A 72,089-nucleotide genomic window follows, 5' to 3' on the forward strand; every position below is an offset into this window, starting at 1 on the left:
TGGCCTTGCTGCTATTCCAGTTTCAGCTGTTCTGCCTGCGGTTATGGAACCCCTACCTGTCCCAGACCTGCTGTTTTCAACTCTTAATGATCGGCTATGAAAAGCCAATTGATATTCATTCCTGATTATTATTTGACCATGCTTGTCATTTATGAACATTTTGAAAATCTTGGCTCTCTCTAATTCTCTCCTTCTCTCTTTCTTTCTCTCTCTCGGAGGACCTGAGCCCTAGGACCATACGTCAGGACTACCGGGCATGATGACTCCTGCTGTCCCCAGTCCACCTGGCCTTGCTGCTATTCCAGTTTCAACTGTTCTGCCTGCGGTTATGGAACCGCCACCTGTCCCAGACCTGCTATTTTCAACTCTTAATGATCGGCTATGAAAAGCCAACTGAAAATTATTCATGATTATTATTTGACCATGCTTGTCACTATTGAACTTTTGAACATCTTGGCATAGTTCTGTTATAATCTCCACCCGGCACAGCCAGAAGAGGACTGGCCAACCCTCATAGCCTGGTTCCTCTCTAGGTTTCTTCCTAGGTTTTGGCCTTTCTAGGGAGTTTTTCCTAGCCCTTCAGTAAAGACTTAAAGGTTGAGACCGAGTCTGCGTCTCTCACATGGGTAGGCAGACCATTCCATAAAAATGGAGATCTATAGGAGAAAGCCCTGCCTCCCGCTGTTTGCTTAGAAATTCTAGGGACAATTAGGAGGCCTGCGTCTTGTGACCGTAGCGTACGCATAGGTATGTACGGCAGGACCAACTCGGAAAGATAGGTAGGAGCAAGCCCATGTAACRCTTTATAGGTTAACAGTAAAACCTTGAAATCAGCCCTTGCCTTAACAGGAAGCCAGTGTAGGGAAGCTAGCACTGGAGTAATATGATCAAATTTCTTGGTTCTAGTCAGGATTCTAGCAGCCGTATTTAGCACTAACTGAAGTTTATTTAGTGCTTTATCCGGGTAGCCGGAAAGTAGAGCATTGCAGTAGTCTAACCTAGAAGTAACAAATGCATGGATAAATTTTTCTGCATCATTTTTGGACAGAAAAAAACAAACAGTTATACAGTGCATTCGGAAAGTATTCAGACCCCTTGACCTTTTCCACATTTTGTTATGTTACAGCCTTATTCTAAAATGTATTAAATAGCTTTACCCCCTCATCAAACTACACAAAATACCCCATAATAGCAAAGCAAAAACAGGATTTTAGACATTTTTGCAAATGTATTAAACATAAAAAACTGAAATATCACATTGACATAAGTATTCAGACCCTTTACTCAATAATTTGTTGAAGCACCTTTGGCAGCGATTACTGTCTTGAGTCTTCTTGGGTATGATGCTACAAGCTTGGCACAACTGTATTTGGGGAGTTTCTCAAATTTTTCTCTACAGATCCTCAAACTCTGTCAGGTTGGATGGGGAGCATTGCTGCACAGCTATTTTCAAGGGCATTCAAGGACTGTGGGCTCTCCTTCTCCGTGGCCAATGTGAGTAAAACATTTAAACGTGTTAACCCTTGCAAGGCTGCCGGCCCAGACGGCATCCCTAGCCGCGTCCTCAGATCATGCGCAGACCAGCTGGCTGGTGTGTTTACGGGCATATTCAAATTCTCTCCCTATCCCAGTCTGCTGTCCCCACATGCTTCAAGATGGCCATCATTGTTCCTGTACCCAAGAAGGCAAAGGTAACTGAACTTAATGACTATCGCCCCGTAGCACTCACCTCTGTCATCATGAAGTGCTTTGAGAGACTAGTCAAGGGTCATATCACCTCTACCTTACCTGCCACCCTAGACCCACTTCAATTTGCTTACCGCCCCAATAGATCCACAAACGACGCAATCGCCATCACTCTGCACATTGCCCTATCCCATCTGAACAATAGGAATATTTATGTAAGAATGCGGTTTATTGACTATAGCTCAGCATTCAACACCATAGTACCCTCCAAGCTCATCATTAAGCATGAGGCCCTGGGTCTGAACCCCGCCCTGTGCAACTGGGTCCTGGACTTCCTGACGGGCCGCCCCCAGGTGGTGAAGGTAGGAAAGATCCCCTCCACTCCGCTGATCCTCAACAAGCACCTACCCCACAAGGGTAGGTGCTCAGCCCCCTCCTGTACTCCCTGCTCACCCATGACTGCGTGGCCAAGCACGCCTCCAACTCAAACAAGTTTGCAGATGACACAACAGTAGTAGGCTTGATTACCAACGATGACGAGACAGCCTACAGTGAGGAGGTGGGGGCTCTGGGATTGTGGTACCTGGAAAACAACCTCTCACTCAACGTCAGCAAAATAAAGGAGATGATTGTGGACTTCAGGAAACAGCAGAGGGCGCACCCCCTATCCACATCGACGGGACCACAGTGGAAAAGGTGGAAAGCTTCAAGTTACATAGCGTACACATCACTGACAAACTGAAATGAACCACCCACACAGACTGTGGTGAAGAAGGCGTAAAAGAGCCTCTTCAACCTCAGGACGCTAAAGAAATTTGGCTTGTCCCCTAGAACCCACAAACTTTTACAGATGCACAATTGAAAGCATCCTGTCGGGCTGTGTCACAGCCTGGTACGGCAACTGGCTGTTAGTGATGGCTGTTAAACGAACTTTGAGATTTCATTTACCTTCCTAAAATCATTACAGAATTGGATGGTGCCGTCTGATTTCGGCACCAACACTATGGGTCTGCACCACTCACTAATCGACTCTTCGATTATATCAGCTTCCAACATCATTTWTATCTYGGGCCTGACAGCCTCTCTCCTTGCTTCTGGTATGCGGTAGGGTCTCAACTTCACCTTTATCCCGGGTTTGGTGATGACGCGGTGCTGTACCAGTACGGTGTGTCCTGGTTTCGGCCGACCAACTCCCTCAGCTATTGCTTCCGGGCTAGGCTCAGCTGCCCCCCATTGGCACCTCGGCCGCTATAGGAGCCTTCTTCGGGCAAATAGAGTAGAGTACATCACGTGCATTCCAGTTCTTTATCAGATTCACATGGTAAATCTGGATCAGATGCCTACGTCCCGGCTGTCTGACCTTATAGTTAACTTCACCCACCTTCTCAATGACTCCGTATGGCCCGTTCCATCAGGCCAAAAAGTTACATTCTGAGGTGGGGACCAACACCAGCACTTTGTCTCCGGGCTGAAAGTCCCTTCGTTGTCCTCCTCTGTTGTACACCCTCACTTGGGCCTCCTGGGCCTCCAGCATGTGTTCCCGTACCAAGGGCCACAGGGTTGCCATCCTATTTCTCATGTCTCCCACGTGTTCCACCAAGGTTCTGTGGGGCAACGGTTGCTGTTCCCAGGCTTCTTTCGCCACGTCCAGCAGTCCTCGGGGTCGTCTCCCGTACAGGAGTTCTGAGGGAGAGAATCCTGTTGAAGCTTGGGGCACTTCTCAGATCGAGAAAATCAGGTAGGGTAGCAGCTGGTCCCAATTCTTTCCGTCAGCCTCCATCCCCTTCTTTAACATCTGCTTCAGGGTTTGATTGCATCTTTCCACCAATTCATCGGTCTGAGGTGCGCAACTGGGTTATTCTCATTAGCTTGCATAGATCCTTCATGATTCGTGACATGAACGGGGTGCCCTGGTCGGTCAATATCTCATCAGGAATGCCTACTCAGGAGAACAGCATAACCAACTCACGTGCGATTCCCTTGGTGGCCATGGTGTGCAGGGGAATGGCTTCCGGGTACCCGGTGGCATAATCCAAAATCACCCGTATGTATTGGTGCCCTCGGTTGCTCTTGGGTAGAGGTCATTCTTCTTCACAACCTGATACAGCAACTTATTTTTTATAGAGAAATGAGGGTAGGTTATTCGACTTACCCCCTCCACGGGCTTTCCGTCCATTACGGTCACCTGCTGGAGAGCGCTGGCCAAGTTGGGATCCTCCAGTTGGGCCGTGCTGAACCGGCCCGCTAGAGAGGCAGGCTCTGGTGCCACCTCATGGTCCATTGGGAACATGTCTTCCAGACTCGCCATCTCTCCCTCCAGTCTGGCTTCAGAGTCCCTCTCCGAGAGGGGATCGGTTGATGCCTGGGGGTCCACTTCCTGGAATCCACACAGCTGGGCATCCTTCCTTCTGGTGTCCCTCCCACCTTTCCGACTTCCTCCTCCCTTCTGGTTCCCTCAGTTCCCCACATCTCCGGACATACTGGTCCATAGTTGGTGGAACATCTGGAAATCCCGTCCGATAAGGACCGGCACAGGCAGGTTTGGGACGACTCCCACTGGTCCCGTGTGTTGTCCCTTTGTGGTCTGTAGGTGGAGGAGTGTGGTAGGTTAGTCCTTGGTCTGTGTATGCATGTGATGGCCACGGTTTCAGTCAGGTTCGGGGACTGGGCTAAGTCAGGTCGGATCAGGATCACCATACTCCCGGAGTCCAAAAGTGCCGTGGTGTCCTTTCCGTTGGCTCCTACCGGGATGACAGGGGAAGAACCACTGTCCTCAGCCCAGCATGCCCTCATTAAGCTGCAGGGATGCCCGGTGGCTACCTCACTGGCTGAGGTCGAAGGCATCGGGACAATGCGGGCTGGACACTTCCAGGCGATGTGTCCCAGCTCACCACACCCATAGCACTTCCTGCTGTCCAGGTTCAGGAAGGGGCGTCATCTCAGGGAACTGGCTGTTGGTGTCCCCTCATCCTTGGCTGGGGTCCCGGCGTGGTCCTCCTTCCTTTTCCGCTCCTTCGGGCGAGTGGAGGGTTCAGCCTTCCGTGGTTGTCCGCTGCACAGGACCTCCAAAGCCACCTGCTGTCCTTCAACCAGTTCCACCAGCTGATCTGCACTCTGCGGGTTAGCATGCCTGGCTAACTTTTTAGCTTCGAACGGGAGAGAGCGTATAAATATATCCATGACCACCTTCTCGATGGTCGTGAGCGTCAGGGGTTCAGCAGTTGGCCAGCCTAATTAGATCATGCATTTGTGATCGGGGGATGCTGTAAGATCCTACGCCCAATCATGGAATCTTTGTGCCCTGCTAATCAGGGTGTAACCATACCGGCACAGGATTTCCTTTTCCAGCACCTCGTAATGTGTCGCCTGGTCAACCATCAGATCCTGATATGTCTTCTGTGCCACGCCTGACAGGAAGGGTGCTTGCAGGCTGGCCCATTGCTCATGGGGCCATTTTTCCCTAGCCGCCATCCTTTCGAAGGCTTGTAGGTTAACCTCGATGTCGTCAGCCTGTCAGCTTCAATATAAACCTACTAGGTTTGGGATGAGAGATTGTTGTGCCTGCCATTATGCTGGCCTGGATGGCTGTCAGCTGGCTGAGTTCAGCTCGCATACGAGCGGTCTGCTGATGCTGTTCCTCCAGCAACTCCTGATGCATAGCCTGCTGTGCTATGTTCGCCTCCAGCAGCTGTCTCACCAATGCTTCCATTGTGTTCTGTGTTTGTTTAGTTATTGAGCTTGGTTTGGTTTGCCCGCATTCTCCACTATATGTAGCAGGCTCGAGGTTGTGGGGTTTCCACGTCACAAAGTTCAATAACAAAACAGGCACCAATAACACAATCAGAATGCAAATGGGAAGTTTATTAGGGATTTTGGTACACGGGGAAAGAAGGGGGAATTTACCAATCACCTCACTGTCCACAAGCCGTTCTCTTTGTCCGTTCCGTTTTCCAGGAGTAATCCTCACACTCGGGTCCTTAGCCAAGCCAGTCCGGTACACAAGGGGGGTAGTCCGACAATCCAGGTCACAACGACTAATCGCACAGATATCGTTCTTGCTTCTCTCACGCTTCATACCGCTCTTGGTTCTCTCCTACTCTGCCCCTTTGTGCAGGCTGCTTCCTCCTTTATCCTCAAGCACTCCCTGGATTAACGAAACACAGCCTTTCCTCATTGGGGCAGGAAGTCCATATAAGGCCCGGGGGTGGAGCCAACGGGCTGCCAGATATCCCCCCACCACCCAATTTGGAGTCCATGTCACATTTTAGGGAAGACCCAGATGTAGACAGTGTCGAAGAGACACATGTTTATCACTAGAACAGGGGGCAGGCAAAATGACAAGTCAAAGGCACGCAGAGGTCAGTAATCCAGATCAGAGTCCAAAAGGTACAGAACGGAAGGCAGTCTCAGGGTCAGGGCAGGCAGAGCTCAATAATCTAGTGTGCTGGGGGAAGGTACAGGATGGCAGGCAGGCTCAGGGTCAGGGTCAGGGTCAGGGCAGGCGGAATGGTCAAAACCAGGAAAACTATAAAACAGGAACTCTTCTGGCTGTGCCGGGTGGAAATTATAACAGAACATGGCCAAGATGTTCAAATGTTCATAAATGACCAGCATGGTCAAATAATAATAATCACAGTAGTTGTCGAGGGTGCAACAAGTCAGAACCTCAGGAGTAAATGTCAGTTGGCTTTTCTTAGCTGATCATTGAGAGTATCTCTACCGCTCCTGCTGTCTCTAGAGAGTTGAAAACCTCAGGTCTGGGACAGGTAGCATGTNTTCGGGAAGGCAGTGAGTTGCTGCGCAACAGCTTTTTCAAAAAAAATTGAGAGGAATGGAAGATTCGATATAGGCCGATAGTTTTTAAAATATTTTCTGGGTCAAGGTTTGGCTTTTTCAAGAGAGACTTTATTACTGCCACTTTTAGTGAGTTTGGTACACATCTGGTGGATAGAGAGACGTTTATTATGTTCAACATAGGAGGGCCAAGCACAGGAAGCAGCTCTTTCAGTAGTTTAGTTGGAATAGGGTCCAGTATGCAGCTTGAAGTTTTAGAGGCCATGATTATTTTCATCATTGTGTCGAGATATAGTACCAAAACACTTAAGTGTCTCTTTTGATCCTAGGTCCTGGCAGAGTTGTGCAGACTCAGGACAACTGAGCTTTGGAGGAATACGCAGATTTAAAGAGGAGTCCGTAATTTGCTTTCTAATGATCATGATCTTTTCCTCAAAGAAATTCATGAATTTATTACTGCTGAAGTGAAAGCCATCCTCTCTTGGGGAATGCTGCTTTTTAGTTAGCTTTGCGACAGTACCAAAAAKACATTTTGGATTGTTCTTATTTTCCTCAATTAAGTTGGAAAAATAGGATGATCGAGCAGCAGTGAGGGCTCTTCGATACTGCACGGTACTGTCTTTCCTAGCTAGTCGGAAGACTTCCAGTTTGGTGTGGCGCCATTTCCGTTCCAATTTTCTGGAAGCTCGCTTCAGAGCTCGGGTATTGTCTGTATACCAGGGAGCTAGTTTCTTATGACAAATGTTTTTAGTTTTAGGAGTGCAACTGCATCTAGGGTATTGCGCAAGGTTAAATTGAATTCCTCAGTTAGGTGGTTAACTGATTTTTGTCCTCTGACGTCCTTGGGTAGGCAGAGGGAGTCTGGAAGGGCATCAAGGAATCTTTGGGTTGTCTGAGAATTTATAGCACGACTTTTGATGCTCCTTGGTTGGRGTCTGAGCAGATTATTTGTTGCGATTGCAAACGTAATAAATGGTGGTCCGATAGTCCAGGATTATGAGGAAAAACATTAAGATCCACAACATTTATTCCATGGGACAAAACTAGGTCCAGAGTATGACTGTGACAGTGAGTAGGTCCAGAAAAATGTTGGCCAAAACCCACTGAGTCGATGATGGCTCCGAAAGCCTTTTGGAGTGGGTCTGTGGACTTTTCCATGTGAATATTAAAATCACCAAAAATGTGAATATTATCTGCTATGACTACAAGGTCCGATAGGAATTCAGGGAACTCAGTGAGGAACGCTGTATATGGCCCAGGAGGCCTGTAAACAGTAGCTATAAAAAGTGATTGAGTAGGCTGCATTAATTTCATGACCAGAAGCTCAAAAGACGAAAACGTCATTTTATTTTTGGTAAATTTAAATTTGCTATCGTAAATGTTAGCAACACCTCCGCCTTTGCGGGATGCACGGGGGAYATGGTCACTAGTGTAACCAGGGGGTGAGGCCTCATTTAACACAGTAAATTCATCAGGCTTAAGCCATGTTTCAGTCARGCCAATCACATCAAGATTATGATCAGTGATAAGTTCATTGACTATAACTGCCTTTGAAGTGAGGGATCTAACATTAAGTAGCCCTATTTTGAGATGTGAGGTATCACGATCTCTTTCAATAATGGCAGGAATGGAGGAGGTCTTTATTCTAGTGAGATTGCTAAGGCGAACACCGCCATGTTTAGTTTTGCCCAACCTAGGTCGAGGCACAGACACAGTCTCAATGGGGATAGCTGAGCTGACTACACTGACTGTGCTAGTGGCAGACTCCACTAAGCTGGCAGGCTGGCTAACAGCTACTTAGCACAACTACTTAGCATGTTAACTAACACTTCCCCTAACCCTAATCTTAATGCCTAACCCTAACTCCTAACTCCTAACACTAACTTCAAACTTAACTGTTAACCCTAACCTTAACCACTAACCCCTACCCTAATTAACGTTAGTCACATAGCCACCTTGCTAACGTTAGCCACAACAAATTATAATTTGTAACATATAGGATGCAATATTTGTAACATATGGTACGAATTCCAATTTGTAAAATATCATACAAATTGTCATTCGTAACATATCACACGAAATGGAAAATGGATGTCTACAAATGAATACATACCATACGAAATGTAATATATCAAACTAAATGGAGGGAGACAGATGATTTACGTTTACTATGTTATGTCTACCCCTGAGTCCAGGATGTAGCTACCATCTTCCTCCAGCAGTGTGTCTGAAGAGGGCCTATAAAGCCTGGTACGCAATGGAGGGGAATATTGTTTGGGGCGTAAAGATCTGTGTCAAGATAACAAGAACAGCAGCGTCTTGGTCTCACTCTGTGTAGTTTACTTCATATGGAAAACCAGCCTCACACCCTGTTGTAAATTAAAAAAGAGTAGATCTAGGGTCTCCCTCTCCAAATTCACAAAGGAATGCACTCTGTCTCCAGAGACATTCTAAAGCGAATACTGGAACAATATTTCTCACAGCAAACGTGGGGAATGGTTAGAGGCGAGCGATGGAAAACTATTGTCGTATTGTTGGTTATTTTGTGATGTCATTAAAAATATTATAGAGGAAATACTGTAACTTGAAGGAAATACTGTAACTTGAAAGTATATACACTACATGTACGAAGTCTCCATCCTTTACGTTGTGCATGAAATATGAAAAGGATGAAYGTGTTTTTGTTAAGATAGGGATGTGATTTTTGTAGCCATAAGAGATCATTTGTTTTCTATAAACTTTGCACAGTAAGTAGCCACGCCCCGAGTGAGATCAGAGTGTGTCAGCCTGACGGAACAGTCCCTTTCGACCAGAGTGCATAAAAGGATTGGTAAAGAAATTAACATTCAGACCAGAGAGGGGTGTAGCTACAGGTCACGTCCAAAGTGGTTTGAACGCTGAAATCTCAACACGAGGTAGAGACAATAATATCACTTCACGGACAATCACTGATACGGCTGATTAGCTGTCCTAAGTAAAGTTTCTAGAAAAGCGAATTGAAGTGGGACCATTCTACTACTCTTCAAACCATCCTGTTCTACAACTCTTCTCGAATCACCGTATTCTACTACTCTCATCACCCAATGGGAACCATCGACACGGCTGGCTAGCCTATCTTCAAATAATCATCTTCCAGAGCAAATGGAAGCAGAGTGCGCTCTGTTCTGTTCAGGACTACACGACGGGTCGCTGGATTCCAGGCGACGGCAGAGGAGAGCAACAGTAGAAGAGACTGGGGGGGGGGGGGCTTTTGGACAATCAGAGCATTACAAGCGTGCCGTGGAAAGGCCCAACCAAACCCTTTCAAAGAAGGCTTGGCTTACTCCAAACGGGCGGCGGTTCATGTGCAAAGTATATGATTACTGTGAGAGTAGTTTATAAATGTACCAAAGTATTATGTCTCTGTCCCTCTCTCGCCCTCTCCATGTCTTTTATAAAAAGCCACCATATTGTGTCAGTCCGCTAGGGACCTGTTTCTAATGTATTATGTGTGTATGTTTATCCTGTGTTATCATTTAGTTAGCTAGTAAATAAATAACTAAACCAATATGTGTAGTACTGAATCATACATAAGGCTGGGTTTTTCGCAGATGCAAGAGATTACGACTGTTCAGAATGATGATATGATACGAGGTTAGGATGAACTGTTTTGACTCTTTGATGGACGTGATTTAATTCGGGTAACTCTTTAAACAATTGCTCTCGTGGTGCCCCAAATTCCTAATGAGTTAATTGTTACATGATTCATTTAATCGGTAACAATTAAACATAGTTAGTTGATTAGGTAAATAACATTCATCAGATTAATGAAAGGAAATTCATGACACCTACTAGGGAAGTAGATTAAGTACATCAACTCATTGTTTTGAAAATATACACCATCCACCTATAGTATGTTTCTGGTTATGGATGACCGTCCCTTGAACACTCTATTCTTATTTTATTTATCTGCCCTTGTTGAAGGGCTATTTATGTCCTCTTGTGCAGGTGTGATTGTGGCGTGCTGCTGTGCAGGAATATGTGTGATTGGCACCATCCTGTGGTCAAAAAGTGCAACTAAACTGCTCTTTATGATAGTGTCGCAGTTCTTATATTTTCCATGTTAAACATTCATGTTTTGTCTTTCTTTATATTTTCGGGATTCAAATGTGATCTTGAATATCGCTAACAAAGGGATAAATTATCTATTGTGGTCAGTGACAAACCCCTTTTGAAGGCAGAGCCCGCACCAAACATGCAGCCTCCTGATTGGCTGAGGAGAATGTCAATGAAAAAGGGCAGAGTTATCGGGAAACAAATATGGCTACCCTGTCTGTTGGAGAGCCTCAAGAGATGGAAGGTGAGTGATAATTTAAAATATTGCATCACAAATAGTTTTTCATGAGGGTGGTTAAATATATATTTACCTATTTATTATTGAACCCCCCCACAACTGCATGCTGCAGGGGATGTTATTTTGTGCTGCTTTGCCCTTCCCTCCGTGGACATGCTATCTAGCTTGTTTGTTAGCTAGCTACTGCCACTGGTGGCGATGTCATTCAATAATAAGTTGTTTACGTTCGCTAGCATTTATCTAGCTACTATTACTAGCTAACATGTTTTTTCTGTAMCTAGGTAAATGTCATCCTATGTTTTTTTGTAGTTAGCTAACATTAGCTATTTAACAAATATTGACCGACTCATCCACTTAAAGCAAGTTAGCCTAGCAACTGAGTGTAGTTGAAGTGGGAACATCTCATGGTGATTGGTCTATCAAGCTACTCTACTAGCTGGTTGGTCGGCCCTTGCTGGCCAGTCAGCTAGCGTGGAAATGTTGCTTTCAATATTGTCGGATTCTTCCAACATCTAAAATCAAACTGTTAGACAGACACATACGAAAATAACCTTACTAGCTACTGTATATAGCTAACTTCAAAACAAGGTTTAGCTAAGTATGAACACGTTTCTACTTATGAACATGCTACTGATCAGCTAGCAGTAGTTTGCAGACAGCCATCCATAGAAAAGCAGGGCAGATCATGTGAGCCTGCTACATGGGCGTTTTAGTTTTCATGACTCATCCATAGCTACAACTGTGATAATGTTCAAACTACATTGAACTGACCCAGGCTGTTCCTTCCCATCTGTTCTGTGTGCAGTGGATCGGAAGGGAGAGTCAGAGGAGTCAGGAGATGATGATACCAGGAGGAAGAGCATCAACGGGGAGGTAGACCTGAACCAGCCTCCTGCCACAGGTGGGGCCTACCTGTACATGTCAAGGAGGCAGCTTCAATTTCCTAATTTAAAACTTAACTGAGAACCTACCTATGCAAGCTAGCTATTAATGGTTGATCACTTAATTTGCATGAAGTCTCTTTTGCATTAGTAGGTAATGTATTGATGTATTGTGACTTTATTTTCTACTTGTTTATGAATCAATGCTGTTTTTGTTTGCTACCTTATGTGAATTGAATGTGGGAAATGCGCTCTGCAAATTAAATATTATTATTATGTTATGCAAGTATACAGGGTAAGGTTATACTCAGGTATAGTGTCAAGTCATGCTCAGTTGGCACAAACTAAAAAAAAWTATTTAGATGTGAATCTGACTGAAAGCAGGAAGCACCAGTGACTAGATCAATAAAAAATTGGTCAGATGAAGCAGATTTTAAGCTACAGGACTGTTTTGCTAGCACAGAGTGGAATATGTTCTGGGATTCCTCCGATGGCATTGAGGAGTACACCACATCAGTCATTGGCTTCATCAATAAGTGCATCGACGACATCGTCCCCACAGTGGCCGTACGTACATAGCCCAACCAGAAGCCACGGATTACAGGCAGCATCAGCACTGAGCTAAAGGCTAGAGCTGCCGCTTTCAAGGAGTGGGACTCTAACCCATTGTGTTATTGACTGTACGTTTGTTTATTCCATGTGTAACTCTGTTGTTTGTGTCGCTTTGCTTTATCTTAGCCAGGTCACAGTTGTAAATGAGAACTTGTTCTCAACTGGCCTACCTGGTGAAATAAAAAATTACCCTGAAGTTAATAGGAAATCCCACTATGCCCTCAGACAAACCATCAAGCGGGCAAAGGGTCAATAYAGGACTAAGATCGCATCGTACTACACTGGCTCTGACGCTCGTCAGATGTGGCAGGGCTTGCAAACCATTACAGACTACAAAGGGAAGCACAGCCGAGAGCTGCCCAGTGACACGAGCATACCAGACAAGCAAAATTATTTTTATATTTTATTTAACCAGGTAGGCCAGTTGAGAACAACCACGACCTGCCCAAGATGAACTTCTATGCTCGCTTCGAGGCAAATAACACTGAAACATGCATAAGAGCACCATCTGTTCCGGACGACTGTACAATCACACTCTCCGCAGCCGATGTGAGTAAGACCTTTAAACAGGCCGCAGTGCCAGACGGATTACCAGGACGTGTACTCCGAGCATGCGCTGACCAACTGGCAAGTGTCTTCACTGACATGTTCAACTTCTCCCTGTCTGAGTCTGTAATACCAACATGTTTCAAGCAGACCACCATAGTCCCTGTACCAAAGGAAACGAAGGTAACTTGCCTAAATGATTACCACCCTGTAGCACTCACATCTAGTCATGAAGTGCTTTGAAAGGCTGGTCATGGCACACATCAACAGCATCCTCCTGGACACCCTAGACCCACTCCAATTCGCATACTGCCCCAACAGATCCACAGATGACGCAATCTCAATCTCAATCACACGCCATAGTCCCTGTGCCCAAGAACACTAAGTTAACCTGCCTAAATGACTACTGACCCGTAGCACTCACGTCTGTAGCCATGAAGTGCTTTGAAAGGCAGGTCATGGCTCACATCAACACCATTATCCCAGAAACCCTAGACCCACTCCAATTTGCATACCACCCCAACAGATCCACAGATGATGCAATCTCTATTGCACTCCACACTGCCCTTTCCCACCTGGACAAAAGGAACACCTATGTGAGAATGCTATTCATTGACTACAGCTCAGTGTTCAACACTATAGTGCCCTCAAAGCTCATCAATAAGCTAAGGACCCTGGGACTAAACACCTCCCTCTGCAACTGGATCCTGGACTTCCTCACAGGTGGTAATGGTAGGTAACATCCTGCCACGCTGATCCTCAACACAGGGGCCCCTCAGGTGTGTGTGTTTTGTCCCCTCCTGTACTCCCTGTTCACTCATGACTGCACGACTCCAACACCATTCAATTTGCAGATGACAACAGTGGGAGGCCCGATCACCGACAATGACGAGACACCCTATAGGGAGGAGGTCAGAGACCTGGCCATGTGGTGCTAGGACAACAACCTCTCCCTCAATATGATCAAGACAAAGGAGATGATTGTGGACTACAGGAAAAAAGAGGACCGAGCACGCCCCCATTCTCATCGGCGGGGCTGTATTGGGGCAGGTTGAGAGCTTCAAGTTCCTTGGTGTCCACTTCACCAACAAACTAACATGGTCCAAGCACCGACCGCAAGGCACTACAGAGGGTAGTGCGTACGGCCCAGTACGTCACTGGGGCCAAGCTTCTTGCCATCCAGGACCTCTATACCAAGCGGTGTCAGAGGAAGGCCCTACAAGTTGTCAACGACTCCAGCCACCCTAGTCGTCATAGACTGTCCTCTCTGCTACCGCATGGCAGCGGTACCGGAGCTCAAAGTCTAGGTCCAAGAGGCTTCTAAACAGCTTCTACTCCCAAGCCATAAGTCTGCTGAACACCTAATCAAATTGCTACTCCGACTTTTTGCATTGCTCCCCCACCCCCTCTTTACACCGCTTCTACTCTGTTGTCATCTATACATAGTCACTTCAATAACTCTACCTACATGTACATACTACCTCAACTAACCGGTGCCCCCGCACATTGACTCTGTACTGGTACCGCCCTGTATATAGTTTTGCTATTGTTTTACTGCTGCACTTTAATTAGTTGTTACTTTCATCTTAATCTTATGTGTATATTTTTTTAAACTACAATGTTGGTTGGGGGCTTGTAAGTAAGCATTTCACTGTTGTATTAGACGCATGTGACGAATACAATTTGATTTGAGAACATTTTGTACTGTTGTAGCTAGTACATGCTACTCCTAGTTAGGCCTAGATGCTGTGTTACAAATCACTTTCTTGAAATGTCTTTCTCTTTGTACACAGTTAAAGAGGAGTCTCCCGTTGATATGGATACCATAACCTTGGACCCAGACGAAGAGGTGATGGAGGGATGGGAATTAGTGTTGCCATAACAATTATAAATGTTGTTCCAATTTAGTTCTCTACCTAACACACCTACCTCTCTTCACAGGATGTTGATCTTGTCCACTGTAGGATTGGGAAGATTGAGGGATTGGAGGTGTTGAGGAAGGCTAAGGTCAGTAGGTTGACTACTGTCAGGCCTTCACCCATACAGTATTATTTTTTAAAACATCATAATGCTATTTATAGAAAACATAGATGACAATCACTCTGGAGTAAAGGAGACTGTCTGCACAAACAGAATGACTAGATTAACTAATGCTAAATGTTTGCGTGTCTCCAGACGCTCTCTCTAAGGCAGAACCTGATCAAAAACATTGAGAACCTGGAGACGTTAGTGACTCTGAAGGAGCTGGATCTCTACGACAACCAAATCCGCAAACTTGAGAACCTGCAGACCCTCACAGAACTGGAGTGAGTCTGACCCATACAGTACCAGTCAAAAGTGTAGACACACCTACTCATTCCAGGGTTTTTCTTTATTTTTACTATTTTCTACGTTGCAGAATAATACTGAAGAAATCAAAATGGCCACCCTTTGCCTTGACAGCTTTGCACCCTCTTGGCATTCTCTCAATCAGCTTAATGACGTAGTCACCTGGAATGTATTTCAATTAACAGTTGTGCCTTGTTAATTTGTGGAATTTCTTTCCTTCTTTATGCGTTTGAGCCAATCAGTTGTGTTGTGACATGATAGGGGTGGTATACAGAAGATAGCTCTATTTGGTAAAATACCAAGTCTATATTATGCCAAGAACAGCTCAAATAAGCAAAGAGAAACGACAGTCCATCATTACTTTAAGACATGAAGGTCATTCAATCCTGAAAATTTCAAGAACTTTGAAAGTTTCTTCAGTTGCAGTCGCAAAAACCATCAAGCGCTATGATGAAGGACCGCCACAGGAAAGGAAGACCCAGAGTTACCTCTGCTGCAGAGGATAAGTTCCTCAGAAATTGCAGCCCAAATAAATGCTTCAGAGTTCAAGTAACAGACATCTCAACATCAACTGGTCAGAGGGGACTGCGTGAATCTGTCCTTCATATAGTCCAATTGCTGCAAAGAAACCACTACTAAAGGACACCAAGAAGAAGAGACTTGCTTGGGCCAAGAAACATGAGCAATGGACGTTAGACYAGTGGAAATCTGTCCTTTGGTCTGAGTCCAAATTTGAGATTTTTGGTTCCAACCCCCGTGTGAACGAATTATCTCGTGTGGTTCCCACCGTGAAACATCGAGGTGTGATGGTGTGTGGTGCTTTTGTGGTGACACTGTCTGGGATTTATTTAGAATTCAAAGCACACTTAACCAGCATGGCTACCACAGCATTCTGCAGCGATACGCCATCCCATTTAGTTTGCGCTTAGTGAAACAATGACCCAAAATACACCTCCAGGGTGTGTAAGGACTATTTGACCAAAAAGGAGAGTGATGGAATGCTGCATCAGATGATCTGGCCTCCACAATCACCTGACCTCAACCCAATTGAGATGGTTTGGGATGAGTTGGACTGCAGAGTGAAGGRAAATCAGCCAACAAGTGCTCAGCATATGTGGGAACTCCTTCAAGACAGTTGGAAAAGCATTCCTCACGAAGCTGGTTGAGAGAGAATGCCAAGAGTGTTTTAAAGCTGTCATCAAGGCAAAGGGTGTCTACTTTGAAGAATCTAAAATATATTCTGATTTAACACTTGTTAGGTTACTACATGATTCAGTATGTGTTATTTCATAGTTCTGGTGTCTTCACTATTATTCTACAATGTAGGTTTGTCCAAATTTTTGACTGGTACTGTACATAAATGCATGCATACACACCAGTGTTTCCCTTCCTATCAGCTGACCTTGCAGTTGCCTCGATGACCAGCTTTTACTAACCATTAAGTGCATTCCTCTTCTCAGTTACACTGACAGAACTGAATGAACTTTGTTACTCCATGTGCTATTTTGCACAAAATGTTTCCTCTGTAAAGTTGAATTAAACCTGAATGTATTTTGACTCTGATCTCCAGCCAGCTGGACGTGTCCTTCAATCTGCTGAGGAAGGTGGAGGGTCTGGAGCGTCTGACGGGGCTGAAGAAGCTATTCCTGCTGCACAACAAGATCAGTCACATCGCCAACTTGGACCATCTCACCGGCCTGGAGATGCTGGAGCTGGGCTCTAACCGCATCCGGGTGAGACAGAGGCCAAGGGTCAGGGGTTACAGGGCATGTGCGACCAATTACATATGCTTAGAATTTGTATGCAGAGATGAAAACTCATTGCTTTTTGGCGATTATTCACAGTTTTGGGGGGGGAAATACTGTTGGTCTTTTTGTCATATCAAAATCGTTGACTAAGCACAGAATGCATCTCTGTGTTCTACAAATAGAATATCAAACACAGTGTGATGTCATATCACAATGAGTGCCTCATCCAATAATMATGTGACAGCTGTGATCTTCCCGCCGCATCCCCTACCAGCCATTACTCACCTGCTTCTCTCTGTCCGTTCTTTCTGCAAATCTCCATCAGCTTTTAAAATGTACAGTGCCTTTAGAACGCATTCACACCCCTTGACTTCTTCCACATTTTCTGTTACAAAGTGGTATTTAATTGTATTTTGTTTTGGTCAATGATCTACACGATTGTAACAATTGTAAAGAAATCATGAAAAATAGAACACTAATATATCTTGATTTAGATAAGTAGTCAATACATGTTAGGAATACATATGGCAAAACTGTAACTAGGCCACTCAGGAACATTCAATGTGGTCTTGGTAAGCAACTCCAGTGTATATTTAGCCTTGTACTTTAGGTTGTCCTGCTGAAAGGTGAACTCATCTCCCAGTGTCTGTTGGAAAGCAGACTGAACCAGATTTTACTCTAGGAGTTTGCCTGTGCTTAGATCTATTCCGTTGATTTTATCATAAACTCCCTAGTCCTTGCCAATGACAAGCATACCCATAACATAATGCAGCCACCACCATGCTTCAAAATATATATTAAAATATATATTTTTATTTTATTTAACTAGGCAAGTCAATTAAGAACAAATTCTTATTTACAATGACGGCCTACCGGGGAACAGTGAACACTTGTTCAGTGGCAGAACGACAGATTTTTACCTTGTCAGCTCGGGGATTCGATCCAGCAAACTTTTGGTTACTGGCCCTACGCTCTAACCACTAGGCTACCTGCCACCCCAAAACAATTGACAGCGGTGGGATTGAATATGAAGTGTGGTACTCAGTGATGTGTTGTGGATTTGCCCCAAACATAGCGCTTTGTATTCAGGACATAAAGTTAATTTCTTTGCCACATTTTTTGCAGTTTTACTTTAGTGCCTTATTGCAAACAGAATGCATGTTTTGGAATGTTTTATTCTGCTTCATTCTTTTTACTCTGTCAATTAGGTTAGTATTGTGGAGTAAGTACAATGTTGTTGATCTGTCCTCTATTATTCTCTTATCAAAGCCATTAAACTCAGCCATTCTGTTTTAAAGTCACCATTGGCCTCATGGTGAAATCCCTGAGCGGTTTCCTTCCTCTCCTGCAACTGAGTTAGGAAGGACACCTGTATCTTTGTAGTGACTGGGTGTATTGATTCACCACCCAAAGTGTAATGAATAACTTCACCATGCTGAACAGGACGTTCAATGTGTGCAATGTTGTGAGGCATTGGAAAACCTCCCTGGTCTTTGGTTGAATTTTACTGCTCGACTGAGGGACCTTACAATTATCTGTATGTGTGGGGTACAGAGATGAGGTAGTCAGTCAAAAATCATGTAAAACACTTATTGCACATAGAGTCCATGCTACTTATTATGTGACTTGTCTGCTTTTTTTGTAAAAGCTTAACATTTAAATATCCCCTTTGAGCATGTAAGTTATTAATTACACTTCGGATGGCATCCTTCCTAACTCAGTTGCCGTAACGGAAGGAAACCGCTTAGGGATTTCACCATGAGGCCAATGGTGACTTTTAAAACAGAATGGCTGAGTTTAATGGCTGTGATAGGACAAAATTGATGATGGTTCAACAACATTGTAGTTACTCCACAATACTAATCTAAATGAGTAAAAAGAAAAAAATATTCTAAAACATGCATCCTTTTTACAATAAGGCACTAAACTGCAAGAAATGTGGCAAAGAAATTAACTTCATGTCCTGAATACAAAGCGTCATGTTTGGGGCAAATCCCTTAGCACCAGTCTTTATATTTTCCATCGTGGTGGCTGAATCATGTTATGGGTATGCATGTCATCGGCAAGGACTGGAGTGTTTTATGATAAAAAGCAATGGAATAGAGCTAAGCACAGGCAAAATCCTAGAGGAAAACCTTGGTTCGGTCTGCTTTCCAACAGACACTGGGCGATTAATTCAACTTTTCAGTAGGACAATAGCCTAAAACACATGGCCAAATTTACACTGTGGCCTGGTTTTATTCGGTACACCACCTCGTTCACGAAAATTGATTGCTCCTATAGTCACGTGGCCATGGCTTGCAATCGAACGTTAGAATTGGCAAAACGAATGACCTAAGCGACTTTGAACGTGGTATGATCATCGGTGCCAGGCACGCAGGATCCAGTATCTCAAACGGCCGCACTTCTGGGCTTTTCATGCACGACAATGTCGAGGGTTTGCCGAGAATAGTGCAACACAAACATCCAGTCAGCGGCGGTCCTGTGGGAAAACACAGCTCAACAGTGGTGTGTAGAACGGCATCTCGGCTTGCACAACTTGTTGAACCTTGTCACGGATGGGCTGTTACGACCACACCGGGTTCAACTCCTKTCAGCTTAAAAACAGGAAGAAGGGGCTCCAGTGGGCACGCGATGACCAACACTGGAAAATTTGAGTGGAAAAACATMTCCTGGTCCGACGAATCCCGGTTTGTTTTGCGACATGCAGATGCGAGAGTCAAGATTTGGTGTAAGCAGCATGAGTCCATGGACCCATCCTGCCTGTTGTCAACGGTACAGGCTCGTGGCTGTGGTGAATTGGTGTGTGGAATGTTTTCCTGGCACAAGTTAAGTCCCTTGATACCAATTGAGCAACGATTTGAACGCTGTGTCCCAACGTATTCCGGGCTGATCTGGCTGCAAAGGGTCCGACAYGGTACTAAATGGGTGTACCTAATRAATTGGAGTTGCTTCCCAAACCAACATTGAATGTTCCTGAGTGRCCTAATTAAAATGTTGACTTAAACCGGCTTAAATCTATGGCAAGACTTCAACAACCAACTTGACAGACCTTAAAGAATTGTAAAAAATAATAATGTGCAAATATTGTACAATCCAGGTGTGCAAAGCTTTAAGACTTACCCAGAAAGACTCACAGCTGTAATCGCTGCCCAAGGTGATTCTATGTATTGACTCGGGGTTGAATACTTATCCATTCAAGATATTCGTATTTTTCATTCCACTTTAATTATTTTTCAAAATAAATCTTTCACTTTGACAGGGTATTTTGTAGATAATTTAATCGCACTTTGTTAAATTACAATGTGGAAAAAGTCTCTAGGGGTGTCACTTGTTAAATCCACCTCAGAGTAGACGGAGGGGAGGAGATGGGTTAAAGAAGGATTTTTAAGCCTTGTGACAATTGAGACATGAATTGTTTGTGTACAATTCAGAGGGTGAATGGGCAAGACCACAAGAGTTAGGTGCCTTTTTGAATGGGGTATGGTAGTAGGTGCCCTGCGCACCAGTTTGTGTGAAGATCTGCAATGCTGTTGGGTTTTTCACGCTCAACAGTTTGTCGTGTGTATCAAGAATGGTCCACCACCTAAAGGACATTCAGCCAACTTGACACAATTGTGGGACACTTTCGACACCTTGTAGAGTACATACCCAGATGAATTGAGGCTGTTCTGAGGTGGTGTGCAGCTCAATATTAGGAAGGTGTTCTTAATGTTTTTTTACACTTATGCTCTGCTTACTCCAAATCTACACGTCTCTCAATTGGCAGCCACTTGGAACAGAAAGAGTCATTGTTGCCGCAAAGACTTGATTGATCTAACGCGTGTGTGTGGCTTTTTGTGTTTCCAGGTAATTGAGAATTTGGACTCGCTGTCCTCTTTGACGAGTCTGTTTCTGGGCACCAACAAGATCACGCAGTTTCAGCATCTGGAGGGCCTACACAATCTGACAGTCCTTAGCATCCAGGTACACAAAAACACAGTGGCTTAATAGTGTGTGTGACTTCCTCAGTCTTCAGTTTTGTGTTCAGTGGGACAACGAGAAATAGACTGCAGCATTCCTAACACGCAAATGCTTGTGTTTAGTGACCCTACTCAGTAGCAAGTACATCTACTCATGAAGACGGTACAATATTGAAGACAAGTGGATGTTGTGTTGTCGTCTTTCCTYCAGAGTAACCGCATCACCAAGATGGAGGGTCTGCAGGGTCTGGTCAACCTGAAGGAGCTCTACCTGAGTCACAATGGCATCGAGGTCATCGAGGGCCTGGAGAACAACGTGAGTCAACGGCAACCTGCACAACTGTAGGGCCATGCACGTTGCCATGGCGACCAATAAAATTAGAGCAGGAATGCAATATTTATGGATCCCTAATGAAGTAATGTGGTGGGAGTCTGCTAGATGACTTGATGTAAATGTTTAGCGGCTTCACTGCAGGTAGATTATACAATGTATGTTTGGTTTTTTTTAATCTAAAAATAATAATGTGCGATTTACATGGGGTGGGGGGGTGTCTAGAGGCGGTGCTAGAGGCGTCATTATAGACACCCTGGTTTGAATCCAGGCTGTATGGCAAMCGGCCGTGATTGTGTGCCGCCCTATGGGACTTCCAATTGGCCCAGCATTGTCTGTGTTTGGCCGTTGTAGGCGTCATTGTAAATAAGAATTTGTTCTTTACTGACTTGCCTAGTTAAAGAAAAATAAATGAACATGTTGAAGTCGGAAGTTTACATACACTTAGGTTGGAGTCATTAAAACTCGTTTTAACCACTCCACACGTTTTTTGTTAACAAACTATAGTTTTGGCAAGTCGGTTAGGACATCTACTTTGTGCATGACACAARTCATTCTTCAAACAATTGTCTACAGACAGATTATTTCACTTATAATTCACTGTATCACAATTCCAGTGGGTCAGAAGTTTATATACACTAAGTMGACTGTACCTTTTTAAACAGCTTGGAAAATTCCAGAAAATKATGTCATGGCTTCTGATCATTTGAGTCAATTAGAGGTGTACCTGTGGATGTATTTCAAGACCTACCTTCAAACTCAGTGCCTCTTTGCTTGACATCATGTGAAAATCCAAAGAAATCAGCCAAGACCTCAGAAAAAGAACTGTAGACCTCCACAAGTCTGGTTCATCCTTGGGAGCAATTTCCAAATGCCTAAAGGTACCACGTTCATCTGTACAAACAATAGTACGCAAGTATAAACACCATGGGACCACGCAGCCGTCATACCGCTCAGGAAGGAGACGCGTTCTGTCTCCTAGAGATGAACGTACTTTGGTGCAAATCAATCTCAGAACAACAGCAAAGGACCTTGTGAAGATGCTGGAGGAAACGGGTACAAAGGTATCTATATCCACAGTAAAACGAGTCCAATATCGTCATAACCTGAAATGCCGCTCAGCAAGGAAGAAGCCACTGCTCCAAAACCACAATAAAAAAATAAAAACAGACTACGGTTTGCAACTGCACATGGGAACAAAGATAGTAGTTTTGGAGAAATGTCTGATGATAGAAAAATAGAACTGTTTGGCCATAATGACCATTGTTATGTTTGGAGGAAAAAGGGGGAGGCTTACAAGCCGAAAAACACCATCCCAACCGTGAAGCACGGTGGTGGCAGCATCATGTTGTGGGGGTGCTTTGCTGCAGGAGGCACTGGTGCACTTCAAAAATAGATGGGATCATGAGGTAGGAAAATGATGTGGGTATATTGAAGCAACATCTAAAGACATCAGTCAGGAAGTTAAAGCTTGGTCGCAAATGGGTCTTCCAAATGGACAATGACCCCAAGCATACTTCCAAAGTTGTGGCAAAATGGCTTAAGGACAACAAAGTCTAGGTATTGGAGTGGCCATCACAAAGCCCTGACCTCAATCCCATAGAAAATTTTTGGGCAGAATTGAAAAAGTGTGCGAGCATGGAGGCCTACAAACCTGACTCGGTTACACCAGCTCTGTCAGGAGGAATGAGACAAAATTCACCCAACTTATTGTGGAAGGCTACCCAAAACGTTTGACCCAAGTTAAACAATTTAAAGGCAATGCTACCAAATACTAATTGAGTGCATGTAAAATTCTGACCCACTGGGAATGTGATGAAAGAAATAAAATGAAATAAATCATTCTCTCTACTATTATTCTGACATTTCACATTCTTAAAATAAAGTGGTGATCCTAACTGACCTAAGACAGGGACTTTTTACTAGGATTAAATGTCAGGAATTGTGAAAAACTGAGTTTACATACACCTTAGCCAAATACATTAACTTCTGACTTCAACTGTAGTTATTGTAAAATTATGACTTAACATGTCTGCACACWAGTTTAATAGCAAGTACTTGAAAATATTTAAAGTGGTGACTCAATTTATGCTGTTTGTCCACATACAGAAAAAGCTGACAACTCTGGACATCGCAGCCAACCGGGTGAAGAAAATTGAAAACATCAGCCATTTAACAGACCTACAGGAATTCTGGGTAAGAGGGAAGGAGAGATTGAAAGGAGGGATGTAGCATGGATGAGTAATTTTTTTAAGTAAATCACTGTCAGTTGTTCGAGAAATACATATGTCCAAGGCTGCAGATTGGGAAGTTATGTCATATATGAAATCTCTACCGCCCCCCCCCCAGATGAATGATAATCAGATAGAGAACTGGTCAGATCTGGATGAGCTGAAGAGCTCCAAAGCCCTGGAGACGGTGTACCTGGAGAGGAACCCCTTACAGAAGGACCCCCAATACCGCAGGAAGATCATGCTGGCGCTGCCCACCGTACGCCAGATCGATGCCACCTTCATCCGCTTCTAACCGGCCCACGCCCGCCGTGCCACGACACATCTCGTACCCCCACCTCAGTGTCCCCCACCTCCCACTCACCGTCCTTCCCCTGCAACTGCAAAATGGATCTCCGCTCACTGCACTAATTCACCACAGACACATACTGATACACACAGACAAGGGTTCCCTTCGTATAACACGTGTACTTAAACACACATTCTGACCATCACTTTTCTCCTTAACCTCTCTCGCACACAAACACGTGCACGCACGCATGTACACACTCACTCACCACCTGACCTATGCTATTGTGTGAACGCTTATTAATTTATTCCCAGAATTGGACTGGAAATGGGCTGGGAGGAGTGGGGGCTGCAGGGATGTCAAAAAGACCCCATCTTTCCCCACTGCCCCCCCCTCCCTCTTTCTCCTTCTCTCCTCCCCTTTACTTTTGCATGTGGAGTAGGGAACGACTGCCCTGCCTGATTGGCCTTTGTCTGTATGATAAGAAAAGAAGGCAGGCTGTTTTCTCTTTGTTATTGAAATTGCACTGCACCTGGCGGAGAGGGGGATGAGTGGTCATGGGAGTGTTTGTCTTTTTTTTTTTTAGGAAGGTCTACTACACTCAACAGATATCAAAGTCTTATTTTTTTTATATTAAAGAATATAAAATGATCAAATGTGTAAAAAAATATATATAATGTTGGCGTATGATACTTAGTGTTTGCCATAGGGATATTTAGAGCATCATAACACTGGACTGCTTGCATACTGCAGCTGCATTACAGACACGGTCTCGTGCACGTGGTATCTTGTTCAAAGTGAAGGATTGAACTTAATTCACGCCCTGTCACATCAAAGAAGCGCTCTCTTTGTGCTCGATCTGAAACTGGTCTGTCTCAGGCCAATAAGGCAAATGTTCTGAATGCATTGTCACCCGAAGGAACAGACCAGGGTTTTTTTCATTGATTTCTTTTAAAACATATTTGTTTTGAATGGTAATCCTTCGGTGAACATCCCCAGGAGATTGTCTGCTTTTGATTGTAAATAATCAAATTCTCTTAGACTGACTCAACATCCTAATTCAAATGAATCTGCAGTCTGAGCTGTTAATCCATATGTCAATCATGCTGCTGTGAAATGCAACTAACATTCAGTGATGGTGGTATTCAGCACTTCTTTCTTTTCAGGCCATGTCCCTCAAATGTTTTGAGATAATGTAAAGAAAAATATGACAATCTGTTATATTTCTAAGTCAATAGCCCATGCATATACATGTATGGAGTCACCTACAGTTGTACACTTACAGGGAAAGTTTAACCGAAGTGAACCGTGTTTGTGAACAGAAATGGGCTCCTATGACATATTGACCTGGATCAGTGGAGTGTGTCTGAGTGAAGGTATGTGGAAGGGAAGGAGTGTGTTTGTGGTGTAAACCACTTTCAACCACAATCCTCAGGACCTTACTATTGCTAATCAATGGACCAACGGCCTCAGAATTTGCCCCTAACCACAGATYTAGGATCAGTTAACCCTTCTGTACCCCCAATCAGATTTGAACTTTAATAGTGTAATGACCCTGTATCAGTGGTTAGGGGAAAATGTATATTCCCACCTGSAGAGCAAAAGGTGACCCATACAACTGGGGCTTATTCAAGAGGGTGCAACATTTTAGAATGTTACAGATAAAAATGCAATGTATAGAATTTCAACTATTGACTCCTCCCTTTGCCAGACAAGTTGGCAGTTCTATACATGACTTTTGTATCTGCCCCACTAGTCCCAGTCCCTCAGACGGGTTCATAAAACAATGCCACACAACTCACTTGTATTTTTTGCCTTGTTTTTAGTTAAGCTTGGTAGACTGTTCTTGAACTGAATGTATTATAAAAGAYGAAATAATAAAGTTACATAAATTACATGTCTCCCCTCACAAATGCTTACACCACTAAACTGACATTAGGAAATAGATTGAAAGCTACTATTGCATGCACTGTATAAATTAGATTACATGTATTGACTAAAACTGCTGTACTATTGTGAATACTGTGAAGAGAAGAAAAGATAACAGTATCACTTGAAAGGAWACCCTTGAAAGGGCCATTGAGCTATGGTAGGGGCGGCCTGCTACTCAGCCAACGTAGTCAAACCAGAGATAGGGTAATGAAATACATTACCCACAATCCAACACAAGTCTCTGTGTGACGCAGCCATCCAGGCAAAGCTCGCGAGTACAGAACGGCAGTACGCACGCGCATGATTTGTGTTGTTGTTGGTGGCGGTAAGATGGCGGCGCTCGGGGACGCATCAACTCCGGGGGTGAATGGGTTAATACAACAGTTCACATCTATTACAGGTAAAATGTGTTTTATTTTATTGTTACAATGTAAATTTTTCATGAGTTATCTTCCGAAAACAATCATGTCGCCCCAGCATCACAGAAAGCTGCGCAGGAAAATCAGACGGGGCATCAGTGCTTACTTACTGCCCCCTCTTGTCACACAAGGGGGAAAATAACTGGAGATAGCTACGACCGTCAAGTGTGTGGTCACCAGAATATAACATATAACTTTTAAACATAAAATTACCCCCAGGAAAGACTACATAGAATTGTCTTGGGATGATGTCTGACACAAAATGGCTTTCTAGAGTTTCCCCAAAAGTCATTTTGAGTATCTAGAGGTGCAATAACTCGCCTTATTTTCTCTCATGTCTGTGGAATGGACGTTGGGTGCAACATTTTCCTCTTGTCGAGCTAACCTAGCCTAGGCTCCACCTTACAATGGCTGAAACATCTCCCGCCTGTCATGTTCAAGCGATCGGAACGGAAGCACCACACCAGCCTCCTTCTGCTAACGTTACTGTTACACAAAGTTTGCATTAAAATTGTAATTTAATGATGCTATGTTTAATGGTATATATATGTAGATGGCAATTTGGCCGAATCATCCCATTTTTTGTGTGATCGTATCATGTTCTGTCGAGAAGACATGAAAAGTGAAACAGACATGCGCAGTAAACATGACAAACTCTAACCATCTATATATGCAGACATTTTTGCATGCAAGTTTAGATTGCATGTAAATTGCACATGTCACACAGTTCTTGATTACCATGCATGGAGATAAAACGTATACATAGTGAAAGTGCCATTATCCTTCTGCCAGTGCGTTGAGCTCAAACAAGAACCGCGCATGCGCATTAGTCCGTTTTTGGATTGATCCTAGTTGGTGTACAGATCTCGTGAAACATTTAATAACATGGCTTATGTCAACCAATTAAGAAATGATTCAATGCAACAAAATATATTTCAGATGTAATACATCTGGTCACGTGTGTGTGTGTGTCATCCATGCTATTTGTTACATTTCCCCAGGTGCCACAGAGAGTGTGGGGAAGCATATGCTAGAAGCATGCAACAACAATCTAGAAATGGCAGTGACCATGTTCCTGGACGGAGGGGGRATCGCAGAGGAGCCCAGCACCAGCTCCAGTTCAGCAGGGGCATCCAGCAGCAAAGCTCCCCCCGCAGAGTAAGTCAATGRCCTATTCCACCACACCAACAACTGCAGGGTCATAAGAGATTGGGCCTGTGATGAAACAAACCCAAACTTCGAGAGATCGCCAATCCTGGTCTTATTGTTTTTCATTTAAAGCACGTTCATGAGAAAAAGGTCTGCGCTCCTGGAATTGAAGTTGAATATTGTCTGTCTGTTTTGCAGTGACGAAGTGCGTGCGCCCATCCCTCAGAAGCAGGACATACTGGTGGAGCCAGAGCCTATGTTTGGAGGTACAGTACTGCAGAGCAACCCCATAATTTAGCCTACCTCACTACAACTTGATGCTCCCTCTGTCACCCCCTCCCTCTGTCTCAGTCATCTAACAGTCTCTCACTCTCTCTCCATCTACCACTCTCGCAGCGCCAAAGCGACGAAGACCTGCCCGCTCCATATTTGACGGTTTTAGGGACTTCCAAACAGAAACCAGTAAGTAGCCTACATGTGTATGTATTTGCATAGAAAATAGTGCCACCCAGCCTTCAGGCATCAGGCATCAGGCAAAGCACTACTTGTGTTGTGATCTTGGTCAGGTTGTGGTATATACGCTAAAGGCTTCTCTGCTCTCTTTAAGTCCGCCAGGAGCAGGAGCTGAGGAACGGCAGTGCGGCGGACAAAAAACTCAGCACCCTGGCGGATCTGTTCCGGCCCCCTGTCGAGCTCATGCACAAAGGCAGCTTTGAGACGGTGAGGATCCCCCTCCCCCCCTGGACACCCAAGCTCCCTTGACCCGGAGGACTGTCAGTCGACCGTCATCCAAACCACCCTTAGCCGAAAGGATTGAATAGGCCTTTAAGCAATATGGTAACAATTCCACCTAGCCTGCCAGAGGGCAAGGCTATTACCATATTGCTTAATACCTATCTGGCTCCTTTCTCTCTCTAGGCGAAGGACTGTGGTCAGCTGGAGAACAAGTGGCTGATGATCAACATCCAGAATGTGCAGGACTTTGCCTGCCAGTGTCTCAACAGAGACGTATGGAGCAACGACGCGGTCCGGACCATCATCAGGGAGCACTTCATATTCTGGCAGGTACGAATGTGCACTCACACATGAAATGTCACCTTCCCATTCAGAAATAAATACTTTGTGTTTCAGTAGCTAGGTTTCCATCCAGTTTGCAGCAGATATTCATGCAAATATTATAAAATCTGCATAGAATATTTTTTCCCACCAGAGATGTTTTATATCAGACTTTTTGCTGATAAAAGGTTGTGCGTGATGATGTAGTTCACATTAAAAAAACTTACGCCGTTAAATTCCCATATACCGAATGAAAAATTCAAGTTAAATTGGTTTCAGCTCATTTTCAACTCTACTGATGGTTTTGTCACAAAAACTGTTTTATAGCAAATGTGCCCATTCTGGTCTTGGTACATGTGCTCTAGCCAACAGCTCACATATACTGTATGGGTAGTCTACCTACATTATGAGATTATTATGGACAAGAGCAATATTATTTGTAGTTGTAAAACGGCTGCCAAGCATCGATCATCACCAGACTAAGACCCTCTATATTTATTGGAATTGAGCGTCAAGCTTTTTACCGTGCACTTTCACCACCTGACTTATCTTTAGCCTAACAAACTGCATGTTTATTAGGACCACACAACATATCTTAGCGTGACTCCCAAGTTTACTTGGATATGAAGGCTATTATATAAATATCTGCGCATAAAGTAGTTTCCACCGCCATTTATCTCATCATTTTATTTTACAGACACAAAAAGATTCCACCATGTCGAACGAACATTTTCTCTGTCAGGCATTTATAAAATTGTACTGGCGTTTCATGTTTCCATCAGCACGGTTGTGATTTTTTTATTTTTTTATATATGTCAGGTAATTCATCTGCATGAAATGGTCGGATAGAAATGTGGTTACTGTCACAATTTTTCTCCTTGTCATAAAATCAAATCAAAGTTTATTTGTCACGTGCGCCGARTACAACTTTACAGTGAAATGCTTACTTACAGGCTCTAACCAATAGTGCAAAAAAGGTATTAGGTGAACAATAGGTAAGTAAAGAAATAAAACAACAGTAAAAAGACAGGCTATATACAGTAGCAAGGCTAGAAAAGTAGCGAGGCTACATGCAGACACCGGTTAGTCAGGCTGATTGAGGTAGTATGTACATGTAGATATGGTTAAAGTGACTATGCATATATGATGAACAGAGAGTAGCAGTAGCGTAAAAGAGGGGTTGGCGGGTGGTGGGTGGCGGGACACAATGCAGATAGCCCGGTTAGCCAATGTGCGGGAGCGCTGGTTGGTCGGCCCAATTGAGGTAGTATGTACATGGATTTATGGTGGTCTGCTTGAAACATGTTGGTATTACAGACTCAATCAGGGACACGTTGAAAATGTCAGTGAAGACACCTGCCAGTTGGTCTGTCATGCATACACAGTACATACGCTGTCACTTCCACACACGCACACACACTGTGTGCCATAGATGCGTGTTGAGGGGAGCTGACCTGCTGTGTGTGTGTGTGTGTTTGCATTGACAGGTTTACCACGACAGTGAAGAGGGACAGAGGTATATCCAGTTCTACAAGCTCAACAAGTTTCCCTATATCTCCATTTTGGACCCCCGGACAGGTGAGGCCTGCTCTGGGTTTCTGAGTGCTTGATCAGTTACTAACACTAAAAAGGTTTTGAAAGTCTTAYTGACGATGCTCGTGTTTGACCGTTCTGCAGGTCAGAAGATGGTGGAGTGGAACCAGTTGGACGTGGCTTCGTTTCTTGAACAGGTGACGGGCTTCCTGACGGAACATGGCCAGCTAGATGGCCCGGCATCCAGCCACCCGCCCCCCGCCAAACGCGCCCGCTCCGTGAGTCACCTCCTACTCTCTTTTTCAGCTTTCTCTTTGTGTTTTCTTAAATAAGGTCCATATTGCTAATTCCAGTCACATTGTAACTTTATTCTCTCAGTCTGTTCACTCTTTCTCTCTTCATCACTTCTATCTCTCTTTCACACCTCTGTTTGATTTATTCTCCCCATCTCTCTCTCAGGAGAGTCTGATAGACGCCAGTGAGGACAGCCAGTTGGAGGCAGCCATCCGAGCCTCTCTCCAGGAGACCCACTATGAGTCGTCCTCCGCCCCCGACCTCCCTGACTCCCCCCACTCTGCAGATGCAGACTCGGACGGAGACTCCGAAGCGGAGCCCTTCTCTGACAGCGAGGGCCTAATCTCTGTCGACGGCTCGGACAACGAGACAACAGAACCCCGGGAGGGCAGCTCCTACTCCATTGGCGGACACACCCCTCCAGGACCAGCCCCTCCCACTTCTGCAGCCGCAGCCCCCCAGCCCCCGCCACGGCCGGACAGTCCCCCCGTCCGTCACAGGAAGTCCCCCCACAAAGAGAACAGCCACAGGAAAGAGGAGAGCAAAAAGAACCACCTGGAGCCTCCGGCGGCCACCCTGGCCCGCTCCCAAGCCGACCCAGACTCAGAGCATCGTTCTGGGGAGAACCATCGCACCTCAGCTGGCCAAAGCTCCAGATCTGTTAAGACGGAAACCTCCGACCTCGACTGCCTTGATGACAATGGTATTAAAACTACTGTGTTATTGCGCATCATGTTTAAGTGTGTGGCTGTGACTGTTACTTTGAGATTGTAGCCTAGCAGTTAAGAGCATTGGGCCAGTAACCAAAAGGTCGCTGGTTCGACTAGGTGAAAAATCTGTCAATGTGCCCTTGAGCAAAGCACCTAACCCTAATTGCTCCTGTAAATCGCTCTGGATAAGAGCGTTTGCTAAATGACCAAATGTAAATTGTGTGTGTATATCTACGTCTTCATCCATCTCTACCCTGACTGCATTCTTCCTGTATTGTATCGTCAGGTCCCAAGGCCAGACTGATGCTGCGCTATCCAGATGGCCAGAGAGAGCAGATCGCCCTATCGTTCAAGGCTAAGCTTATGGTGAGAATGAACTCTTGTGTTAGGTCTTCGGTTCAATTCATGACCTGAAATAAGTCCACGTAGAAGTCCTGGTCAGTTTTCAGTTCAAGAATTGATTTTCAATTCATCCTGAGTTGAAATGCAACTGACACAAACTCCCTGGGACATTAACATAGAGGACATGGCTCTTCCATGCCTATAACTACAGTGGCAACAGAAAGTATGTGAACCCTTTAAGAATTACCTGTATTTCTGCATAAATTGGTCATACAATTTGATCTGATCTTCATCTAAGTCACAACAATAGACATGCACAGTTTGCTTGAACTAATAACACAAATGTATTGTATTCAATATAGACCAAAAAAACAACAKMATTTAAACATTCACAGTGTAGGTTAGAAAAAGTATGTGAACCCCTAGGCTAATGACTTCTCCAAAAGCTATTTGGAGTCAGGAGTCGGCTAACCTGGAGTACAATCAATGAGATGAGATTGGAGATGTTGGTTAGAGCTGCCCTGCCCTATAAAAAACACTCACAAAATTTGAGTTTGCTATTCACAAGAAGCATTGCCTGATGTGAAACATGCCTCGAACAAAAGAGATCTCAGAAGACCCAAGATTAAKAATTGTTGWCTTGCATAAAGCTGGAAAGGGTTACAAAAGTATCTCTGTAAGCCTTGATGTTCATCAGTCCACGGTAAGACAAATTGTCTGTAAATGGAGAAWGTTCAGCACTGTTGCTACTCTCCCTAGGAGTGGCCGTCCTGCAAGGATGACTGCAAGAGCACAGCGCAGATTGCTCWATGAGGGTAAGAAGAATCCTAGAGTGTCAGCTAAAGACTTACAGAAATCTCTGGAACATGCTAACATCTCTGTTGACGAGTCTACGATASGTAAAACACTAAATAAGAACGGTGTTCATGGGAGGACACCACGGAAGAAGCCACTGCTGTCCCCCMAAAATATTGCTGCACGTTTGAAGTTYGCAAAAGAGMACCTGGATGTTCCACAGCGCTACTGGCAAAATATTCTGTSGACAGATGAAACTACAGTTGAGCTGTTTGGAAGGAACACACAACACTATGTGTGGAGAAAAAAAGGCACAGCACAGCACACCAACATCAAAACCTCATCCCAACTGTAAAGTATGGTGGAGGGAGCGTCATGGTTTGGAGCTGCTTTGCTGCCTCAGGGCCTGGACAGCTTGCTATCATGGACAGAAAAATTTATTCCCAAGTTTATCAAGACATTTTGCAGAAGAATGGAAAGCTATCTGTCGGCCAGAAGAAAATACGCCTTCTGGAGTGGCCTAGTCAGAGTCCTGACCTCAACCCGATTGAGATGCTGTGGCATGACCTCAAGAGAGCGGTTCACACCAGACGTCCCAAGAATATTGCTGAACTGAAACAGTTTTGTAAAGAGGAATGGTCCAAAATTCTTCCTGACCGTTGTGCAGGTCTGATCTGCAACTACAGAAAACGTTTGGTTGAGGTTATTGCTGCCAAAGTAGGGTCAACCAGTTATTAAAACCAAGGGTTCACATACTTTTTCCACCCTGCACTGTGAATGTTTACATGGTGTGTTCAATAAAGACATGAAAACKTATAATTGTTTGTGTGTTATTAKTTTAAGCAGACTGTGTTTGTCTATTGTTGTGASTTAGATGAAGATCAGATCTAATTTTATGACCAATTTATGCAGAAATCCAGGTAATTCTAAMGGGTTCACATACTTTTTCTTGCCACTGTAGTTATCAAGCTGTTATTTAGTAAGCTGTTACCATGACTTGTTACTTACCTTCTTCCTCTTGTGTYCTCCACCCCATCCAGGCTCTCGTGAGACACGTCCAGTCGAAGGGTTACCCCAACGAACGCTTCGAGCTCGTCACAAACTTCCCCCGGCGGAAGCTGGCCCACTTGGACTATGACATCACACTGCAGGAGGCGGGGCTATGTCCACAGGAGACTGTATTTGTGCAGGAGAGGAACTAAGCCCCTGTCTTTTCTATCTCTTCAGGCCACACCCATATCACCAATTACCCAGGAGGACGTTACATGCTGCAACCTTTTGTTCTTTTGGAACAGTGGATGGACTCCATTATCCATCATTCGACTGGGAGGAAGTTGCTGGCTGTGTACTTTGWTAGAGGGCATTTTGTTCATCGTCAATTACCGAAGGCATTCTATTCTGATTTTAGTTTTATTCTGAGGTAATAAACCAATCGGAGTAGAATACATTAGAGATACAGTTAGAAATAAGCTGAGGGCCCGGATAATGATCAGAGCTGGCATCAGAGTTAGCAGACAAAATACTTTTATCCCCTGAGTTGTTAATACTTATTTTTTTGAGTCATGGACACCTACAGCCAGGTAAAGGAGGGGCTTGAACTCTGACCCTGAGCTCCAATGGGTCCCAAATTTGCTCRTCTCCGTGTTGATTGGGCGAGGAGCTTTTGCAGTAGTGAACGTGAGAAAGGGGGTGACTTTGAATAAGGGAATCAATGGAGAGGGGAGGTGAGGGATTTTTGGGGAGGGGGGTGAGGTGTACTTAACTGTTAACCTGCACTGTACAGGGGTGGTGTAGCGATTGACATGTAGTCTAGTTTTTTCTTATTTCATTCATTTTTTTATATGCTGCCCCATTTCCAAGAAAAGATGCTGATGCTTAAATATAATCATCAAAACAAAGGGAACTTTGGCTTGTTTGTTCTATTCAATTTATACCATGTTGTGTATCTGCAATCTGTCTAAATTGTGACCACGAGCTCAGAAGTATAGTTTTGGTGATGATGCATTGAAAATGGCCACAAGAAACCCAAATTGACCCCATGAATCTACAATATCACTCAGGTATTTATTGGTACCCCCGCCCCAATGACCTGAAGGATCTCGGTCAGTGTAAACAATGGGTTGTGGTATTATCACTCTTTCTAGCCCAGAGCTGTTAGATGTTGGTCCTGGAGGGCCAAAACACTTCTGCTTTTCATCCTCTCCTAATCAGGGACTAATTCAGACCTGGGACACCAGAGTGGTATACTTAAGCAATAAGGCACCTCGGGGGTTTGTGGTATATGGCAAYATACCACGGCTAAGAGTTGTTCTCTGCCCGACACAACGCCGTGTGCCTGGACACAGCCCTTAGCCGTGGTATATTGGCCATATACCACACATCCYGKAGGTGCCTTATTGGTATTATAAACTGGTTACCAACGTGATTAGAGCAGTAAAAATACATGTTTTGTCTTACCCCTTGTATATGTCTGATATACCACTGCTGTCAGCCAGTCAGCATTCAGGGCTCGAACCACCCAGTTTATAGTACAAAGCAAGCTAGATCTACTCAGGCTTTTTAAAAGCTAGCCAGCTTCAGTTTGCTTCACATTCAAGGTCAGGCTTTATCCGTATTACGAAGGTGGATATTTCTCGTCAGCCTCGCACGTGGATAGTCGAACGCTGAACTCTTCATTGAGACAMTGTTGAAACATCAATCCATTGGCGAGTCAGTGCCACATTTACATTTTGTGGCGCAATGAAAGAMAAGTTATCTTGTGAATTCAGCAGGCTATGGTGTGAAATAGGCCTTTAGAAGTGACGTCTTTATTTTATGGACATCTTTGGTGTGCTTATCAATGCACGAGCACCTTTTCCCCACTCCAATCGCTCTTTCTATCTGTGGAACAGCTTGTTGCATTGTGGCCACARACATATAATCCATAGAAGGGTTTTTAAACCTCTAACCCTGCCAGTCTGACTGTTAAACTCATGGGKACACTAGCAATGGCTGCCAGTCTTGACTTGAATGGGTACTGCCATCCTATGGATTATATGTCTATGGTTAGTTGTGGCTTTGGCAAATTTTTAAATCCAATCGGGCACAAAAACGTACAGTTTGGAGAGCAAATGCTGTCATTACTAAATGTGTAATGTGATAGGTATTTTAATATTAMAWTTTTTTTTTAACACAAAACATTTGATTAATAAAATATTTAATCAGTTGTCTTTCTCAAATGAAAGGGATGATAACACAATATTTGCGCGAGGGAGGGTATCTAATTTCATTGGTACTCAAGTTATGGCTCAGACACTATTAAGGATCGATTGAGTTAGCCTGCCCCAGACCAGGTTGGTTCTAAAAAGTTTGTTGCCTTTGAAATTTACCTGGCTAAAAGGTGAGCCACTTTCCTGGTATCGGTTATCCCGAGTTGAACTTAGCCAGATAACTTTGGTCAATTCTAACTCCTCTAACCTGATTCATAGTGTAGGACTCAGTTGCACTCACCTATCTACCAGGTAGTATGATCTAGCCCAGCGAATGGTTAGCGAGGGGGAGCTGTTACAACATAACTAATATCTATCTAGTCTAGTCAGATATTAGAGGGAGAGATAACAAGTAGTTTGGGATTGGGACCATGTACAATATCGCTAATCTAACTTTGACCCTTACTCATAGTTTGGATTTGTCTGTCACAGGGTTCATCAACTTTGCAGTAAGCTAAGAATCTTAACAGTGGGAGAGCTATCAWTCTGTTGAGTTCTGATTTGAGTCAGTAGTTCAACATGGGGTCTTGTTGCATACAACTGTCTTGAATAAATGTTGGCGTATTTGTATGGTGATTTCTAGATTCCCAGAACCAATGAATCCATTTAATTGAAACCAAATCGTCTGGAGCTTCATGAAATGGGTTTCCATGGCAGAGCAGCCGCTGACAAACATAAGATTACCATGCGCAATGCCAAGCGTCGGCTGGAGTGGTGTAAAGCTTGCCGCCATTGGACTCAAGCAGCGAAAACGCATTCTCTGGAGTGATGCATCACACTTCACCATCTGGCAGTCTGACAGACTAATCTGGGTTTGGCGGATGCCAGGAGAACGCTACCTGCCCCAATGCATAGTGCCAACTGTAAAGTTTGGTGGAGGAGGAATAATGGTCTGGGGCTGTTTTTCATGGTTCAGGCTAGRMCCCTTAGTTCTAGTGAAGGGAAGTCTTAACGCTACAGCCTACAATGACAATCTAGACGATTCTGTGCTTCCAACTTTGTGGCAACAGTTTGGGGAAGGCCCTTTCCTGTTTCAGCCTGACAATGCCCCCGTGCACAAAGCGTGGTCCAAACAGAAATGGTTTGTCGAGATCGGTGTGGAAGAACTTGACTTGCCTGCACAGAGCCCTGACCTCGACCCCATCGAACACCTTTGGGATGAATTGGAACGCTGACTGTGAGCCAGGCCTAATCACACAACATCAGTGCCCGGCCTCACTAATGCTCGTGGCTGAATGGAAGCAAGTCCCTGCAGCAATGCTCCGACATCTRGTGGAAAACCTTCCCAGAAGAGTGGAGACTGTTATAGCAGCAAAGGGGGACCAACTCCATATTATTGCCCATGATGTTCAAGGAGCAAGTGTCAACATACTTTTGGTCATGTTGTGTATATATACAGTGGGCTCTAAAATTACTGTCACCCCTGACTGGCAATGCACAAACAATACTTTAAAAAATATAAACAATATAATTGTAGAGAAACTCAGAATACCAACGTGAGAAATACTGTACTTTTAATGTTTCGATGGAATGATTTAATTAAAAATCAATGTCCTCCAAATCAAGGTTTTAAAATGAATGGCACCATTAAAGATTATTGTAAATAACATACCAAAATTAAACTCCACTTATTTAAGTTTATCTAAGTCTTAAGGAACTATATTGAGCCATTACATCACTTATTGTTTCACTAGGGTATAAAAAATAAGGTAACATGCATGCAATATCCCTTTGTCATCCAACACCATGAAGAAAACAAAAGAACTGGCAGTTCAAAAGAGACAGATGGTCGTAGACCTTCATAAATCTGGTAATGGCTACAAGAAGATCCACAAACGATTGAATATACCACTGAGCACTGTCAGGGCAATTATTTAAAAMTGTAAAAGATATGGAACAGTTGAAAACCTCATGGGCAGAGAAAGCAAATGCGTTTTGCACCCCAGGATAGGGAGGAGGATGGTGAGAGAAGCAACCACATCCCCAAGAATCACTGTGAAGGAATTGCAGGCCACAACCACAGGCTCTTTGGAAGGGTTGCCAGAAGGAAGCCCTTTCAGACCCCAAGACACAGATGCAAGCSCTTGGAGTTTGCCAAACGTCATTTAAATTATGACTGGTAGAAGGTGCTCTGGTCAGATGAGACACAAATTGAACGTTTTGGTCAGATACAGCGTCGAWACAGAGATGCATACRAGGAGAGGCAGAGGTGGTTGCACTAAGTACTAAATGAGGAGTGCCAATAATTATGAAACCTTGATTTTGGTGAAATGTATTTTGTATTAAATCGTTTTATGATTTTGGTTGGTTCCATCCTWACCTTAATCGTTAGGGGGATAAAAGTAGTCCATATTAGCTGCAAGGGGGCAATTTAGTTATACGTTCTGTGCAGGGCAATTAGAGTGATTTGCATGAAGTAGGTAGAGGTTACAAACTCCGGTTTCAGTGTTGACAACCCATGCACTACACTTGAGCAAAAGGCTAGCTTTTGGCTYGCACCTTCGGGAATCTCGTCTTTTGCTCCAGTTCTTTGCTGGCGGGACATGCAGGTGTCTCTCCATGGACTKTCATCTGCAGACAGTCCCACATTTTTCTGAGAGAGAAATGGATAGATGAACACTGTTAGGGTGAAAGGTCAATTAAATGCATCACATGTAACATGCTTTCCACAAACTCGTGACTGTATGGTGTCTATGTTATTGATATCTATTTGCCAAGAATAGCAGAAGGATATACTACAAAGCAGCATCAAGGAGACTAGCTAACTTGCCTAAATATTCTCCTATTACTTTTTTATTTTTTATTGAAAAACAAGCTGGAAATGGGCATGGCCTAATTGATTAAACAAACAAGAACTCATATTTAATTTGAGCTTTAACCAGAACATCCGTAGTTATTTCTTGTTGCTTATCAAAGTAAGCTGGCTCACTCATGATCTTGCTCTGTAGTAGACCCCTCTGGTGCCAACAGGTACGCCTTGCTGAATACACAGTATGGCTCAAATTTGCCATATCATAACATGCATACAGCACTCCCGACTTCGATCATAATATATCCTTGCTGATAAGCATATATGGTTCTGCACAGTCAGAAAGGCCTAGTTGACCACTACTGTTAGACCCTCCTCTCCCACTCTGCCTAATAGTTAACCAGTAGGATGATGCCGAAATTACCCTTCATTATTTGCACATGGACATGAGCCAAAAGTTGGTGGAGATGAAGAACAAGAAGGAAGTCAGTGAATCCTTCAGTGAAACTCAAGTTCTATATATGGTAAGGCTGTTCTCCATGTTGACCCAGAGCACCAATTAATGCTGTGAACTTGTGCAACTTGGCCCAGTAACTAACATAAGTCTTTATTGCTGGATGTGTACCAGGAGCTGTCACTGCACTCTGACACTGCTGACTCAGAGGTCACAGGGTCAACGTTCACATGATACTGTGTGTGTGTTTGTGTTTGTGTGTGTCAGAGAGCAAGAGAGTGTGTGGATGTGTGTGTCCMGCTGTGGTTATGCATTTGACCAGCCACTTGGTTCAAATCAATGGTCATGTCCTTGYCAGAATGTTTATAGTTTCCGAGTGTTCTCAGAGTGCACTGCGGACAATGTCATCCCAACCCCTGAGACACACCCATGGAAAGGTTGGCGCACAAGGTCAGTTGCAGTGCAGAGCGCATAGTGCAGTTTTGCACAATGGCCCTTCGCATTTAGGATTTAAACCCGCAAACCACAGCTCCAAATTGTAGGCTACCTACCTTGGACTAAAGAGCCCCGGAAGTCTCTAATTTCATGGTAGACATAGGGAATGGGTAAATAAACAAAGTATCTGTGGCCACTGGCCACTTTTGAATATTGAGAAGCCAGAATGGAAAGCCCTGTCTCATTTCAGGGCCCATAGGTTGCTGATCTAGGATCAGGTCCCCCCCCCTGTCCATATAATCCTAAAATGCTAAACTGATCTTATATCAGCACTCCTACTCGGAGACTCTTTATGAATACAGGGCCATACGGTGTTTTGGTGTGGGTGAGGGGGTTGTTTGTCTTTTTGGATTTTTTGGCAGCAGACTTGGAGATTCCAAAATGTCTCCACTTGCTGCTCATCCATCCCCTCCCAATACACTCCCATACTTTATTATGATAAAGATCTAGGAAATAACGGCACTTCCAGTCAGGGGAGGCTACAATAAAACTGACCCGTTGTGAAATAAKGCTTGATTTTAATGAGTAATAAGTGATTTGACGGGTGCAGGCCGAAGGCACTTCTTCCATATAAAGTCATTTTTTTGACAGAAATGAAAACGTGTCAGTTTGTAACTTTTACGAGGTTGGAGTAATAACATGTTCAACTACTTAAGACATTGGCTCGAATCTAGATTGTGTCTTTAGGTTTTGAGAAAATGAACAGCAAAGGAAGAATTTTTCACTTCTCTCATTGACTTCTCAAACCCGACCTGGTCTGTTTCGCAAGCTCTTCCGGAAGTCACACAATGATGCGCCTCTGGGTTTAGAAAATCAATGGTAGGGGTTGTTRGGGTATGGAGGGCCCAAGTATTCCGGATAGGCCGACCATTTCTTCTGTCCTCAGCTACAGCGTAGGCTGCCCCAGCTGAAGGAAAGTTGAAATGGTGTTGAAAATTTGGACCAAGAGCTGAAGACATGCAATGACTTTTGCAATAGCGCACGTGTTTCATTTATACATTTCATAGTTGACATAATCTTTTGAGGGATAGTTTCTTGGAGTTCAGCAAAAGGTTCCAATTAGCCACAGGAAGAATTATTTTCAGCACAGCACCAGTTGAGATGCTTGCTTAAAGTAAATGACAATGTGAGGCGCACATCTAGCGTTCTTTCACACTTTCTCACTCAACGTCTCTCTCTTTGTCTCTGCCAGGCAGGTGAGGCCGATGCCATCACTTGGGATGGAGGAGACGTCTACACAGTGACAGCCGGCCTCAACACTTACTACCTGCAATCATTGCAGAGGACTACGGCGAGGGTATGTATCTCAAGTCCAAGTTCAAGAATGGAAGAGACTGGGTATACAGTGGCCGTTAGCACTTCAGTTGCAGATAGGCCAATAGAAAGTTGATGATTCTGTACTTTGAATCAGATCAAATGGATTCTGGCTAAATCTGGTTTCTGATTGTTGTATTGATGTCTCCTCTCCTGCCCATTAGACTCTGACATCTGCTATTATGTTTTGGCCATGGCCAAGAATGACACTGGCTTCGGGTTCAACAACCTCTGGGGCAAGAAGTCCTGCCACACGGGGCTCTGCAAATCTGCAGGCTGGAACATTCCCATGGGCACCCTTGTGACAATGGACCAGATCAACTGGGCTRGCATCGAGGACAAACCTGTGGAGGGAGGTGAGTTTGAATGACTGAAACTTGGTTGTGTTTGATGGTCTGTAGTTGACTCCCTAAGAGTGAGGAATGTGTGTCGGATKTACTTAATACTGTATCTCTATCATTGCATGGTGTGGTTTTTCCTCTCTATGTTTGTGTGGGTCAGATTATTTGTATACATATTGGGCTTTATATATTGTCTCTATTTATATACATCGTTTGTTCGGTTGCTGTAGTTTTCATGGCCTGTCAGATATGGATAAATCAGATTGTTGTATGCAGCAAATGAATTGATGTGCTAAGTCAGTTTCTCATGTGTTTATTTGTTTTCCAGCGGTGAGCGACTGCTTCCTGGTCAGCTTCGCTCCAGGAGCCACTAAGGGTTCTWAGGGTTCATGTCCCAGCATTGCAGGGGCGTAGCCAGGCTCACCCATGCAGCTGTGTAAGAGAGACTGCTCAAGGTCTCACAAGGAACCCTACTATGACTATGCCGGGGCCTTCCAGTGAGTAGCATTCTGAAAATCTAGAACCTCCAAGCCCTACTGAACTCAGCAAGAAAAGAAACGTCCTTTCAACTGCGTTTATTTTCAGCAAACTTAACATGTGTAAATATTTGTRTGAACATAACAATATTCAACAACTGAGACAAACTGAACAAGTTCCACAGRCATGTGACTAACAGAAATGGAATAATGTGTCCCTGAACAAAGGGGGGGTCAAAATCAAAAGTAACAGTCAGTATTTGCTGTGGCCACCAGCTGCATCAAGTACTGCAGTGGACTGCACCAGATTTGCCAGTTCTTGCTGTGAGATGTTACCCCACTCTTCCACCAAGGCACCTGCAGTTCTGGACTTTCTGTGGGAATGGCCCTAGCCTCACCCTCCGATCCAACAGGTCCAGGCGTGCAAAATGGGATTGAGATCCGGGCTCTTCGCTGCCCATGGCAGAACACTGACATTTTTTGTCTTGCAGGAATCACGCACAGCTGGTGGCATTGTCATGCTGGAGGGTCATGTCAGGATGAGCCTGCAGGAAGGGTACCACATGAGGGAAGAGGATGTCTTCGCTGTAATGCACAGCGTTGAGATTGCCTGCAATGACAACAAACTCAGTCCGATGATGCTGTGACACACCACCCAGACCATTTAAAAAATATATATTTCACCTTTATTTAACCAGGTAAGCAAGTTGAGAACAAGTTCTATTTACAATTGCGACCTGGCCAAGATAAAGCAAAGCAGTTCAACACATACAACACACAGAGTTACACATGGAATAAAACAAACAAAGTCAATAATACAGTAGAAAAACAAGTCTATATACAATGTTGTGCAAATGAGGTGAGATAAGGGAGGTAAAGGCAAAAAAAGGCCATGATGGCGAAGTAAATACAATATAGCAAGTAAAACACTGGAATGGTAGATTTGCAGTGGAAGAATGTGCAAAGTAGAAATGAATAATGGGGTGCAAAGGAAAAAATAATACAGTAGGGGATGAGGTAGTTGTTTGGGCTAAATTATAGATGGGCTATGTACAGGTGCAGTAATCTGTGAGCTGCTCTGACAGCTGGTGCTTAAAGCTAGTGAGGGAGATAAGTGTTTCCAGTTTCAGAGATTTTTGTAGTTCGTTCCAGTCATTGGCAGCAGAGAACTGGAAGGAGAGGCGGCCAAAGGAAGAATTGGTTTTGGGGTGACCAGAGAGATATACCTGCTGGAGCGCGTGCTACAGGTGGGTGCTGCTATGGTGACAGCGAGCTGAGATAAGGGGGGACTTTACTAGCAGGGTCTTGTAGATGACCTGGAGCCAGTAGGTTTGGCGACGAGTATGGAGCGAGGGCCAGCCAACGAGAGCGTACAGGTCGCAGTGGTGGGTAGTATATGGGGCTTTGGTGACAAAACGGATGGCACTGTGATAGACTGCATCCAATTTATTGAGTAGGGTATTGGAGGCTATTTTGTAAATGACATCGCGAAGTCGAGGATTGGTAGGATGGTCAGTTTTACAAGGGTATGTTTGGCAGCATGAGTGAAGGATGCTTTGTTGCGGAACAGGAAGCTAATTCTAGATTTAACTTTGGATTGGAGATGTTTGATGTGAGTCTGGAAGGAGAGTTTACAGTCTAACCAGACACCTAGGTATTTGTAGTTGTCCACATATTCTAAGTCAGAGCCGTCTAGAGTAGTGATGTTGGACAGGCGGGCAGGTGCAGGCAGCGATCGGTTGAAGAGCATGCATTTAGTTTTACTTGTATTTAAGAGCAATTGGAGGCCACGGAAGGAGAGTTGAATGGCATTGAAGCTCGCCTGGAGGGTTGTTAACACAGTGTCCAAAGAAGGGCCAGAAGTATACAGAATGGTGTCATCTGCGTAGAGGTGGATCAGAGACTCACCAGCAGCAAGAGCGACATCATTGATGTATACAGAGAAGAGGTCGGTCCAAGATTGAACCCTGTGGCACCCCCATAGAGACTGCCAGAGGCCCGGACAACAGACCCTCGATTTGACACACTGAACTCTATCAGAGAAGTAGTTGGTGAACTAGGCGAGGCATCATTTGAGAACCAAGGCTGTCGAGTCTGCCGATGAGGATGTGGTGATTGACAGAGTCGAAAACCTTGGCCAGGTCAATGAATACGGCTGCACAGTATTGTTTTCTTATCGATGGCGGTTAGATATCGTTTAGGACCTTGAGCGTGGCTGAGGTGCACCCATGACCAGCTCTGAAACCAGATTGCATAGCGGAGAAGGTTATGGTGGGATTCGAAATGGTCGGTAATCTGTTTGTTGACTTGGCTTTCGAATACCTAGAAAGGAGGGTAGGATAGATATAGGTTTGTAGCAGTTTGGATCAAGAGTGTCCCCTTTGAAGAGGGGGATGACCGCAGCGGCTTTCTAATCTTTGGGTATCTCAGACGACACGAAAGAGAGGTTGAACAGGCTAGTAATAGGGGTGGCAACAATTTCAGCAGATAATTTTAGAAAGAAAGGGTCCAGATTATCTAGCTCGGCTGATTTTGTAGGGTGTCCAGATTTTTGCAGCTCTTTCAGAACATCAGCTGACTGGATTTGGGAGAAGGAGAAATGGGGAAGGCTTGGGCGAAGTAGCTGTGGGGGTGCAGTGCTGTTGACCGGGGTAGGGTAGCCAGGTGGAAAGCATGGCCAGCCGTAGAAAAATGCTTATTGAAATTCTCAATTATAGTGGATTTATCAGTGGTGACAGTGTTTCCTATCTTCAGTGCAGTGGGCAGCTGGGAGGAGGTGTTCTTATTCTCCATGGACTTTACAGTGTTCCAGAACTTTTTTGAGTTTGTGTTGCAGGAAGCAAATGTATTTCTAACTGCTGTGTATACTGTGGTTTCTAGATTCCCTGAAAAGTTGCATATCACGGGGGCTGTCGATGCTTATGCAGAACGCCATAGGATGTTTTGTGTTGGTTAAGGGCAGTCAGGTCTGGAGAGAACAAGGGCTATATCTGTTCCTGGTTCTAAATTTCTTGAATGGGCATGCTTATTTAAGATGGTGAGGAAGGCATTTAAAAAATAAAAACAGGCATCCTCTACTGACGGGATGAGATCAATATCCTTCCAGGATACCCGGCCAGGTCGTTAGAAAGGCCTGCTCGCTGAAGTGTTTCATGGAGCGTTTGACAGTGATGAGTGGAGGTTGTTTGACCGCTGACCATTACGGATGCAGGCAATGAGGCAGTGATCGCTGAGATCTTGGTTGAAAACAGCAGAGGTGTATTTAGAGGGCAAGTTGGTTAGGATGATATCTATGAGGGTGCCCGTGTTTACGGCTTTGGGGTGGTACCTGGTAGGTTCATTGATAATTTGTGTGAGATTGAGGGTAAAACCATCAAGCTTAGATTGTAGGATGGCTGGGGTGTTAAGCAAGTTCCAGTTTAGGTCGCCTAGCAGCATGAGCTCTGAAGATAGATGGGGGGCAATCAGTTCACATATGGTGTCCAGAGCACAGCTGGGGGCAGAGGGTGGTCTATAGCAGGCGGCAACGGTGAGAGACTTGTTTTTAGAGAGGTGGATTTTTAAAAGTAGAAGTTCAAATTGTTTGGGTACAGACCTGGATAGTATGACAGAACTCTGCAGGCTATCTTTGCAGTAGATTGCAACACCGCCCGCTTTGGCCGTTCTATCTTGTTTGAAAATATTGTAGTTAGGGATGAAAATTTCTGCATTTTTGGTGGTCTTCCTAAGCCAGGATTCAGACACGGCTAGAACATCCGGGTTGGCAGAGTGTGCTAAAGCAGTGAATAAAACAAACTTAGGGAGGAGGCTTCTAATGTTAACATGCATGAAACCAAGGCTATTACGGTTACAGAAGTCATCAAAAGAGAGCGCCTGGGGAATAGGAGTGGAGCTAGGCACTGCAGGGCCTGGATTCACCTCTACATCACCAGAGGAACAGAGGAGGAGTAGAATAAGGGTACGGCTAAAAGCTATGAGAATTGGTCGTCTAGAACGTCTGGAACAGAAAGTAAAAGGAGGTTTCTGGGGGCGATAAAATAGCTTCAAGGTATAATGTAAAGACAAAGGTATGGTAGGATGTGAATACAGTGGAGGTAAACCTAGGTATTGAGTGATGATGAGAGAGATATTGTCTCTAGAAACATCATTGAAACCAGGTGATGTCATCGCATGTGTGGGTGGTGGAACTGAAAGGTTGGATAAGGTATAGTGAGCAGGGCTAGAGGCTCTACAGTGAAATAAGCCAATAAACACTAACCAGAACAGCAATGGACAAGGCATATTGACATTAAGGAGAGGCATGCTTAGTCGAGTGATCATAAGGGTCCAGTGAGTAGAGGTTGGTTGGGGTCACGGCGATTCAGACAGCTAGCCGGGSCATCGGTAGCAAGCTAGCATAGGATGGAGGTCTGTTTTTAGCCACCTCGTGCGTTTCCGTCGGTAGATTAGTGGGGTTCCGTGTGGTAGAGGGGAACAATCCAATTGGCAAAATAGATATAGTTATAGTGACCCAAGAAAAAATGTCCGATAGACTTATTCAGATAGCAGCCGATAAGGCAGCTAACGATTAGCGGGCCACAGATGGGCGTTCAGGTAACGTCGYGACGGAGGAGCCAGTTGGATAACTCCCTCGGGCAGATAWCGTYGGTAGTCAGTCGTGAATGCCCGGTGGGGCTCCACATCGGCAGTAAAACGGGTCCGGATAGGTGATTGTAGCCCAGGAGTGGCTGATGGAACTCTTCAGCTGGTTAGCTCCGGAATAATTGATGTTTGCTCCGGGACCGACGTTAGCCAATAGTCACTCGGATAGCARCTAGCTAGCTGCAATATGCAGGTGTAAATGTCCAGAGCTTGCGGTAGAAATCCGGGGATATGGAGAGAAAATAGGTCCGGTATGCTCTGGTCTGAGTCGCGTTGTACAAAACTGGCGAAAGCTTTTCGAGCTAAAGGATAGCTGATGACTGCCAACCGTGGTTAGCTGAATACTAACGTTAGCCAGTGAACTGGCTAGCTTCTGGCTGGCTTCTGGCTAGCTTCTGTTGTGGATTTCAGATTTGAGGTGAATAATACTTTTTTATTTTTTATTGGTGAGGCGGGTTGTAGGAGAGTATTTTGAAGTTGAGTTTTTAGAAAGAAAAAATATATATAAAAAGATATGCGAAGAAAATATGTAAATATATACACGGGACACGACAAAACGAGGACAAAGGACGTCTGACTGCTATGCCATCTTGGAAAAATGACGGGACCCTGCACACTCCAAATCGATCCCGCTCCAGAGTACAAGCCTTGGTGTAATGCTCATTCCTTCACAAATAACGCAAATCCGACCATCACCCCTGGTGAGACAAAACCGCGACTGGTCAGTGAGAGCACTTTTTGCTAGTCCTGTCTGGTCCAGCGACGGTGGGTTTGTGCACATAGGCGAAGTTGTTGCTGTGATGTCTGGTGCGGACCTGCCTTACAACAGGCCTACAAGCCCTAGTCCAGCCTCTCTCAGCCTATTGCAGACAGTCTGAGCACTGATGGAGGGATTGTGGCGTTACTGTGTAACTCGGGAAGTTATTGCCATCCTGTACCTGTCCCGCAGGTGTGATGTTCGGATGTACCGAATCCTGTGCAGGTGTTACGTGGCTGCCACTGCCGAGGACGATCAGCTGTCCATCCTGTCTCCCTGTAGCGCTGTCTTAGGTGTCTCACAGTACCGACATTGCAATTTATTGCCCTGGCCACATCTGCAGTCCTCATGCCACCTTGCAGCATGCCTAAGGCACATTCACACAGATGAGCAGGGATCTTTCTGGGCATCTTTCTGTTGGTGTTTTTCAGAGTCAGTAGAAAGGCCTCTTTAGTGTACTAAGTTTTCATAACTGTGACCTTAATTGCCTACCGACTGTAAGCTGTTAGTGTCTTAACGACCGTTCCACAGGTGCATGTTCATTAATTGTTTATGGTTCATTGAACAAGCATGGGAAACCGTGTTTAAACCGTTTACAATGAAGATCTGTTAAGTTATTTGGATTTTTACGAATTATCTTTGAAAGACAGGGTCCTGAAAAAGGATGTTCCTTTTTTTGCTGAGTTTATGTACAACCATAACCCACATATACAGTACATGTCTGTTTTTCAACCTCCAACATATTTCAGGTCTATCCTTGTTTTGCTCTGTCCTTCCTCATTCTATCAGTACTCTCTGCCTTTCTCTACTCACCCCCGATCAGTCACTGATGAGGTACCTTTGTGTGGTCATTGATGACGTAACTGTGTCGCTCTTCCCACACCAAGCACCTGCCATTGACAAAATCATACAAAAATGTTTGAAATCAGCATGTGACCTGGATAGAGTGCTTACTCATTTTGTCCCCAGCAGGGCTTCAACCTGTCTCATCAGATGGCTACGCAGCCAAGAACCTGACGTTCAAGGACTCCCCTCAGAAACTGGTGCAGCTGCCCATGAACACCAACTCCTTCCTCTACCTGGGAGCTGAGTATATGAGCGCCTTCCGGTTCCTGCACAAAAGTGAGGCCACACACACACACACACACACACACACACACACAAACGTGTGTGCACACATACACACTTTAATGTGCATGCATACTTACACACACAAATTCTCTCTCTTGACCGTTAGCTCATTGCTACCTCCCCAACTGTTGCTTCTCAGAGCAGACAACAGGCGCTAACTCCAGGGCCATCAAGTGGTGTGCTGTGCCGAGACAGCCAAGTGTGGCACCTGGAGCATCAACAGCATCGAGAGAGAGGAGCCGTGATTGAGTGCCAGAGCGCACCCACATTAGAGGAATGCATCAGGAAGATCATGTGTWTTTGTATTTGTTATGGATCCCCATTAGCTGTTGCCAAGGCAGCAGCTACTCTTCCTGGTGTCCAGCAAAATTAAGGCAGTTTATAAAATGTTTAAAATAGTACAATACATTCACAGATTTACAACACACTGTGCCCTCAGGCCCCTACTCCACCATATAACTACAGTTCAAAATCCATGTGTATGTGTGTGTATAGTGCGTATGTTTGTGTGTGTGTGTATGCATGTGTCTGTGTCTATGTTTGTGTTGCTTCACAGTCCCCGCTGTTCCATAAGGTGTTTTTTAAAACTTTTTTAAAATCTAATTTTACTGCTTGCATCAGTTACTTGATGTGGAATAGAGTTCCATGTAGTCATGGCTCTATGTGGTACTGTGCGCTTCCCATAGTCTGTTCTGGACTTGGGGACTGTGAAGAGACCTCTTGTGGCATGTCTTGTGGGGTATGCATGGGTGTCTGAGCTGTGTGCCAGTAGTTTAGACAGACAGCTCGGTGCATTCAACTTGTTAATACCTCTCATAAATAAAAGTAGTGATGAAGGCAATCTCTCCTCCACTTTCAGCCAGGAGCGATTGACATGCRTATTATTAATATTAGCTCTCTGTGTACAKCCAAGGGTCAGTCGTGCTGCCCTGTTCTGAGCCATGGTAAGGCTCTATGGGAGAAAAGAGGGTGGGACAGGAGAAAGAGGTGTAAAAATCAGGCATGATGTGTACTTTATAGTTTACTTTCGATAATTTCCTTMCTCTCATTTTGTTTGTGTGACCCATCCAGAGGAGTAGGGGTCAATGGGAGTCAGAGGGGCGGGAGCACCCCTTAKTACCGGTGCAGAGGAAGGAACGGTGTAACGCTCGTCGTTACGTGGAAGAGAGGAGGACCAAATTGCAGCGTGGTATGTATCCATATTTATTCGAACACTGATTCAACACGAACAAAAACAATAAACAAAACGAAACCAACGACGCTACAGTCCTGAACATGTGAATCTAGAAAACAAAGAACGCAACGAACAGGAACAATCACCCACAAACAAACAGTGAGAACAGCCTACCTAAATATGGTTCCCAATCAGAGACAACGTAAAACACCTGCCTCTGATTGAGAACCAYATCAGGCTAGTTAGACAACCCTAAACCAATGAAAACACATAACATGGAATATACCCACCCAGCTCACGTCCTGACCAACTAAACAAAGACTAWACAAAGGAAATAAGGTCAGGAACGTGACAAAMGGGAGCTAGTACGCATGGGGGGAGAAAGAGAACAATGAAGACAACAATCGGAGGAACGAATGGACAAAGAAATAGAGTAATATAGAACGAAGAAACCAGAAAAGAACAGAAGAGGACATTGAGAGACAAAAACAAGAACGGAGTAAAAGATGAAGAACGTGAGTGAGTGACTCCCGAAGCTGCAAGCCAAAACCCAGCTTAGCCACAAAAGAGACTATTCAATTTGTTGATTATCGAAAGTCTTTGGTTTGAAAGTGAAGTGCTCTGAACCTAGCTAGGATTTTGTTTCCCCTTTCTTGAACCGGCCAAGTGCTTTGAACGTTAAATATTTAATTTTTACAACTTAAAAAGCAGACTCTTCCTCTTACTCTTCCACCCCACGCTACCACATAGATTGGAACCCCTCTGAACCGATCACGTATGTTTGTTTCTTTCTTCCCTTCCTTCCTTCCTTCCTTCGTCTATTTATATGTTGTTTCTCTCCTCCCCACAACGTAAGAGGCAGCTGCGATGGATAGTGGGGAGATGTTCACTGCTGGAAAATGTGGTCTGGTCTCTGCCAAGGTGGAACAGTATGACGCAGGTATCACACACACAAACAATACTTTCCTAGGTTTTCTTCTCCCTTTCTATCCCCTCYTCTGCTCTGCCTCCACTGTTTACGTGCAGCATTCCTCTTTGTCTCCYCACAGGTCTGTGCAGCTTCCCTGGTGGTAAGTACACTTGTTTAAATCTACTCCCTCACAAAACATCCACCATGCTACAGTATCRCTAAGGTAACATAGTATAAAGTATTAATATACAATTTTAGTACTGCTGTCTTAAACCTCTTCCCTTTGTGTCTGTGTGTCCCCTCAGAGGTGTCATCGTACAATGTGGTGGCGGTACTGAGGAAGGACTCTGGATGTGTTTTGTTACATCCCTTACCCAGCTCAACTGTTACCTTCTCAAAATGTTCAACGGCTTCTCCTGTCAGTGCTCACTACCTGTATATCGATGGGCGGTGGTGGACAGAACCCCTAGATAACGTTATAGATCTGAAAACTCAGCTCACACAGAACTGGTTGGGGTATTCATTCAGACACGCACCTCTTTCACACCGGAGATAGTCCCCTGACAGCTCTCATTCACTCAGTAGTTAATAGTAATAATATCTCTTATCTAAATCCTCTTATTATCCACATTTCAAATCAGCTTAACACGTCCTTTCCACACTCACACAGCTCTCACATCCACATTCACTTAGTACTATTCCCAAACGCACTCAGTCATCTCCCTTATTACTATCTCTGTGCATCTTCAACGATTCTCGTCGTTACTTGCTATACATATAAAATATCACGTGCTCAATAACACCTTGTGCTATTTGTAGTGGCTGCAGACCACGTAGACACTTCAATAATGGCCTACAGACAGCTGTCAGCAGGGCTTTCCATGGTACTGTTACTCGCCSTCGCTCTAGTCTTCTCACCATAAGACTAGTGAATAGCCTTCTCATAAGACTATGGGTACCWTTTTATTGTTCAGTTTAGTTGGTTTTATGATATACAGTACCAGTCAAAAGTTTGGACACACCTACTCCTTCAAGGGTTTTTCTTTATCTTTACTATTTTCTACATTGTAGCATAATAGCATATTAATATTTTAGATTCTTCAAAGCAGCCACCCTTTGCCTTGATGAAAGCTTTGCACACTCTTGGCATTTTCTCAACCAGYTTCWTGAAGAATTATTTTCCAACAGTTTGAAAKAGTTCCCACATATGCTGGGCACTTRTTGACTGCTTTTCCTTTACTCTGCGGTCCAACCCATCCCAAACCATCTCAATTGGGTTGAGGTCGGGTGATTGTGGAGGCCAGGTCATCTGATGCAGCACTCCATCACTCTCCTTCTTGGTCAAATAGCCCTTACACAGCCTGGAGGTGTGTTGGGTCATTGTTCTGTTGAAAAACAAATGATAATCCAACTAAGCACAAACCAGATGGGATGGCGTATCGCTGCAGAATGCTGTGGTAGCCATGCTGGTTAAGTGTGCCTTGAATTCTAAATAAATCACTGACAGTGTCACCACTAAAGCACCCCCAACTTCATGCTTCACGGTGGGAACCACACATGCGGAGATCATCCGTTCACCTACTCTGCGTCTCACAAAGATACGGCGGTTGGAACCAAAAATCTCAAATTTGGACTCATCAGACCAAAGGACAGATTTCCACCGGTCTAATGTCCATTGCTCGTGTTTCTTGGCCCAAGCAAGTCTCTTCTTATTGGTGTCCTTTAGTAGTGGTTTCTTTGCAGCAATTTGACCATGAAGGCCTGATTCACACAGTCTCTTCTGAACAGTTGATGTTGAGATGTGTCTGTTACTTGAACTCTGAAGCATTTATTTGGGCTGCAATTTCTGAGGCTGGTAACTCTAATGAACTTATCCTCTGCAGCAGAGGTAACTCTAGGTCTTAATTTCCTGTGGCGGTCCTCATGAGAGCCAGTTTCATCATAGTGCTTGGTTTTTTTTGAGACTGCATTTGAAGAAACTTTCAAAGTTCCTGAAATTTTCCACATTAAATGACCTTCATGTCTTGAAGTAATGGACTTATTTCTCTTTGCTTATTTGAGCTGTTCTTACCAAATAGAGCCATTTTCTGTATACCATCCCTACCTTGTCACAACACAACTGATTGGCTYAAACGCAATGAGGAAAGAAATTATACAAATTAACTTTTAACAGGCACACCTGTTAATTGAAATGGTTTCCAKGTGACTACCTCATGAAGCTGGGTGAGAGAATGCCAAGAGTGTGCAAAGCTGTCATCAAGGCAAAGGGTGGCTGTAACGTAGACACTGGGGGTCAAGAAGCAGGTGGTACGTTTAATATAACAAATACAACGTAGGAGTAAAGTCTAGACATGAACAACAGAAAAATGACTGCCTGGGGAAGAAACCTAAGGGAGTGTAAGATAAAGGGAAGGTAATGGAGACCAGGTGTGCTTAATGATGAAGCGCAGGTGCGCGGAATGATGAACGACAGGTGCGCAGAATGATGAACGACAGGTGCGCAGAATGATTGTTCCCAGGACCGGTGGTTAGTAAACCAGCGACTTCAAACGCTGGAGGGAAGGAGCGGGAGTACACATGACAGTGACTGCTTTGAAGAATCTCAAATATATTTTGGTTCGTTTAACATGTTTTTGGTCACTGCATGATTTCATAGTTGTCTTCACTATTATTCCACAATAGTCAAAATAAATAAAAACCCTGGAATAAGTAGGTGTCAACTTGACTGGTACTGTATATTTATCAAGTAATAGATTTTGTTTGTCAGATACGGTAGCCAGCTATGGTTTCTCAATATTAATGTTAATTTAGTCTATTGCCATGATTCATTTAATTTTATACACATGTGACCAAATAAATAAACTCATAACAAAATGCACATTTAAAGATACCCTGACTAGGGACGCTTCTACATTAATGTCGTAATAATTTTTTACCTTGGTTTCATCTGGCTGTGAACACATTGGACAATATTGCATACAGAGTCATTGTGCCTTGGATGTTTTTCAACTACTGCCAACCTCACTTGAATTTACTCTTTTGGAATCTCCCGTGACCCATTGTAACACTTGACACCCATCCAACTTTCCACTGGCCTGTACTGGAAACTACATCMCCTCTAAGGTTCTTCTCTCCTGGCTATCATACTGGTTATACAGCCTCTGCTGCGTTGCTGTTTTGATGGGCCCCTGCATTTCATCGCATTGAGTATGTCACCGCCCTCTCCTTGCTGTTATGCTGGTGAGTTTTGTGCCTTGGTTGAGTTTGTGTGTCCTAGTGCTGGCTGGATTCTAGTCTGTGGTTTTGTTCTGCCTTGCTGCCTATAACTGTGGTGAGCCTACAAACTGTGTGATTCAATCTAACTATCACACTGTGCATTGATTGACTTGTCTGATTCCTCACCAACATATTTTATTTGCGTGGATTTTAACAGAAAAAGAAAATGCTGTCTACCAATTTCCACCATAATGTCACGTTGTATAATGATCGGAGACAGGCGCAGGAATATTCAATMGTTTTTTTTTATTACTCCACCCAAAAATACAACATGCCATGGAAAAGGCATGGGGACGAATCCCAAAACAAACACGTACAGTATATATAATACACAGGAATGTAACCCAAAGAAAAGCGAGGTTTAAACCTCTAATAATTACACGGGACGAGACCCGTAATAACGAGTACACAATACACGCAGTACGAAAGCCGAAACAAAGCACAGGTACTCACAAGACCAACGGACATAGGAACAATAACCGACAAGGACAATGGGGAACAGAGGGTACATACATAACATACTAATCAGGGGAGAAYGGGAATCAGGTGTGCGTAATGAGACAAGACAGCCCGGGGGTAGTGGTAATGAATCCAGCTCAGTGACGCCTAGAAAGCCGGTGAAGTAGACCTCCGGAGATGGTGMATGGAATGAGCAACAGTACGAGGATCTGTGACACATAAGGGGAAACTGTCTTTTTCCAGATTGGCAGCAATCAGATTGGCAGCAATGGGTCCTCTGTCCTCCATCTCCTGTTGGTCCTCAAGGAGACTCAGAAAAGGCCAGACGTCCACAGCCACTCACCTTCCTCCAGCCATCACCATTGGTAGTTCCATGGTGAGGCACATCTTGGTCCCTGGAGCAAATACCCTGTGCAACCCGGGGGCTACAGTGAGGGATATCAGTGCTTTTAGTTCAAGTTTCAAGTTTTAATGTCATATGCACAAGTACAGTGAAATACCTTTCTTGCGAACTCAAAACCCAACAATTCCATAATCAATAACAATGTAAAACTAGGGAAAAAAACATGAGCAATAAGAAGAAATATGAAGAACACAGTAAGTAAGCATATTATATACAGGGTCAGTTCCAATACCATATTTATAGTGTGCAGGGATACTGGAGTGACAGAGGTAGAGATGTATAGGGGTAAGGTGACTAGGCAACCGGATATAAGATAAACAGAGTACCAGCAGCTTGTGTGTGAGTGGGTGTGTGTAGAGTCAGTATACATGTATGTGCATATAACGTGTGAGTGAGCAGATGATGGTGTGAGGTTGTGTGTATGAGTGTGTAGGGCCCTATGAGTGTGCATAGACACAGTGCAAAATCAATAAAGATACAAGATTACCTCAGTCCGTGTAGCTATTTTTTTTAGCTATTTATCAGTCTTATTGCTAGCTATTTATCAGTCTTATTGCTTGGGGATAGAAGCTGTTCAAGTGTCTGTTGGTGCCAGGCTTGATGCACCGGTACCGCTTGCCGTACAGAAGCAGAGAGAATAGTCTATGGCTTGGGTGGTTGGAGTCTTTAATGATTTTTCGGGCCATCCTACCACACCGCCTGATATAAATGTCCTGGATGGCAGGGAGCTCGGCCCCAGTGATGTACTGGGCTGTCCACACCACCATCTGTAGCGCCATGCGATCGAGAGCGGTGCTATTGCCATACCAGGCAGTGATGCAGACAGTCTAAATGTTCTCAATGGTACAGCTGTAGAACGTTTTGAGGATTTGAGGGCCAATGCCAAACATTTTCAACCTTCTGAGGGGGAAGAGGCACTGTTGTGCCTTCTTCACGACTGTGCGCCTGTGTTTGGACCAATTTAAGTCTTTTTTGATTTGGACAGCTTTTGACCTGTCGATGTGGATGGGGGCGTGCTCTCCCCCTGTTTCCTGTAGTCCACGATCAGCTCCTTGCTCTTACTAATGTTGAGGGAGAGGTTGTGAATTCCAAAAAACCCTCGGTTTTCAAATCACGTAGATGGATTGGGCTGTTGCACGATAGCAACCAAAGCCCATGCAAGTAAATGTATAGCATTCCATAATTGGTTACTCAGAGTTCCTCATATTGACATTGGCTGCGGCCTCAGGCCCTATGGTGCTAACCTTGGAAAAGTAATTACATTTTCTTCTCCTTCCTTTATTACTAATAGAGAGACCAAATGGTGCAGTTCTATGCAATCTTATAGCCATACCAACTATATYAATATCAACCATCAGACAGGGCCTGCAACCGCCTATTGAACGAACGTAACTCGTTTGAGTTGGAGTTTCCATGTGACTTTAAAAATCATAAAGATCTTGGGTTGATCCATTTGCACGTCAGGAGCTTACTTCCTAAACTGGATTACATCAAGATCTGGGCTATGCAGATGAATACGGATATTCTGGTATCGACTGAAACTTGGATCTCTGGGGACGTTCTGGACTCTGATATTAATATTGAGGGCTATCATGTGTTCAGAGCTGACAGACAGGGTAGAGGTGGTGGAGTGACTATTTTTATTTAAAATAATTTCTCCTCCTCTCTGCCACAACAAATTAATTCAGACACTGGCCTCATTACGGGGAAAAAATGCCATCATTGATGCATTTAATCCCCATTTTATTTCTGCAGGCTATCTCTTTGAAATAACTTCTAAGGCTATTCACAATGATAYTGGGCTGGATGCTGATACGGGAAACTTGATGAATGATCAGAGAAATTATARTCAAATCTTTTCTTTAAGACTATTTACAGAAAAATAAGTCCTGTATGCTTGGCTAGCAATAGACAACAAGGGGCYAACACATTGGATCCTGGTCTGCTTAAGTGTTCCGCGCCCATCATTGATGGCTCAATAACCCACATTTTTTTATTTAACATTGTTATCAGGAAATATTCCAAAAGTMTGGAAATCATCTTGTGCTGCCACTCCTTAAGGACGGGGATAGTAGAGATCTTAATAACTATAGTCCCATTTCAAGGCTTCATTGTTTAGCTAGGATTCTCGAATCCTTGGTAAATGTACAAATTTGCTCTTATTTTTGTTGTTGTTGAATCGATCAGGGTTTAGGCCTGGGCATACCACTATTTCATCAACCACTTTAGTTGTTAATGATCTTGTCAGTGCTTTAGACACTAAAATGAAATGTGCTGCTCTGTTTGTGGACCTGTCWAAAGCTTTTGATACTGTTGATGATGCTATTTTATTGATTAAGTTGTCCTTGATAGGCCTGAGCTCTGACACCTGTTCATGGTTTCATGATTATCTTAAKGACAGAACTCAGGCCATCATGATGGATGGGGTTAAGTCTGAATTTCTTGAAGTACATAAAGGTGTACCACAGGGGTCAATTTTGGGACCTGCTCTCTTCACTATTTATATAAACACCATTGGTCAATCTGTACATTAAAAAAAAGTAATCTATATTTGGRTGATACTATTATGCATGCTATTGCCCTGACTGTTGATCTGGCTGTGTCAAAACTACAGTCAGATTTTAGAGCTATGCAGGAATACCTTGCTGATTTAAAACGTGTGCTTAATACAGGCTAAACGAAAGACATGTTGTTTTTAAACTCTTGTAAGAATGTTTCAGATGAATTACATGTTCACTCATTAGATGGTTCTCCAATCTAACGTGTTCCCACATATAAAGACTTCAGCATTTGGATTGATATGGATTTGACGTTTAAAAAATATATCGATGAGCTGGTTAAGAAGGTAAGATTTAAAGTTGGCTTTTTCTACAGAAACAGATAGTGCCTTTCTCTAAGCAGTAGGAAGTAGAATATTCAGTCAACCTTTTTATCTGTTCTTTATTATGGTGATATTATTTATCAAAGTGCAGCTGCTACTACTCTTAAACCTTTGGTTGCTCTCCACCACAGTGCCCTTGGTTTTGTTACAGTTTTGATACTCATCACTGTATCCTGTATCAAAAGCTTGGCTGGACTTTACTAAAGACCCGTAGATCTCTACATTACTCCCTTTTTTTTCACGGCCCYACTTCATAACCTTCCGTCTTATCTAACTTTGCTGTGGAAGTGTAGACACCGGACATGCCTAACCCGTTCACAGGATTGGTTAACTCTTGAGGTTCCYAGGGTCTCCACTGAGCTAGGTAACTCTGCTTTTAGTTTTAATGCACCGTATTGCTGGAACAAAATTCTAAATACATTTCTTCTTGGTGTTCTGGTGCCATTTGGGTAATTTTAAGTATTGATTGGGGATTTATTTGTGGATGAATGTAACTGTTTTTCTGGGTMATTTGTGATGTTTTATTTSTGCTTACCATGACTGTGTTTTTGTATTCTAATATTTGTAATTATATATTTTGTATTTAATGTGTATTTTATATTGTATTATACAGGGCGCATTTGGAAAAGAGACCTAGGTCTCAATATGTCTTCCCTGTCAAAATAAATAATACCAATCTGACTCATAATCTCTGAACGTTGAACAAGTTCCTCTGAAGATGATGAAAGTGATTATGACTGAAGAACCAAACCTGTATGGGTGTCTCAAGAACTGTTGTGTGTACTCTGGGGCCATATGTATCAAGCCTGTCAACGAACKAATGCCTTTTAGAATCATCCACAATTAATACGATTACATGGACAGGGGATACCTGATCCTAGATCAGTGCTCCTATTCTGAGACACTTTGATACATACAGCTTCTGGTGTTTCTCATGTGTTTGAAGCACCATGCTCCAATCCACTGAGCCATTCGAGTGCACAGTTGGAGCACAGTATGAGAGGAAATAMTTTTAGAATCTTCAGGTCCAAAGCAACTAGACAAGTGCCACTTATTTTGTTCTCCAGAGGCTAAGTGGGTACAGTCAAGTTAAATTACCTTTATTATATCAATACTGCAGTTGGAAATCCACAGTTGAGTTTGAAGAGGGGAATGAATCCACAATCATGTGGGGTTTGTGTGACCCCTGAGAAAGATTGAAGGATATACATCAACCACCACTGATTGACTCATTCTTATCACTATTTACTTCTGCATTGTGCCACCTCTTCATTGAAAACTACTGTATTATATCAATTAATAACTTATTGACTAAATTACATATTTCTTATATGTGTAGGCCTAGCACAGACATGTCAAGTTATTGGCCTTGATCAATTACAAACAAATGTCTACTCTTGAGAATATGTAATTTCTCATGAATACAACATTATGCAATAAAAGCTCTTAAAAATTATTTATACAACACGTATATGAAGTTTGTGTACAGAAGTGCAAAACGCTAATGTTCGTGTCCACTGTCACATGACGGAGGATGCGTCATCAACTAACGATTTTCCCGGAAGTACCCATGCGACTTACCAGGCTCACCGTCCGGCCGGCTCCAGCGGACGAGAATGCATCGCAACATGGCCTCGCTGTAAACCGAACGAAACCCCAGTAGATTGTGTATTTTACCGGCAATCCGTCACCATCGGCGCCTTGATCATGGACCTCCGGTCCAGGGGCTTTTTCCGGAGGCATTGGAGTTGTCAATAATAATCTTCAAGTGCTATATTAATACATTTTATGCTCTWCTCACTTTTGCACGCTCCATGGATTTAAAGAACAAGTGACAGCAATAGCACTCACCCCAATAAGGGCACCACTTTCCATTTGGAGGAGAGGACAAGAAACTACACTACAATTTTTAAGTAACGGACGATCGGGTGTAATATATATTTTCCACTGTTGAGTCCAGTCTTCGCTCATATCCCTCACAGACACAATTCATAACCGGTAAGAATCCAGTGTTCGCTACCTGCTATCGATCTTTGAAAGACAATTGGATGAAGGCCCTGCTCTGTCAGTCCATTTACAAGGTTAGCTTAGCTAGCTAGTTTAGAAGAGTAGCTCATGTTAGCTAGCTACATGTAAAATCGCTAGTAAGCTAAAATGGAATATTGTCTTTCGTTGTCTGCTAGTCAAAACGAGCTTGATAGCTAACMTTTTGAGTTTAAACTAATGCCAGTTCATGTCGGTGTTTGAAGTGGGTGAACGTATTGGTAAATTAGTTAGCGAGCTAACGCTAGCCTGGAATGTTAATGCCACCTCTTTCTAGCTTTCTAATCTTCCCTCTTTTGAACGTTCAATATGACAGTTCCCCTCGAAACAAATTGACTAACCATCATCACCATTTCGTTAGCTTGTGTTTTACTTCAATGCRGATCTGGCAATTTACACATGAGTTTTTTAAATCACACTGTTTTAAAATATGTAACGTTGGTTAATCCGACCTGTCAACATAGCTAAATCTAGGTAAGGCAATTGTCATGCTGGTTTTTCTATGTGTGCGGCTTGGTTGGGCCTACAATGAATTCATTCTGATCGCAAGACTAGCATACCAATTAACATATGAAAGTGTATCAACTATTTCAATTGGATACCAAGAAAGTCATATCTTTAATATTGCGATGCACAAATGTTGTGTCGACWTGTCAATGCAGAATTTATCAGTCACTCGACATTACTATGAGAGACACGTAAACTACCACACAGGCTAGCTAGCTAGCTAGCTAGCGCGCGTTAGCTAGTGGAGTGTGTTTGACATCCACTATCATTGGACCCCGGCGGTATTTGCATGCTAGAAGGCCTTCCTTGCAATTTGACCCATCCGTAATGTTAGTTGTACCGAATCAAACCACAAACCGATCGTGTTATCATAGGGTTATTTCATGGTCTTTATTTTTATTTAGTGCCTAAAATGTGTTTACCAAAGAATGGGCGAGCCACAGATGGGATAACATAGCTAACACCGGCTACTTGCTAGYTAGTAGTTAGCTAGCCATATGACACGTCTTCCTAATGTGGGATCGCCTCTTTAGACCATGTGATAACAGTTTGACACTACTTCTTTTCATGCTTGAATTAATGGCAACACTGTAGCAATAAGTAATGGGAATTTGCGAAACCTCTTAAATGTCTCAGTAGTCCCATGCTTAACAGTAAAAGTATACAGAAAATATAGAGAATCTCAAACATTGTAACCACTAACCAGCACATATCTAAAAAATTGGGGAAATCTGTTACAATCAAATAGAGGCTACTGGCAAGTGAACTTTGACCTGAAACAATACATTCTCTGATACTAACTAACCAGTTAGTTCAATTGAGCGTGAGTGAATGTACCAGCTCAGGCCAGCGTGAGCCTAATCCCCAAGAACGGATGCAGAGAAGTGAATATATATTTTAGATTTTTATTTAACCTTTTATTTAACAAGGCAAGTTAAGAACAAATTCTTATTTCACAATGACGGCCTACCCCGGCTAAACCCTCCCCGAACCCGGACGACGCTGGGCTAATTGTGTACCGCCCAATGGGACTCCCGATCACGTCCTCTAGCACTGAGATGCAGTGCCTTAGACCGTTGCGCCACTCGGACCCCATGACCCCAGTAAGTGGTTTTTCGCCTTCTAATCCACATGTCATGTCAAATTTATCTCCCCCATCAATATGTGAGTTGACGATAGTCATGGTGCGACGTGTTTGCGACGTGTTTTTTATTTTATTGTTATCATCTGCCTGGAGGATCAATAGATGGTTCAACTGCCCCTATAGTGGAGATGTGGTAATTACCCGTAACCCAATTCAACCCCCGGAGGGTTTTGATCTCTCTCTTGTTCCTGGTCTAAATAGCGGTTAAGAGGTATATGCAAGTTTCCCCAGCTGATAGAGGCTAAACCTAGAAGACTAAGTGGAAAGTGAAGGAGGGATATAGGGAGGTGAAAATAAGTGTGTATTGGCGCAAGGGTACAGGGAGGAGGCATTACTGTTATCAGGGCAGGGTCAGTAAACACCACCCTTGCTGCTTGGCGGGACAACCTTTCTATAGCGCAGACAAACCCACTAACCCATTTCCAATTTTGGAACTCGGCTCAACAACAATGCTGTCACAACTTCTGACAACCCTGTTAGTGGAAGCCCATGAACTTCATAGGGGGTTAACTTGAGGCTGCTCGCTCATCGGTCACTGGGCAAGGTGTCCAGGTTATTATTGTATATCTAGTCTACTCACCATAGCCTAGTCCGACTAGTTTGAAACTGGGTAGATTGTAGTCTTCTGTGGTTTTTTGTTGATTTTGAATTTTTTGTTGTTTTGCTAACTCTTCCTCCTCCTCCTCCTCAGATCGGCTGGCAAGTCAGCGCCACCCTAATGCAGAACCAAGTGAAATGAACAAACCACCGCAGCCTATAACGGGACCCACCTCTGTCCCACACCCCTCCCCCTCCCCTGGACTGACACAGGTGAGAGCCAATGACAAGACCCAGCGTGTGCTGACTGGTCAGGGGAGCGTTCATTCGGAAAAAAAAAACGTGAGAACGTTTTGAAACTGGGACATGCTACCTGAACTTGTCCAATAAGGATGCACATTTTTGTTTTCCATTTTGAAATGTTTTTCTACATTGTACCCTATTGAACAAAACCCATCTTTGGCAGGAAGTTATCTAACTAACGTAGTTGTGTTTCTCTCCCTCCCTTTTCTCCCAGGCTGCCTATGCCCCAGGACAGCCCCCTTCTCTCGTCTTCGCCACCCCACCACCTCAACAAATGAACTCTTCACCGCAACCGCGACAGGTATTGCCCTCTCCATCTCTCTCATTCTATTTCCTGCTCTTTTGCTCACGCTCTGTAAATGTCCAAGCTTCTGTTACGCTGTTAACTCCAACTCTTGCTCAACTGTAACGCTTTGGTCCAACCTGTTTGTGTTTAAGTGTCTCTGGCTACCAACCTTGATCTCTTGCTCTCTTTTGCTGTCCTCCCTCCCAGTTCGCCGCAGGGCCTCGTGCTTTACACCAACAGGTACTAACTCCCCTCACCTTCCCCAAAATGTCTGTCATCCCGACCTGAAAGTAGACCGCTGTGCGTGAATGCAATTTAACTTCAGAGAAAGATGAGGCTAAACAGMCAATTTAGTTCTGATCAGACCCAGCTGTAACTAGATGCAAAACCACCTGATTTTGAATGAAATATTTCAAAAAGTATCAATCCAGGCCATGAGTAGAGTGCCGGGCTATAATCCTCAGCCCTTTTGTGGCTCTCCAGGACCAAGGWTTCCAGTAGTGATGTGTTCAGGCTGCTAATTACATAGGTTGCCCTTGGTTACATCTGATTCCACCCACTGTAGGACTATACAGTAAAGTTCCTAGGCACCAGGGTCCATTGGTTTTTACATTTCACCTGTCCATGTATAAATTCGTTTCCCTAATCAGGCAAAGTGCCAGCCAACCCATCAGCCAGGCCTACGATCAATAGGCTTGAATGAAACTAGGAACACGCCTACGGTAGTTCCTTGTGGATTTAACTAGCTTTATTTTTACTTGATGGCTTCATATTTTCTGGTAGTCAGCAGCGAACTGTTAGTGGCTGAGTGTTATACTGCTTCTTCTCATTCTCTCGTTCCTTCTGCTCTTCTCCTCCTCCTCTCACCCCCCCCCCCTCTCTTGCTCTCTGCCCGTGTGTTGTGCGGCTGAAGGGCGGATACAGGGCACTGCAGGTAACAGCTTCTTTTCCTTCTCACCCTCCTCTCGGTTCGTCTAACCTAGCCGTAGTTTAGTCTGAGTCTATAGAACTAACGTCCAAAAGTTTATTCTCGACCCTTGCCCAAGGGCTGACAATAATCAGTGATCATTGGCAAAATACTTTTGTTGGTTAGATGCTAGCTATGATCATTGTTGAAACTTGTAGCTGATCCTGCTTCAGTTTAATCCTGCTCCGTCCTATTATAGCCTAATTCCCAGTCTCCTTTGAAATACTAACCAGAGCCTGTATCCACAAAGTGTCTTTTGACTAGGAGTCCTGATCTAGGATTTGTCCATAGAATCGTATTCAATACTATCGAAAAAGCCAAACGGATCCTAGATCAGCACTCCTACTCTGAGACGCTTTGTAAATACTGGGCCAGGATGGATATAGCCACTCCCTGTCAGTCATGGGGGATTCTCATACTCGCTACTCTATGAACATGCACCCATGAGGTTTCCAGTTTTTCACAACACAGGCTTGTAAATCCCAAACTAAAACCCCCTGGCAGTCATCGTGTGTGCAGTGTGTTCAGCTCTCTGGAGTCTCGACCTACCTCAACCATCTGACAGTTTCAACATGTGACATTTTAACACCGCAGTACACACACACACACACACACACACACACACACACACACACACACACACACACACACACACACACAGCTCACCATTTCGCTCATACACACACTCAAATATACCGTAGAAATATACTGACAGTTTCTCTCCCCTCCATCTCTCTAGCCCTACTATGCCAACAGGGCCACCATGCCCACCAGTGCCCCCCGGGTCCAGACCAGCAGCGGGCCTCGTCCGGTGGGTCCCACCCACGTCTACCAGCCCAGCTCMCAGATGATGATGATCCCTGGGCAGCAGCTGTCCTTTGCTGGGTCCCCTCAGGGCTACTTCATCCCCCCTGGACAGGTGCCACAACTGGTCATGATTACTTTATGTTAACGGTTAACTTCACTTGAATATAGGGTTGCAAGATTCCATCAAATTCACAGCTTTCCGGAATTTCGTGGAAGTTTTGGGAAATTTGCTATCCTAATTGTATAACACCTCTCGTACAGTATTCCAGCACCAAAAAGTCTAAAATCAACATACTGTTGTAGCTATACTGAAATGCAGCAAACAAGAAGCTTGACACCTTTAGGACAGGTAACTCACTGTCCTATACCTATAAACAGTTCTAAGTGTCCTCTCTGCCCCTCTCTCTCTCTGTAGTACCGGGCTCCCTACATGCCACCCAGTCCACAATACCCCGTGACCAGCGGCACGGCAGGCTTCTACCCAGGAACCAGCCCGGCTGAATACCCCACCTATGGTAAGGGGCTCTACTCTGGGCCGTGGCCCAACAGCCAAGCATGACCACAACCACAATCTGGATTAGAACCACAGGCACGACTAGATCAGCAGCTGGAACTCGAACCAAAACCTAGTGTTGAACTGCAGTCACTGCTAGAACCACAACCATGGCTAGTTAGTTAGCTGTGTTTATTTTACAGTTGCTCTTAGTCAGGGCATAAATGTAACTTTTTGGTCCACCASCCACTGTGGCAGGTAGATAAMAACAATACATTTTACCAGACAAAATATTTTTGGCYTGCTAAAATTACACCAACAAAACACACAAAAAACGAACAAGCATGCTTTGTAATGTATCTAGAACAATACATACAACAATACAATACATTACTAGTAGGGATGCAACGGACAGTGGGCCCACGGTACGGTTTCGGTATCTTTATATTTAAGAAACATAACACAGCACCCTTTAAACAATGAACTSTTTATTTTGCCTATAGACAAAACTTTCCATTCAGAAAAATGACAGCATGACTGACTAGGCCTGGTTTCTGTCTCTACTGTATGAAATCAAGGGGAGATTAACATTCAAATTGAAAGTGCTTCTTAGCTTTGACGACCTGTAGGTTCTTTGCCTTCTCTATTTTAAATAAACAGGGTACGTACTTRTATAGGCAATATTTAAATTTACAAATAACAAAGTGCAACATCAAGTTGGTACCCTATATGAGATATCTATTCCTTTATGTTGAGGTTCTTTTTAGGTTCTTCTGTAAAAAGATAAGCATGTCAACATTCTCTGAAGCAAGACGAGAACGGCTTGCACTGACAATGTCCCCTGCGTTGGCGAGAACTCTCACTTGCAACAGAGGTTCCCGGGACACTGAGGCACTGTTGTGCAAGTTTTGTAACATGGGTGAACTTTGACTGGTTAGTTTTCCACCACACAAAAGGATCAGCATCCACATGAAGGCAATCTGCTGCCTTGTATGAGGTGACCACCTCAATCATTTTGGAAAAGGGCTTGGTCTGCTCCTCTGCTTTGAAAAGCTCCCCAGATAACTCTGCCATGGCGATCTTYTTTTGAGGAGGGGATAATGATGGATTTTCTTCCTCTGTGGATGGCCCTGCTTGAAACTGCAAGAAAAATGGCTGGTAATAATAAATAATAATACAATTATTATTAAGTGACACATATCTCATCACATTTTAACGCACATGATAAAAGCAATATCATTAAAAATAGATCAAATACCTGATGTTCATGCTCCACAATTTCCTTGAGGTCCTTGTGGACTCTGTCGCAGCAGGCTGGCAGGGATTTAAACCTTGGATCAAGGGCTGTAGATCTGTGAAGGTAGTCCAGAAGATCCCGGTCTGTGTATCTTCTCTCCAAGTCCTGAGTGATGGCCTCCTTGGCCTCCCTGATGGTTGCACTGTCCTCAGGACCTGGTGCCATGGATTTGATAATCATTGTCTTTCGAGGGATCATTGATGAGGTTTCACTRCTCATGAGAGTTGTCATTGTTTGAGTAGCCAAAATGAGTTCTTCTGCCTGCTTCAGTTCACTGTCAGTCAGCATGGCTATGTCTTTGACCGACTTCTTCACCGCCTTGTCCAATACAGCAGAGTAGATGGCCGGTTGCTGTTCCACATAATGTTCCAGCATGTCACGTGTGGTATTCCAATGGGTTGTGATGGATTGGATGTCATGGATTCATTTGTGCTTTGGTATCTCTTGCTTGACTGTCAACTTGGTGAGCAGTGGTGTTTTTGTGGTAGGGGGGAAGTCAACACTTTTCTGACCTTCCCCAGGAGGCGGGACACTGCCTTGAGAGAGAGACTGCCCTCTTGGCTGCAAGGTTCAGGATGTGTGTAAAACATCCAATGTGGGGGCCCAAACCCATCGGCTTCACGGATGGCATTCACTATGTTTTGTGAGTTATCTGTAGTGGCTGGGATTGTGCTATTTGGTCTCTCTTGCTTCCACTCCGTCACAGCGTTCATTAGTTCAAGGGCTACCCCTTCATCAACCCAATYCAGTACATAGTGAACCGTCACAGTGAGGTAGCCTTGAGTTGCTCTGGAGGTCCAACTATCAGTGGAGAGAGCTTGATAGGGTTCATATCCAATTTCTCTCCGTATTTAAAAAAAATGTATTTATTTAACCTTTATTTAACTAGGCAGGTCAGTTAAGAACAAATTCTTATTTTCAATGACGGCCTAGGAACAGTGGGTTAACTKCCTTGTTCAGGGGCAGAACGACAGATGTGTACCTTCTCAGCTCGGTGATTCAAACTTGCAACCTTTTGGTTACTAGTCCAACGCTTTAACCACTAGGCTACTCTGCCACCCTTGTTAACGCGGTTAAACATTTTTCATCAGGTGATGAAATCCCGAGTCAGTAACCACTGAATAGGGCTGCAAATCTTTGGCTATGAATACTCCCACTGCTTTCGTTATTTCTTTGTTTTTCTGAATTTGTYGCAAATTGTTGTTGGAAGGCARCAGCGAGAAATTGTTGTGTTTTCGCTAACGAGTGGACTCTCCTTGCTCCAGCTCCACCTGCAAGGGATACGGCCGAGTGATGACGATTTAAATTACACATGTTAGAAGTGTTTCCACTCGAGTAGCCGACAGTGGCAAAGCAATGCTTGCAGACTGTACTTTGTTTGTTTATTGTCTGGGGTTCTTACCCTCATCATCGTATTGAACGCCAAAATGTTCCCACACAGCGGATTTGAAAGACAGCTGTGCCTCTTCAAATTTGCTTCTCTCTGTTTCGCTAGCGCTCGCCATTGTCACGTTGGAGCTGAGAGAATATTTGTTTTTAGTTTCCTCTCTCTTCATGGGGCCCCCTTAAGGGAGGTTTCCTACTGAGATGTCATTGCAAATCGTCCATTGGTTTGGTTGTTTAAGGGGAGGGGGTTGCGGTCACTGCGGTTGCCACATTTTGAGCCATTGCTGTGAGGTAAAGTTTGTCAGCCCTCAGGAGTCCCCTAATGGCCTGGGGCCCCAAGCAGTTGCCTGCCAAGCCTGTTCTCAAGTTGCGCGTCTGGTTCTGTGGATCTGAATGTACAATGTGCGTGTAGTCTGCAGCGCGTTTTGAAAATTATAGGAAAATGACAGGCATATCGTAATTCCGTGGTTCACGTGTGCGTATTGAACGGTTGAACGGTTCGACAACATACGGTGTCTCATTGCATCCCTAATTACTAGTAAGAAGTAACTAATGTGATATATTAAATAATATTTTTTGTCACCTGAGCCCTTAATTTTCCCCCCGGAACATGACCCGTTAAACCGCACTTATTAACACCCGCTCGCTTAACCCGGAAGCCAGCTGCACCAATGTGTCGGAGGAAACACCTTTCAACTGGTGACCGAAGTCAGCTTGCAGGCGCCCGGCCTGTCACAAGGAGTCGCTAGAGCGCTATGAGCAAAGTAAAGCCCCCCTGACCAAATACTCCCCTAACCCGGACGATGGTGAGCCAATTGTGCGCCGCCCTATGGGACTTCAGGTCACARCCGGTAATGACACAGCCTGGGATCGAACCCCAGGTTGTAGTGATGCCGCAACACTGCAATGCGGTGCCTTAGACCGCTGTGCCACTCGGGAGCCTGTGACCTGAGTCTTTTAACCAAAATACTGTATCACAGATGAGACAAAAAYGCTCACGGGGCGGGAGGTTACCGTGGTAGCGCAACTCSYCATGTTTGTGCCTMTGWGATTGAGTCTGACTAGTAGAAGCGTTCTCTTCCCTAGCAGTTGAAACTCAAAGATAGAAAAACAACCTAGCTTGTGAACAAAACAATGTAAATAGTGAAGAAACACAAGGACAGTCTCACTTCGGTKGACTTTAGTTTCAAGTAAATTAGACCAACTTTTGTGCCTGTGGGTAGGCTTCTAAAAATGAATCTGACTCAGATCTTCACATGCGCAGAGGCCACAGCAAGGCTGTGTTGCAGCGCAAGTGGAAYGMGYTACAGTTGAAGTCGGAAGTTTACATACACCTTAGCCAAATACATTTAAACTCAGTTTTTCACAATTCCTGACATTTAATGTGGATCACCACTTTATTTTAAGACTGTGAAATGTCCGAATAATAGTAGAGAGAAATATTTATTTCAGCTTTATTTCTTTCATCACATTCCCAGTGGGTCAGAAGTTTACATACAAATTAGTGTATTTGGTAGCATTGCCTTTAAATGGTTTACTTGGGTCAAACATTTCAGGTAGCCTTCCACAAGCTTCCAACAGTAAGTTGGGTGAATTTTGGCCCATTCCTCCTGACAGAGTGGTTTAGCTGAGTCGGGTTTGTAGGTCTCTTTGTTTGCACACACTTTTTCAGTTCTGCCACAAATGTTCTATAGGATTGAGGTCAGGGCTTTGTGATGGCCACTCCAATACCTTGACTTTGTTGTCCTTAAGCCATTTTGCCACAACTTTGGAAGTATGCTTGGGGTCATTGTCCATTTGGAAGACCCATTTGCGACCAAGCTTTACTTCCTGACTGTGTCTTTAGATGTTGCTTCATATACCCACATCATTTTCCTACCTCATGATGCCATCTATTTTGTGAAGTGCACCAGTCCCTCCTGCAGCAAGCACCCCACAACATGATGCTGCCACCCTGTGCTTCACGGTTGGGATGGTGTTCTTCGGCTTGCAAGACTTCCCTTTTGTCCTCCAAACATAACAAGGTCATAATGGCCAAACAGTTCTATTTTTTGTTTCATCAGACCTAAGGAGATTTCTCCAAAAGTACGATCTTTGTCCCCGTGTGCAGTTGCGAACGTAAGTCTGGCTTTTTTTATGGTGGTTTTGGAGCAGTGGCTTCTTCCTTGCTGAGTGGCCTTTCAGGTTATATCGACATAGGACTCGTTTTACTGTGGATATAGATACTTTGTACGGTTTCCTCCAGCATCTTCACAAGGTCCTTTGCTGTTGTTCTGGGATTGATTTGCACTTTTCGCACCAAAATACGTTCATCTCTAGGAGACGAACGTTCTCCTTCCTGAGCGGTATGATGGCTGCGTGGTCCCATGGTGTTTATACTTGCATACTACATTTTTGTACAGATGAACGTGGTACCTTCAGGCGTTTGGAAATTGCTCCCAAGGATGAACCAGACTTGTGGAGGTCTACAATTTTTTTCTGAGGTCTTGGCTGATTTCTTTTGATGTCCCCATGATGTCAAGCAGAGGCACTGAGTTTGAAGGTAKGCCTTGAAATACATCCACAGGTACACCTCCAATTGACTCAAATGATGTCAATTAGCCTATCAGAAGCTTCTAAAGCCATGACATAATTTTCTGGAATTTTCCAAGCTGTTTAAAGGCATAGTCGACTTAGTGTATGTAAACTTCTGACCCACTGGAATTGYGATACAGTGAATAATGAGTGAAATAATCTGTCTGYAAACAATTGTTGGAACAATTACTTGTRTCATGCGYAAAGTAGATGTYCTAWCCRACTTGCCAAAACTGTAGTTTGTTAACAAGAAATTTGTGGAGTGGTTGAAAAACGAGTTTTAATGACTCCAACGTAAGTGTATGTAAACTTCAACTCTATATAGGCTTCGTAGTTCTTTGACTTTGTGCGATTTCATTTTCCAGCTATGAAACAATGGCTGAAATACTTTGAAAACAGCTACAGCAGAATAGATTTTACTATAAAAGTTTTCACACTTGATTTATATTTATTCACAAATGCGAGTGAAATGCTTGCACTGTGGAACCCTGACCACGCGCCAACGTGGCTGGTGAAGTCTTACCTGCCAATGCCGACATCTACCCGCATTTGGCAGGTGGCGGGTGTTAATTTTAGGGCCTGATCTTAGTTGATCTTACAGTTGGTCAGTCAGTTGATCTTAGGTTCTTTACCGTATGGCTTTGCTGGTTGTTTGTGGTGGTTTTGCCTGGCAGGTGTTTGTGTGTATGGTGGTCTTTGTTTCTCTAAGGATCCAAGGCTGTGTGTGTGTGTGTGTGTTTTCTTCTGGCTTTGTTTCGGCTCTATCAGTCTGTGTTCTGTCTTCTCACCTGCTGCCTCTTACTGCCTTAACACCCTGCTTACCTCTGGTTCCCTTCTCATTCACTCACTCTGCATCTGTCTCTTCCTGTCCTCCCTATCTCTCTCTCCTTTTTCTCTCTTCCCTTCCCTCGCTTCCTTCCTCTCCTCCCCCTGTCGTGTTCAGAGCCCTCTCTGGCTGCGAGGGAAAGGCGGGGGGGTGGGGGGAGAGGGGGCGGGCGAGAGAACGGGCGTCTTTCTCTCCACGGCGCTCCTCTCACCTCCCAGCGCTACCCCGGTGAGTAAGTGTGTGTGTTTGTGTGTTGCGCGGTGTGTGCAGGGCTGCATCTTTATCTGCATGTTTGATTTGTAGTTTTGTTTATAGTTGTTTTTGTTGGTTTGTAGCTGACCCCCCCCCCCCCATTGTGTATACATTGTTTATTTTGTTCCAGGTGCAGTGTGTCAGGGCTTGAAACAAACTTTTGGTCCCCTAGCCATTTACACCCCCCCCCCCCCCCCCCCCCCCCCCCCAAATAAACTGGAGGAGCATGCTTTGTAATGTTTCTTAAACAAATGTGTTACTAGTAATAAGTGATGTGGTAATATTGCTCAATTTTACTTTATTATTTGTGACATCGGCTATATCTTAAAATATCTCAGGTCTTCGCTAGCAGTTGAAGCAGACCCATTGGAGACAACCCAGCTGGTGAACAAGACATTGTAATAGCCAAGGAAGACAGTCTCACTGTAGTAGACTTTAGAGTGAATTAGACCAACATTTCTGCCTGTGCTCAGCGCTTCTAAAATCAGTCTTCAGCACTTCAATCCCAGTGCCCACAGCTCCCCAGCCAGGCAGTGTGGGAGCTGGCGTATTATAGTGCTTCTTTGTGTGATTAGCTACCAGCTATTTATTTTGCTGTAAATGTGCTCGTTCTTCACTTCTAACCCTATTCTTATTCGCAAATGCGAGTGAAATGCACTGYCAACGTGGCTGGTAAAATGGACGTCGTACCCGCCAATGCCAATCAACCCGTATCAGGCGGGTGTTTTTATTTTAGGCCCTGTTGTGGTTATTTTAACATGTTCCTATTTCAGTGTGTGGTTGTTTCAATGCTTGTTTAGTCTTTATGGTATGTTTGTGGTCATTTTAGTGTGCGATTGTGTGTTGCTTTCCGTGCTGTGTTTGACTTGCCTCCCCCCCCCCACACAGCAGGTGCATACTACCCGGCCCAGCCCCAGTACAGCCACACACCCCCTGTCCAAACGGCGCCTGTCATGATAAGCCCGGCCCAGCCCCAGCAACAGGCCCTGCCCCCTCAGCCGCCACCGAGCCAACCACCGGCACCCAAGAGGGAGCGCATAGCGGTACTGTACCACAAACTAATCTTGCTTTTCCACTTTTAAGACTATACCCCTGGTGTTTGGCCTGAAGACGCAGGCTTTTGATTTTCCACCTAAAAAAGACCCTGACATGGGGCCGGACTGGGACTTTTCTGGGTGCGTGAACATGACAACGGTTAACTGTTAGCATATCAATTGGGCCTTTTCCTTATAAAAAGCAACTGTTCAGGGGATTCAGAAGTTGTTGATGCTGCTTTTAACAMGTCGTTAGTGTCAGCCTACACTGTTGAGAACACTATTTCCCTAGTATAATACCAGGGTATATATTAGGAGTGGAAAAGACCTATAAAGGTCAGAGGGCAGCTGGTATACTATGACCTCGCTGCTGAGGTCAATGCAGTGCAGGAGTAGTACATCTTGCCCCTTACCGCTTATACAGGGTCAGACACGGATATCTTCTCCCCCCTCCCCCTTATGGTTAAAGATAGAACCAGGGGGATGGTAATCTGTTCCTAGATCAGAATTGGCCTCAGGGTAATGTGACCCTAGATATGTGATTAAAGGCAACTAACCTCGTGACACAGATGGAGATTGAACAGCGGGAAAGAAGTTTAGATGGTAAGAGGGATGACGGGAGAAGAGAAGAGGGGACTATCATTTATTTAGGCCTATTTAACCAGGGTTGTATTCATCAGTATATACCGTAGCAAAACATTTTGCGATGGGAAACGAAAACGGATAGCCAGTCCCTTCGTTGCGTTTTTCATCTGTTRGCGTCTAGTGAATACTGTCCAGGCTAGTCGATTTTTAAGAWTACATTCTTATTTACAGTGATGGCCTGGCGAGTGATGGTTAATATGCTAATGTGAAGTAGTCTGACTGTWGGCTGTTCAACTTCATCCTTCTCTTCAGATCAGAATACGAGACCCCAACCAGGGGGGCCGCGATATCACAGAGGAGATCATGTC

At 44.2% G+C, this 72,089-nt stretch overlaps 3 protein-coding genes and 1 pseudogene across 7 annotated transcripts in view; all 4 read left to right on the plus strand.

Annotated features, from left to right (window-relative positions):
* The first annotated feature begins 10,740 nt into the window (after window positions 1–10,740).
* Window positions 10,741–24,386, plus strand: ppp1r7 (protein phosphatase 1, regulatory (inhibitor) subunit 7). Its single transcript, XM_023977465.2, has 10 exons — window positions 10,741–10,819; window positions 11,619–11,714; window positions 14,646–14,701; window positions 14,794–14,859; window positions 15,028–15,158; window positions 16,751–16,913; window positions 20,778–20,894; window positions 21,102–21,206; window positions 23,331–23,417; window positions 23,571–24,386. Exons 1-10 carry the CDS (start codon window positions 10,780–10,782, stop codon window positions 23,745–23,747), a joined length of 1,038 nt encoding a protein of 345 aa, XP_023833233.1. The 5' UTR covers window positions 10,741–10,779; the 3' UTR covers window positions 23,748–24,386.
* A 1,579-nt stretch (window positions 24,387–25,965) lies between these two features.
* On the plus strand, window positions 25,966–33,874 carry LOC111957002 (UBX domain-containing protein 7). Its single transcript, XM_023977709.2, has 11 exons — window positions 25,966–26,073; window positions 27,094–27,250; window positions 27,440–27,507; window positions 27,638–27,703; window positions 27,849–27,961; window positions 28,160–28,306; window positions 29,785–29,875; window positions 29,975–30,108; window positions 30,290–30,827; window positions 31,121–31,200; window positions 33,012–33,874. Exons 1-11 carry the CDS (start codon window positions 25,974–25,976, stop codon window positions 33,171–33,173), a joined length of 1,656 nt encoding a protein of 551 aa, XP_023833477.1. The 5' UTR covers window positions 25,966–25,973; the 3' UTR covers window positions 33,174–33,874.
* Window positions 33,875–38,408: 4,534 nt separating this feature from the next.
* On the plus strand, window positions 38,409–52,503 carry LOC111956978 (serotransferrin-1-like; annotated as a pseudogene).
* Window positions 52,504–58,253: 5,750 nt separating this feature from the next.
* The window catches only part of eif4g1a (eukaryotic translation initiation factor 4 gamma, 1a), a 28,242-nt gene continuing 14,406 nt past the window's right edge, over window positions 58,254–72,089 (plus strand). For 2 of the 5 annotated variants that reach the window (XM_023977318.2, XM_070436670.1), the window contains exons 1-9: window positions 58,254–58,678; window positions 61,066–61,184; window positions 61,429–61,515; window positions 61,708–61,740; window positions 62,414–62,434; window positions 63,207–63,386; window positions 63,690–63,789; window positions 70,991–71,145; window positions 72,034–72,089. The exon at window positions 72,034–72,089 is cut by the window's right edge and continues 34 nt beyond it. In XM_023977318.2, coding sequence (XP_023833086.1) covers window positions 61,110–61,184; window positions 61,429–61,515; window positions 61,708–61,740; window positions 62,414–62,434; window positions 63,207–63,386; window positions 63,690–63,789; window positions 70,991–71,145; window positions 72,034–72,089 — 707 coding nt within the window. In that variant the 5' untranslated portion in view covers window positions 58,254–58,678; window positions 61,066–61,109. The remainder of the gene's footprint in view (window positions 58,679–61,065; window positions 61,185–61,428; window positions 61,516–61,707; window positions 61,741–62,413; window positions 62,435–63,206; window positions 63,387–63,689; window positions 63,790–70,990; window positions 71,146–72,033) is intronic. The other 3 variants (XM_023977319.2, XM_070436672.1, XM_070436671.1) reach the window with 2 other exon arrangements.

The sequence above is a fragment of the Salvelinus sp. IW2-2015 genome, linkage group LG32 (assembly GCF_002910315.2).
Source record: "Salvelinus sp. IW2-2015 linkage group LG32, ASM291031v2, whole genome shotgun sequence".
Lineage (NCBI taxonomy): Eukaryota > Metazoa > Chordata > Actinopteri > Salmoniformes > Salmonidae > Salvelinus > Salvelinus sp. IW2-2015.

Bases quoted from the DNA above. Each gene is read 5' to 3' on its own strand.
- ppp1r7 (XM_023977465.2), top strand. From the start codon at position 10,780: ATGGCTACCCTGTCTGTTGGAGAGCCTCAAGAGATGGAAG. The intron at 11,715-14,645 runs GTGGGGCCTACC...CTTTGTACACAG, and splicing joins GAACCAGCCTCCTGCCACAG to TTAAAGAGGAGTCTCCCGTT. The intron at 21,207-23,330 runs GTGAGTCAACGG...GTCCACATACAG, and splicing joins TCGAGGGCCTGGAGAACAAC to AAAAAGCTGACAACTCTGGA.